We start from the raw sequence: 72,089 nt of genomic DNA, 5'->3' as shown, positions 1-72,089 counted from the left end.
GTTTAATGGTATTACTTTCCTAAATTCAGATGCGCATTTATGTGACCCAAATCCAAATCACAATGATGTTAAAATATGTCAAAGACCACGGGTGCATTTATGTGACGTGGTTTAAGACGTGTTTTAATGACGTTGCAATTTTCTCTAAAAAATGAATAAAAGCAGTTAAAAAGTTAAAAATTGAATAGGTTTACAATTGTTTAAAATCAGATAATTAAGCCGAATATAATAGTTGAGCAAGCGTGCTAGAACCACGGAACTCGGGAATGCCTAACACCTTCTCTCGGGTTAACAGAATTCCTTACCCAGATTTCTGGTTCGCGGACTGTTAAACAGAGTCAATCTTTTCCTCAATTCAGGATTCAACTGGTGACTTGGGACACCATAAATCTCCCAAGTGGCAACTCTGAATCTTTAATAAATAATCCCGATTCGATTGTCCTTTAATTGGAAAAACTCCCTTATATACTACCCTTCCGGGGGTGTAGGTAAAAAGGAGGTGTGACAGCTCTGGCGACTCTGCTGGGGATCGAACCCAGAATCTCTAGTTTAGGGTTCAGAATTCAATCTTTGATGAATTGTTATATTTGGTTTTATCTATTATCTGATTTTGTCACATGTTTGGGCCTAATGTGCTAAGTGATGCTTTTACCGCTTTGATATTATCTGAACTGTATATAAACTGTTGCGAAACATTTCTCTTCTCATCTTCGGGGATGTGCTCGCTGGTCGAGACTCTCTATTCTATTAGTGTCACACCTTAAAATAAGAAAGAGGCTCGGACAAGTTACTAAGCCGGATGGCCTTTTGGTTCCTGGTACGCAGCCCCCTCCTCGGCTCGAGTTGTCCGCTCGGGTACACAGTCTAGCACAAATACCCAGGTTTTGAACCTAGAATAAACCAGCCTCATGCCGGATCCCTGGTAGGAACGTTTGTTGCATCATGTGCATTTGACTTTGGAGACTCAACACAGGGGTTGGGTCTGTCTAGGACAAGTGTACCCGAAATATAAAGACCATTATGATGCATCTTACTTGCTACTTGTGCATTCATTTGCTTCAAATTTGCATGTTGACCAGCTTATAAGGAAAATTTAGAAAAGTTAATGAGGAGGCTGAGAGGGATAAGTGCCTGTTTTGAAAAACCGATGTCCCAAAACATACAAAAACTTTGCCGAAATTTTGAAGAAAAAAAAAGAAATTTTATGGTTTTTAAAGAAAAGAAAAAAAATAAGGAAAATCTTTGTGTTTTTAGAAAAGAGAAAAAGTTGGTTTATTTTTTTCAAAATTGTCCGAACTACGCCAGTTTGATTCTCACCGGATGTGGGATGCGTAGGCAACCCCCATCGGGTCCAGCTTTCCTTTTGCAAAAGAGCCCAAAAAGAACAAAAAAAACTTATTTTATCTTAAATAAGTAAGGTGATGCAATTCTTGTCAAAATAGCCGAATGTCCCCAAAAGGATGTCGGAAAGCTGTTTTTGCAAGAACAACCACCTTTGGTCTCCTTTTCAAATTTCGGCCGGTTAGCAAGCACGGTCTTAAAATCTTCCTCCGGTATTTGCAAAGTCGGGTTTTTACTTTTGAAATGAAAATCTAAAAAAGTGTCAGCTTTGTTTTTGAGTCAATTGAATCATGATTTTTGCTTAATCACCCTAATAAATGTGTAGAATGAGCACAAGTCAGAATTTGCCAATAACAATCGTGAACAAGATCCCTTTGGAGTTGCATATGTGGTGGGATGATTTGGGTAAATCGGGACAAGACACGGTCAATCTATACTTGGGAGGCCTCACTGGGTTGTTGAAGATTAATCCTAGGGGAGACATCATAAAGGCGTTGGTTACATTCTGGGACCCGGCCCACAACGTATTTTATTTCTCAGATTTTGAACTTACCCCAACATTGGAAGAAATAACCGGATATATTGGGGTCCCAAAGTTCCTCTGAGACACCAGTACCTGATTGCTCCAAGGGTCATAGTCGTACACAGGTTCCTAGACTCTTTGAAAATAAGCAGGGGGTCCACAACCCAGACTTAGCAGCTGGTTTTTGTACTTTGCAGTTTATATATAACAGATATGGTCATATATGGGGGTTCAACAAGTCGGAAAACAAAATCTGTAGCAAAGGAAACCGCCTTAAGTGGGAAGAACACATGTGTTTTGCTTTTATGGTGGTCTTTTTGGGACTCTTGGTATTTCCTAGAAAAGATGGGAATATTGACATACGAGTATCCGGGGTTGTTAGCACTTTGCTTCCTCAGGCCAACAGCACCCTCGCACCCATGATAGTAGCTGAAATATTCCGAGCTCTCACAGCCTGCAAAGCCAGATGAGACTTTTTCAAGGGGTGCAATGTGTTGTTGTAGATGTGGATGATTGAACACCTATGCCATCGTCCTCAATTTATGAGTTATGGGTCGACAAAGAAAACATGCATAGAAGAATTTTATATGAGGGTTGACGGGATCAGCTTGCCAGAGGGGGTCACAGAGTGGGTAGCACGCCTCCGCTCCATTACTGCAAACCAAATAGAGTGGACATTTGGATGGCTGCCTGTGGATGAGATCATATACATGCCAGCCACCGGGCCTCATTTCCTCTTAATGGGACTCAGGAGTATCCAGCCTTATGCCCTATACCGGGTTTTGAGGTAGCATGGGAGATGCCAAATAGTTCCGAGAGATGAAGATCTTAGTGCCCAAGTAGTCAAGATCGGACCAAATGGTCAGTTTCATGAAGCAGCAGTCCGCCAAATTTGGAGCGAATGTCAATACTTAACAGCAAATACCTGTGTACGTGATCGATCCAAAGGTGAGGTTTCACTAGGGTACCTGGCTTGGTATAATAGAGAAATTGAGTTTGGGAGGCTGGCTAAAAGACCCCACCTTCAGGAATTTGTCGTGGCGTCACAAGAACAATGGGCTTGGTTGGCCAAGGAGAATGAGTACAGGGCAACAATAGGAAAGTTGGAAAAACAAGTCAAAGAACTTCAATTCGAAAATAGCTTGCAAGTCGCAGAAGATGAAGGGGAAAAGAAAAAGCTGACCAAAGAAAATAAGGCCCTTCGAGCCCAAATTTAGAAAATGAAAATAGAGGCAAAAGATCCTGTCAGAAGTGCCAAAGATGAAAAACTCATAGATAACCTGAGGCAGAAAGTGAGTGACTATAGTTTTGATTTGAACAAAGCAGAAAGTGAACTAGCCAGGGCTCAAAAGCAATTGGCTAAAAACGTGGATGAACGAGCACGCCTGGTTAAGTAGTTGAAAGAAAAGCACGACAATGAGGTCGCGGGATTAAAGAAAAGGGTCGTTGCTACAGAGAACAAAGTGATCAAGTAGGCGAAAGACTTTAAGGCAGAAAGAGAACATTGTTATACAGCATTGGCACAATTAGAAATGGATTTACAACAACTTCAGGAGCAGAATCATGTGTCCGAGCAAACTTTAGAAGCCAGGGCCCAGCAGATCGGGCGTTTGTTGCAAGAAAAAGGAGTCATAAGAGAGAGACTTAGAACCATAGTCGATTACATTGTTGTGAAGTGCCAAACCTGTGAGGATATGACTCGCACCACCTTCTTCGCGGCAGTGAGAACATTTGTTAAATAGATAATGAGTGACTTGGATAGACTTCAAAGGGATCTTGCATATAGGCCCCCGGCGAGACCGAATGATGTCCCGCGGGAACCAGGAGCATTAATGTATTCATGATTTTTCATTTGAGTCTGTATTTCCTTTTTCGTTAGAGTCTGTCCGTTGTTTTGAGTCTGTATTTTCTTTCTGCTGGAGTCTGTCAGTTGTTTTCGAGTCTGTATTTTCTTTTATTGGAGTATGATAGTTTATTTTTGGAGTCTGTATTTTGCCTTTGCATCAGAGTCTGTTAGCTCCTTTTGGAGTCTGTTAGTTTTGAGTTTTTGTAATCAAAGCATTTGCTTTTTATAAAAATTGAAAATCCCAAAATGTTTTATTATTTACTTTCACACTTATATCCCAGAACTACGCTCGGTCTGATTCATGCGGGGTCATGATACGTAGGCAATCTCTATAGGATTCGACCATAACCAAAAAAAAGAGGAAAACAAGAGAAAAACAAGAAAAGAAAAGAGAAAAAAAACAAGAAACCATGGGGCATAAACCATGTGAGATCAAGCAAGGAAAGGCAAGAATGAAACAAAAAAGAGAGAAAAAAGAAGTTGCAAATGAAAATAAGGAAAAGTCGGGATGATGCAAGCAGCCGATCAAATTCATAATAGAAACGGCTAACTGCTTAGGTGCATTCATTCCCCAAAATGTGCGGTTACCAATTTGTTAAGGCCCTAGTCACTAACAAGGTTGTTGTTGATATATTGAGATCCAGGCAGGTGGTTAGTTGATTGGCATTCTAGCAACTCACTCCTATAACACCTGATCAAAAGACAAGCTGAACATGGCCAACCAAGAACCGGAGGCAAGTATCGTCGATCCATCAAAAGAGGTGGAAGAATTGGATGTTAATGCAATGAAGGAAGAGATGTATAAGTTAAAACAGCAAATGGCTGAAATATACCAGGCCTGGGCAAAGGGGCATCCACCATCGGTTTATCCCGCCAACCCTGCTTATATCCCACCATTGGCTCAACCTCAGGAACCTCCCACTGTGAACTCATCTCCGGCCTTTCCCCTCTACCAATAATGCTATGGCACCACTTCCCATACATCACAAGCTCCACCATCCAAACAAGTCCCGTACCCTCCTCCACCAATCACTCCTGTTTTTGTGGCACCTCCACCTGCTGTATTACATCGATCTTCCAGTGAGCCTGTATTCCAGACTCACGACAACCAGTATTATCCCCCTGAGCCCACCTTCAAAGTTCCAGAACCATATTCTTACACCCCTCATCTTGATCTCCCGGCAGAGACCAAGAAGCCACCCAAAATTCCCGAACATGAGGAGATGATCAGAAAGGTCAAAAACTTAGAACAATCGTTCAAAGATATGAGGGGGTTGGGAGGTCAAGTAAGTGTAGCCTATAAGGATTTATGTCTATTCCCGAATGTTTAGTTACCAGTAGGATTCAAGATGCCCAAGTTTGATCTGTACGACTAGCATGGTGACCCAGTAGCACACTTAAAAGGATTTTGTAGCAAGATGAGAGGAGCAGGCGGAAGAGATAAATTACTGATGGCCTATTTCAGCTAAAGTCTGAGTGGATCGGCATTGGAATGGTATACCAGACAAGATCACAGCATGTGGTACAAATGAGACGATTTGGCCCAAGCCTTCGCCTTCCATTTTCAGTACAATATTGAAATTATCCCAGATCGTCTGCCATTGACGAAGATTGAGAAAAAGCATGGTGAGAGTTTTAGGGAATATGGATTCCGTTGGAGGGAGCAAGCAGCGAGGGTTGACCCTCCAATGGAAGAAAGCAAGATGGTTGATTATTTCTTGCAGGCCTTGGAGCCCACTTATTTTGGTCATTTGGTGTCAGCAGTGGGCAAGTCCTTTAATGAGGTTGTAAAAATGGGAGGCATGGTAGAAGAAGGACTCAAGTCTAATAAAATCATGAGCTACTAAGTAATTAAAGAAACCACCCAGGCCATTCAAACGGTACTGGGGGTGTACTCGGGAAGAAGAAAAAAGATGATGTTGCGACAATTGAGTCAGGAGCTTGGGTCGGATTCAGGGGCCCTTCACATTACTACAACCACCTTGACCATATCACCAAACTTACCACCACACTCCATATAGTCCACCAAAACACTACTACCCACTGCTAGATCCCTATTTCTCTGTCCATCATGCACAAACATACACTCAACCTCCCGCTCACGCGCAATGGCGTGCGCCAGCTCCACAAAGTATCTACCCAGCTCCACAAAATGCCTATCCACCCCTAAGAGCCTACCAAAATCCCCCTGGAACAGGTTTCCGGCCCAATCAGGCCACCAAGAATGAGAGGTTGCAGAAGAAGAAGACTTTCACTCCATTGGGAGAATCCTATACCAGTTTGTTCCGCAGGTTGAGACAATTGGGTATGCGGATTCCGATTGAACCAAAATTGCCAAATCCTCCCCCCAGGAATCTTGATCACTCCGTGAGTTGTGAATATTGTTCTGGTGCCCCGGGTCACGACACAGAGAAGTGCTGGCAATTGAAAACAGCTATTCAAGAGCTCATTGATACTAATCAGATTGAGGTCCAAGCTCCGAAGGCACCTAATATCAACCAGAACCCATTGTCAGCTCATCAAGAGACGAATATGATTGAGATAGTGCATAAGGAAGGGGAGCCTAAGAAGCCTTCGCAAATTGTCATGATAATTCAGTCCAATGAAGTCAGGCCGTTCGAAAAGTCAACAAGTGGGAAGTCTGCGATCAAGTTGAATGGGGCAAATAGTGAACCATCTGTGGTGGTCAAGAAGGGGTCCTCAAGTGACATTGTAGGGAAACATTAAAGAGAGAAAGTGGTTGTGCCAGGAGTGGCGAACAAGCCTGTTGTAATTGTGGAAGGTGCCCGCATAGACCCCGTCATTATCAAGCCAGTAACTCAATTACCAATAGTCAATAGCAGGGCGGTCCCGTGGAATTATGAACGAGTGACAGTGACTTACAAGGGGAAAGAAGTTAAAGAAGAAGTATGTGAGACCCATGGTTTGACTCGATCGGGGAGATGCTTTACCCCCGAAGAGTTGAGAAAAGCTAAAAGCTCCAAAGACAACCCACTATTGGCAAAGAAAGTTGTGACTGAGGAAGAAGCAGAGGAGTTCTTGAGAAAGATGAAAGTGCAGGATTATTCCATTGTGGAGCAGTTGAGGAAGACACCGGCTCAGATTTCATTATTGTCATTATTGATCCATTCAGACGAGCACCGTCAGACTTTGATGAAGATCCTGAATGAGGCCCACGTTCCTGACAAAATCTCAGTAAACCACTTGGAAAAGATAGCTAACAAGATATTTGAGGTAAACATTGTCACTTTTTTTTATGATGAGTTGCCTATGGAGGGTACCGAGCACAATAGAGCCCTCTATCTGACAGTGAAATGCGAAGATTTCGTGGTTACTCGGGTGCTAATTGAAAATGGTTCCAGCGCTAACAATTGCCCTCTATCCACTCTGAACAAGTTGAAGGTGGATGATGAAAGAATTCACAAGAACAGTATCTGCGTTCGGGGATTCAACGGTGGAGGGAAAGATTCAGTAGGGGACATAGTGCTTGAACTTACAATAGGGCTAGTTGAATTTACCATGGATTTCCAGGTGCTCGATGTGGTTGTTTCTTACAATCTTCTGTTAGGTCGACCCTGGATTCATGCTGCCAAAGCGATCATGTCTACTCTGCATCAAATGGTCAAGTTTGAATGGGATAGACAGGAAATCGTTGTGCACGGCGAAGATAATTGGTGTGTTCCCAGCAATGCCATTGTTCCATTCATAGAGTTCTAGGACGACAAGGGGCCATGGGTTTATTAGGTTTTTTACACGGTATCGGTAGAGAAAATTCCAGAAGGGAAGTGCGTTCCAACCCCGAGGGTAGCTGCCGCATCAGTCATGGTAGCTACCGTAATGTTGAAAAATGGTTTTGTACCGGGCAAGGGTTTGGGTGCATCTCTGCAAGGTATCGTACAGCCGGTGTCTCTCCTCAAAAACTTGGATATGTTTGGATTGGGGTTCAAGCCCACAGCTGCGGATGTGAAAAGAGCTAGGAAGTTGAAACAGAGGGTCTGGGTCCTCCCAAAGCCCATCCCACGGCTCTTCAGATCATTTGTTAGGCCTGGCACCAAGAAACGCCCAGTGGCAACAGTTCCCAGTTCAGTGGTTGATGTAGATAGAGATTTGATTGAAAAGTTTGAGAGGTTATTCGCCGATGTGAACATGTTGGAAGTTGGAGAGGGTTCGAGTAAAGTGGATGTGCAGTTTGTTGGGCCCAGTGCAAAGATTAACAATTGGGAAGCTACTCCTCTCCCCACCAGGAAGGAGTTTTGGTAGTTTGCTTTGATTTTCTTTCGGTTTATCTGGATTATTCCAGGGTTGTAATTCAGATTCTAGGTTTCGTCCGTTTGGATGTATAAACCTTGTTATCTTTAATTTCAATGAAATGCAATTTCCCTTTTTCTTCCTTCCTGATAGTTTTATTTTTGTTTTTTTCTTCCTTGTATAGTTCTTTTTATGCTGGCTTCAATGATATGACATGCATGAGGAATCTCCGGCCCAGTCTTAAAAGCCAATCTAATTCTGAAATAGTAATTCAAGAAATAGAGTGTGATGGTGAATCGGAATATGACGAGGATGAAGCCTTTGAAGAGATTAGTAAAGAATTAAGCCATTTTGAACCCAAGCCTAACCTAAGTGATACAGAAACAATCAATTTAGGGGACCAAGATAATGTCCGGGAAACTAAAATAGGTGTCCATCTTGAACCACAACTCAAAGAGGGGATAATTAAAGCACTGTTCGAGTATAAAGATGTTTTTGCATGGTCCTATGACGAAATGCCAGGTCTAAGCACTGACTTGGTGATTCACAAATGGCCCACTGACCCGGCATTTCCCCCTATCAAGCAGAAGCTGAGGAAATTTAAAACTGATATGAGTGTGAAGATTAAGGAAGAGGTCACCAAACAGTTCGAGGCCAAAGTCATTCGGGTCACCCGGTATCCCACCTAGTTAGCCAATATTGTGCCTGTGCCGAAGAAATATGGCAAGACCAGGGTGTGTGTTGATTATTGAGATCTCAACAAGGCAAGTCCCAAGGATAACTTCCCATTGCCGATCATTCATATATTGATCGATAATTGTGCCAAACATGAGCTTCGTTCTTTTTTGGATTGTTATGCGGGCTACCACCAGATCTTAATGGATGAGGAGGACGTAGAAAAGATGGCATTCATCACGCCATGGGGAACGTACTGCTATGGGGTCATGCCATTTGGTTTGAAAAATATTGGGGCAACCTACATGAGGGCGATGACGACCATATTCCACGACATGATACACAGGGAGATTGAGGTTTATGTGGATGATGTAATTGTAAAGACTAGAAAGAAGTCTGACCATGTCAGAGATCTGAGAAAGTTCTTCCAAAGGCTTCGCAGGTACAATCTCAAGCTCAATCCTGCAAAATGCGCGTTCGGTGTTCCGTCTGGAAAGTTGTTGGGATTCATAGTCAGCTACCGAGGTATTGAATTAGACCCGTTAAAGATCAAAGCTATCCAAGAAGTGCCACCCCCAAAGAACAATACTGAGGTGATGAGTCTATTGGGGAGATTGAATTACATCAGCAGGTTTATTGCTCAGCTCACGACGACTTGTGAGCCTATCTTCAAATTGTTAAAGAAAGATGTTGCGGTCAAGTGGACAGATGAATGTCAGGAAGCATTTGATAAGATAAAGGGGTACTTGTCAAACCCACCTATGTTTGTCCTGCCAGAACCAGGGAGACCTTTGATTCTGTACTTGATGGTCTTGGATAATTCATTTGGATGTGTGTTGGGACAGCATGACGTCACCAGTAGGAAGGAGCAGGCCATCTATTATCTTTGCAAGAAGTTCACATCTTACGAGGTTAAGTACACTCACCTTGAGAGGACATGTTGCGCCCTAACTTGGGTAGCATAGAAGTTGAAGCACTATTTGTCATCTTATACTACTTACCTCATCTCTCGTTTGGATCCGTTAAAGTATATCTTTCAGAAACATATGCCTACAGGGAGGCTCGCAAAGTGGCAAATCTTGCTCACAGAATTTGACATCGTCTATGTGACTAGGACTGCAATGAAAGCCCAGGCATTGGCCGATCATTTGGCTGAGAACCTAGTGGATGAATAATATGACCCTCTGAAGACTTACTTCCCTGACGAAGAAGTCATGCATATTGATGAATTGGAACAAATTGAAAAGCCAGGATGGAAACTTTTCTTTGATGGGGCTGCTAACATGAAAGGCATTGGGATAGGAGCGGTACTTGTTTCTGGAACAGGGAATCACTACCTTGTTACGACTCAGCTTCGGTTCTACTGTACTAACAACATGGCTGAGTACGAGGCATGAATTTTGGGTTTAAGGATGGTTGTGGATATGGGTGTCCAGGAAATCTTGGTCTTGGATGACCCGGACCTCCTGGTGCACCAGATTCAGGGAAAATAGGAAACACGAGATTTAAAACTCATATCGTACCGACAGTGCTTGTAGGATCTTTGTCAATGGTTCCAATCAATAGAGTTTAGGCATATTCCAAGGATTCACAATGAGGTCGCCGATGCTTGGGCTACTTTGGCGTTAATGTTGCACCATCCCTATAAGGCTTATATGGACCCTTTGCAGATTCAGATCCACGATCAGCATGCTTATTGTAATGTGGTGGAAAAAGAGCTAGATGGGGAGCCTTGGTTTCACGATATCGAGGAATACATCAGGATGGGAGTGTATCTAGTACAAGCCACAGGTGATCAAAAGAGAACAATTTGGCGGTTGGCAAGCGGTTTTTTCTTCAGCGGAGGGGTTCTGTACAAAAGGACTCCAGATCTTGGGCTGCTTAGATGCATAGATGCTAGGCAGGCTACAGCTATTATGACCGAAGTACATTCTGGAGTCTGTGGACCGCATATGAGTGGGTATGTTCTGGCAAAGAAGATTCTTCGAACAAGTTATTATTGGCTCACCATGGAGCGAGATTGCATCAGTTTTGTGCGCAAATGTCATCAATGCCAAGTACACGGAGATTTGATTCATTCGCCGCCATCTGAATTGCATACAATGTCTGCACCATGGCCCTTTGTTGCTTGGGGTATGGATGTCATTGGGCCAATTGATCCATCAGCATCAAACGGGCACAGGTTCATTCTGGTGGCCATAGACTATTTCACCAAGTGGGTAGAGGCTAAAACATTCAAGTCTATAACCAAGAAGGCGGTGGTTGATTTTGTTCACTCAAATATCATTTGCCGGTTTGGGATACCAAAGGTGATCATTACAGACAATGGGGCTAATCTCAATAGTCATGTGATGAAAGAGGTGAGTCAACAGTTTAAGATTACACATCGCAATTCCACCCCATATCGTCCCAAGGCGAATGGAGCAGTCGAGGCAGCTAACAAGAACATAAAGAAGATACTTCAAAAAATGGTGGAGGGTTCTAGGTAGTGTCATGAAAGGCTGTCGTTTGCATTGCTAGTTTATCGTACTACTATCCGTACTTCAGTAGGGGCGACTCCTTATTTGCTGGTATATGGCATCAAAGTAGTGATACCCGCAGAAGTGGAAATCCCATCCCTTCGAATTGTCGTGGAGGCAGAAATCGATGATGATGAGTGGGTCAAAACCTGCTTGGAACAATTGAGTTTAATCGACGAGAAAAGATTGGCAGTAGTTTGTCATGGACAGTTGTATCAACAGAGAATGGCAAGAGCATATAACAAGAAGGTGCGTCCAAGGAATTTTGAAGTGGGTCAGTTAGTATTGAAACGTATCCTTCCTCATCAGGTTGAAGCAAAAGGCAAGTTCGCCCCAAACTCGCAGGGGTCGTTCGTCATAACGAGAGTGTTGTCCAATGGTGCTTTGTATTTAACAGATATAGAAGGAAAATGTGTAAAAATGGCCATCAATTCTGATGCGGTCAAAAGATATTATGTATGATTTCTTTGTTTAACTTGTATTTGTTCGTACTTGGCATGTTTTGAAGATTGAAATGACGAAGGCATTTTGTTCTGGTATCTAAACACTTTATCCTTTGTTGCCCCTTTAAGCCTTATGTATTTCCTTCATACCCCCTTTTGGAATCAGTAGCAAAGTTCAGAAACGCAAGTGCAAAAGATAAGTAAAGGAAGAAGGAAAAAAAAGGGGAAAGACAAAGAAAAGAGAAAATGAGAAAGAAAAGAATGAAAAGAGAAAAAAAGAGATAAGAAAAACAACAAAAAGAGAAAAAAAAAGAGAAAGAAAAGAAAAAGGAAAGAGAAAATCACAACAACAAAGTAATTTCTATGGCATGAACTACGTTTGACCTGATTCCTTTTAAGGAAACGTAGGCAGCCTCACGGTTTGGTCCCATCAAAACAAAATCCAAAAGTCTCCAAGCAAAGAAACTGGGGCAGAAGTTGTGGTTGTTGTAGGAAATCTGATTCCAAAAGGTGTAATTTTGAACCCTTTTGAATTGTTTTGAGCCTTTGATAGCATTTCTTTCTAACCCTATCTAAAATCTCACGTTACGGTCCAAAGAAAGACCTTCAGATCAGTCTTCGAGGGATGCCAAGTCGAGCAAGTAGAAGCGATTCATATCAGGGGCAACACTCTAGTCCAAACGGGAAAATTAAAATGAGAGAGTCTTATTGGTGAAAACCCACATAGGCACCGTAAGGCGATGGGAGCTGAGAGAAATAAAAAATGAGTGAGTAGTATTGGTGAAAACCCTCACGGGCACCTTGAGGCGAAAGTGAGTTGAGCGATAAACAAATGAGAGAGGCTTGTTAGTGAAAACCCTTCAGGGCACCGCAGGCCGAACAAGGTCAAGGTTTTGGTGAAGAAATCAAGTTATGGAAATTCTGGGGCAACAAGTATGGCAACTGAAAGTTGATTGGTTGGACATATTGGGCCGATTAATCCGAAATGCATGTCATGATCATTGGTACCAACTATTCCACACAGATAAGTCTATTTCCTCTTTCCTTTTTTTAGCAAGTCATCCAGTTTTAGATTTTCTTTATCCTTAACTCTCAAGGTCATTGCATTTCATTTCTTTTGGGTTTCATTTCTCTAAGATGTTCTAATGTCAGTTTTGTTTAAGCAAATAAGAAGGGATTTCAAAGCTCACTACCAGCTTCAAAAGTTGTAAATCACAGTATGGCCGAAACATACCAAAGATAGCATGATGTAAAGTGGGATAAAGTGCCAGCAAAAGTTCCATCGGCGGAATGATTTAGTCATTTCATGGAAGATGCAGAGGTTAAGTCAAAGGGGTCAGAAGTGTGAAACAATGGTTCTGGTATAGAACAGGCGGGTCATCCAAAGTCATGGGGGTTTGAAAGTCAGCCGGAAGTCAGGCGGCTCTTAGCTAGTTCAGAGGAAACCAATCAAAACAAAGCACGACAGCGGAGAAACCTTCAGCAAAGAATGCCATCAACTAACCACCACATTTTAAACTAACAAGATTTTTCTTTGATTGAAACAGGGGCAGAAATTTCTGTTTGTTTCAGGGAAACCCTCCGTAAAGAAAGGCAAGCACCAAACAGGTTTGACGGTAAACTCTTAGGTCCCGGCTAGATAATGGAATTTAATTTGAAGTTCTCAGAACCCTCCTGGAAAATGGGACCTAGTTTAAAATTCAAAACAATCACGAGTAGCAAAATCTAGCATAAATGTACCCCAAGGAATTTAAGTTTGTTTCGAAGTTTGCATGTTTAAGATATGATTCAATTAAGAGTTGTCAGGACCCTCCTGGAAAATGGGACCTAGTGTAAAATTCAGAAATAGCATATCTAGCATAAATGTATCCCAAAAAAAAAATATAAGTTGGCTTAGGAGTTTGCATGTTCAAGATAGGATTCAATTAGGAGTTTTCAGGACCCTCCTGAATAATAGGACTTAGCTTTAAGATTTCAATTAGATAACAACATTTAGCGTAGGTTCTGGTGTAGGGTAATGTAATTTAGCCGTAAAATTGTCACTTTTAATATAATACTTGATTTTTTATTTCGAGGACCCTCCTGGATAATGGGACCTAGCTTTCAAATTCTTAGTAATATTTGGTAATATGATTCAGTTTAATACTCACAGATGCGCCCAACACCAAACTAGGGCAGAAGTTGTCTTTGTCTATTTTTGGTAATCAAGCACCCACCTAGAGAACAAGGGAATACATTTTCAAGTTCAGTAATAAGGCGCCCACCTGGAGAACAAGGGAATACATTTTTCAAGTTCAGTAATCAGGCGCCCACCTGGAGAACAAGGGAATACATTTTTCAAGTTCATTAATCATGCGCACACCTAGAGAACAAGGGAATACATTTCTCAAGTTCAGCAATCAAGCGCCCACCTGAAGAACAAGGGAATACATTTCAAAGTTTCAGCAATCAGGCGCCCACCTGGAGAACAAGGGAATACATTTTTCAAGTTCAGTAATCAGGTGCCCACATGTAGAACAAGGGAATACATTTTTCAAGTTCAGTAATCAGGCGCCCACCTGGAGAACAAGGGAATATATTTTTCAAAGTTCAGCAATCAGGCGCCCACCTGAAGAACAAGGGAATACATTTCAAAGTTTCAGCAATCAGGCGCCCACCTGGAGAACAAGGGAATACATTTTTCAAGTTCAGTAATCAGGCGCCCACCTGGAGAACAAGGGAATACATTTTTCAAGTTCAGTAATCAGGCGCCCACCTGAAGAACAAGGGAATACATTTCAAAGTTTCAGCAATCAGGCGCCCACCTGGAGAACAAGGGAATACATTTTTCAAGTTCAGTAATCAGGCGCCCACCTGGAGAACAAGGGAATACATTTTTCAAGTTCAATAATCAGGCGCCCACCTGGAGAACAAGGGAATACATTTTTCAAAGTTCAGCAATCAGGCGCCCACCTGATGAACAAGGGAATACATTTCAAAGTTTCAACAATCAGGCGCCCACCTGGAGAACAAGGGAATACATTTTTCAAGTTCAGTAATCAGGCGCCCACCTGGAGAACAAGGGAATACATTTTTCAAGTTCAGTAATCAGGCGCCCACCTGAAGAACAAGGGAATACATTTCAAAGTTTCAGCAATCAGGCGCCCACCTGGAGAACAAGGGAATACATTTTTCAAGTTCAGTAATCAGGCGCCCACCTGGAGAACAAGGGAATACATTTTTCAAGTTCAGTAATCAGGCGCCCACCTGGAGAACAAGGGAATACATTTTTCAAGTTCAGTAATCAGGCGCCCACCTGGAGAACAAGGGAATACATTTCTCAAGTTCAGCAATCAGGCGCCCACCTGAAGAACAAGGGAATACATTTCAAAGTTTCAGCAATCAGGCGCCCACCTGGAGAACAAGGGAATACATTTTTCAAGTTCAGTAATCAGGCGCCCACCTGGAGAACAAGGGAATACATTTTTCAAGTTCAATAATCAGGCGCCCACCTGGAGAACAAGGGAATACATTTTTCAAAGTTCAGCAATCAGGCGCCCACCTGATGAACAAGGGAATACATTTCAAAGTTTCAACAATCAGGCGCCCACCTGGAGAACAAGGGAATACTTTTGTCTATTTTGTGGAAATCCGGCGCCCACCTGGAGAACAAGGGAATACATTTTTCAAGTTCAGTAATCAGGCGCCCACTTGGAGAACTAGGGAATACATTGTTCAAAGTTCAGTAATCAGGTGCACACCTGAAAAATAAGGGAATATATTCAAGTTTCAGCAATCAGGCATCCACCTGGAGAACAAAGGAATACATTTCAAGTTCAGCAACCAGGCGTCCACCTGGAGAAAGGGAAAACAGCTCAGACTACAAATTCAAGGAGGCAACAAGGGGATTCCACCGGGAGAATACAAGTCAACAAGGCAACAGGAACCACAAGAGCAAGTTTGAAGATATAGATAGGATTTTGTAATGCATAGATCATAGTCTAGTCTATCTTCTTTTTTATTTTATCATGGTGCAATAAGTGGATTCAGTAAGCAGTAGCAGCAGCAATAGTGAAATCACAACTTCATGGTAGTCCCAGCTACCAAACATTCCTAAACTACACTGACCTAATTCCTTTATAGCCAAGGATATGTAGGCAACCTCGGAAGCAGGGTGCGGTCAAATCATTCAAAAATGCTTCCCACAGAGTGTTCAAATGGGCAAAAATCGCTCGTATCCGCTCACTGTATCTTTGCACGAAAACTCTTCGTGTTTCCGAGCAAAAAGGGGCAGCTGTGAGCACGTGATTTTTGCCCTATATAAATTACTCCCATAATTTCAAAACAAAATAATTTCTTTTCATTATTTGCAATTTTATGGATTTTCGTGGCATTTTATGTTAAATGTTTGCATTTGTCTATGCATGTCTATTTTATTTAACTAATGAAAAATACAAAAATATGTACATTTGCATTTAGGATTTAATTTGACATTTTAGGATTAATTAATTAATTAAGTTATTTTATAAAAAGAAAAATCACAAAAATAGTTTATTTTTGCGCATTTCATTTCGTCGATTGCTTTAATTTGGGAACTAAATAGTTGTGATAATTATTATTTAGAGTTAGTTAATTTAATTTGATAAGGATTATTTGATTAGGGATTAATTTAGGTTTTATTTTTAAATTTTAATTTAAAAGCATTTTGGAAAATTGAATTGAAAAGGAAAAGGGAATAAAATAAGAAAAGAATCAGATCTGGGCCATTAATTCGAAGCCCAAAACGTTACCCATCGCCCCAATTCTAGCCCAAACTCGTTCCCTACCCGGTCCAATCTCCACCATGATCAAAACGACACCGTTTAGCTAAGCTTGATCATGGCCGTTGATGTTCCTTGATCGGACGGTCGAGAACTGCCCCCCCCCAGACTATAAAGTTGTCCGAAAACAGCCCTGCCCCCTTCAGAACCCCCCCCCCCCTTTCTCTATCCTCATCGTCTTCAACCTCTGACCCTAGAGACGCCGCCCCAAATTCCAGTCGCCTCCGCCGGCAGCGATCATTCCAATCACCTCTATTTTTACACCCCAAGACCTCCTTCATCTCCTCTTCCAAAAGCCCTAACCCATATCCTTCAAATACCACCGGTTCGTCTCGAATCTTAAATCGAAAACTAGACCAAAAACCTAACTTTTCCCAAATCACCCCAAATTAACACCCCAGAATCCCCGTAGTCCTCTCTTTCCCAATCTCAAACTCTGGACTCTCGAATCACCTTCAAACTCGTCGAATGTTGAATATGAAGCCCGAGCTTTTGAAGCCAAATCCAAGCCCGTGCATGCAGAGTTGTTCTTTGATAAAGAACAAATACTTGATCATTTAAGAGTGCCAAGCCCCAGGTTCGAGTTTTAGTCAGTGAGTCCTTCCTTCGTTTCTTGGTTCGTCTCTCCTCCTCTTTCTGGTTGATTCAATTGAAACTCGGTAAATTGTGTTGTCTGAGAGTTGGTCATGTTCTTGTGCTCTTCGTTAAGTTTTATTTTCCCAAATTAGTTTCTTTAATTGTTTTGATCCATTAAGCACGACTTTGTTAGTACCTCGATTTAATTATTTCAAACCTGCTTAGGTTTGATTTTGTAGTGTCAACTTTGTTATTATTGATCTTGTCTCCTTTTAATTCATAATTGTCAAGGTAATAGTCAGTACAGAGTCAAATTGTTTATTCGTGTTACTGTCACTTAGTTTTGTTGGGGTTTCTTTTTGGGTCAGAGTTTGAGTTTCTGAATGTTCATTTGGACTGATTTGGAACCTACCTTGGGCTTTTTGAGTCATTTATGACCCAATTCAAGATGCCCGGTTGTTTTGAGCCCAAGTTTGTTTGGTTAGCAAGGTAAATAACAGGGTCATGGGGGATAGTTTGGGTATTTGGTTGAGGGAATCTTTCTGATAACAAAAATAGGAAGGTTCTAGCAGAGGTTTTAATTTGAATTTCAGATTGTTAGTAAGTTAGCTTGGTTAACAAGCCAAAAATTTTGGGATCTCTAAGCTAAAAGCAAATTTGAAAAGGGCTTAAAGGGTAGAAATAAAATCTGAAAGGTTGCCCTATTTGCTTGCCTATAGAGACACCTTTTCTTGCCTGAGAAGGCAGAAATGGAGAGATAAAAATTCTGCAAAACTGAAACGGCTGAAAATTGTGGAAGCACACTGATTTCTCTGCATTTTTTGGGAAAAATTGTTCAAAATTCTGATTAGTTTGAAATTTCTGATCCTCTTCATTAGCCAAAAACTCTTAAAAACCTATAATTCTACACCTAGGTTGAAGATGGTTTGATTTTGGGATTTTGAAAGTTGAGTTTGAGCTTGTTTTGTGCGGAGTACTGCCTAGTTGCTGTTTCAGTTCGAATTCCTGGGTTTTGGCTGATTTCAACGTTGTTTCATTGTTGTCCTGCTACTTATTGCCTACTGATTTCTACACTTCTCTTGTTTCCCCTTTCATTTCCAGGTTTTTTCGGCACTATGGATATCACATGAGTGCAATTTGAAGTTTGGATCTAGAATGTGATGAAATCTGATGCTATTTGTTATTGAGCTTCATTTCTCCTTCTTTCAACTTCATGCACAGCATGTAATACTTAGCTTTAGAAATATTCCACTTAGTATACTTATCAATGAATAGAATGAAATCAAAATCTAGAACAGGTTAGTTTATTAAGTATTGTCCTCTTACGTGTTTATCAAACTCTGTAGTCAATTTGGATTTCTTTGTCATGTTCGCTCATTTCTGTCTTTACCTGTTGAATCTGGTTGGTACTAGGGGATAAATTATGAGTTTAGCTCCTTTGGTTTACATGAGTTAGCATCGAAATATTTTCAGTCAAGTTGTATGTGTTACATCTGTGTTAGTTCAGCTGAAGTCAGTGGTTTGTTTGGTGTTGATTTCTTGATTGTGAGCTTTACCAATAAAGGCTGAAATATAACCTCTCTTTTGGAGTATAGATCAGTAAATGTTCTCCATTTCCCTGTCATTTTGAGGATAGGCATGATGTTGGTTAGAAGTGACAATGGTAATGAATGATAGATAACAAAAGGGATCATTGTATGATGAGAGATCAATTGACGTTAAATATGCTTTGGTATTTGTGTAAAAGACTAACAGTATTTGTTTCAATTTTCATGCAACAATATATTTTGCAACTATAAATTTGAATGTCTTGATGTTTTGTGCCATGTGAGGACTCAATCTTGAGTCTCCAGTTTGTTGAAGCTGGTCCATTCTCAAGCTTGGGCTCTCTTTTTGGGCCCGGCGTGGACTGTTGTGAGATTGGCGTTTTTTAGGTAGTCTAGCACTTTGTAGGATCTTGGGCCTCACGCTAGGCCCAAGTTTTTAAGTACACCGTATCTCGCTTTATTGTGAGTCCACTGTTTAATGAATTAAGTTTGAACTCTTAAGCACAAGGGTAATTTGAAGTCCTTTAGGTTTTTCCTTAATCAACTATTCCCTTTAAAATTGGGAATGAGGTGCGCCATGCCAAATAAAATCTTAAAATGCACGGCCCTCACTTAATTAATTTTGTTTATCCTTAGAAATCGAGTCATGCCATTTAGCGAATTTTTATGGCCCTAGCAAAGTTGCAAACGCGAAATTGCTTTAGGCACGTTAGTTTAATGATATTACTTTCCTAAATTCGGGTGCGCATTTATGTGACCCAAATCCAAATCACAATGATGTTAAAATATGTCAAAGACCACAGGTGCATTTATGTGACGTGGTTTAAGACGTGTTTTAATGACGTTGCAATTTTCTCTAAAAAATGAATAAAAGCGGTTAAAAAGTTAAAATTTGCATAGGTTCACAATTGTTTAAAATCAGATAATTAAGCCGAATATAACAGTTGAGCAACCGTGCTAGAACCACGGAACTCAGGAATGCCTAACACCTTCTCCCGGGTTAACATAATTCCTTACCCGGATTTCTGGTTCGTTGACTGTTAAACAGAGTCAATCTTCTCCTCGATTCGGGATTCAACCGGTGACTTGGGACACCATAAATCTTCCAAGTGGCGACTCTGAATCTTTAATAAATAATCCCGATTCGATTATCCTTTAATTGGAAAATCTCTCTTATATACCACCCTTCCGGGGGTGTAGGTAAAAAGGAGGTGTGATAAACTCAACCTGAGTACCCAACTCTCGCTACACAGACCTCCAAAACTGTGAAGTAAACTGAGTGACCTTATTTGAAATGATGGAAACTACGACACCATGCAAACGAACAATCTCCCGGATATAGCATCTCTGCCAACCGCTCTGCAGAATAGGTAGTACACACAGGAATGAAGTGCGCAGACTTGGTCAGCCGATCCACAATCACCCAAATAGCATCGAACTTCTTCAAAGTCCATGGAACTCCAACTACAAAATCCATAGTGATCCTCTCCCACTTCCACTCTGGAATATCCATCCGCTGAAGCAAGCTACCCTGTCTCTGATGCTCATATTTCACCTGCTGACAATTAAGACACCGAGCTACAAATCCCATAATGTCTTTCTTCATTTTCCTCCACCAATAGTGTTGCCTATACATCTTCGCGGCACCCGGATGAATGGAATACCGCAAGCTATGGGCCTCCTCCATAATCAACTCCCCAAGCCCATCCACATTGGGCACACAAATCCGGCCCTGCATCCTCAACACCCCACCATCACCAATGGTCACATCTCTGACATCATCGTGCTGAACTTTATCCTTAAGGACAAGCAAATGCGGATCATCATATTGGCGCTCTCTGATGCGATCATATAAGGAAGACCAAGAAACCACACAAGCCAATACCCGACTGGGCTCCAAAATATCTAACCTCAAGAACCGATTGGCCAAGGCCTGAATATCAACTGCAAGAGGTCTCTACCCAACTGGAATATATGCCAAACTCCCCATACTCACTGCCTTTCGGCTCAAGGCATCGGCCACCACATTGGCCTTTCCCGGATGGTACAATATAGTGATATCGTAATCATTAAGCAACTCCAACCACCTCCGCTACCTTAAATTGAGATCCTTCTGTTTGAACAAGTGCTGGAGGCTACGATGATCAGTAAACACCTCACAAGACACACCACACAAGTAATGCCTCCAAATCTTCAACGCGTGAACTATGGCAGCCAACTCCAAATCATGAACGGGGTAGTTCTTCTAATGGGGATTCAACAGACGGGAAGCATAAGCAATAACTCTACCTTCTTGCATCAAAACACAACCAATACCAACTCTCGAAGCATCACAATACATGATATATGAACCTAAAGCTGATGGCAGAACCAACACTGGAGTTGTGGTCAAGGCTGTCTTAAGCTTCTGAAAGCTCTCATCACACTCGTCCGACCATACAAATGAAGCAACCTTCTGAGTCAACTTGGTCAAGGGCGATACGATAGATGAGAATCTCTGAACAAATCGGCGATAATAGCCTGCCAAACCAAGAAAGTTGCGAATCTCTGTGGCTGAGGACGGTCTGGGCCAACTCTGAACCGTCTCTATCTTCTTCAGATCAACCTGAATACCCTCGCTGGACACCACGTTCCCTAAGAAATCCAGTGAACTAAGCCAAAACTCACACTTGGAGAATTTTGCATAAAGCTTCTCCTCCCTCAATCTCCGCAACACAACTCTCAAATGCTCTGCGTGCTCCTCCTGACTACGCGAATACACCAGAATATCATCAATGAAGACTATGACAAACGAGTCGAGATAAGGCCAAAACACATTGTTCATCAAATGCATGAACGCTGCTAGGGCATTGGTCATCCCAAAAGACATCACCAAGAACTCATAATGACCGTACCGAGTCCTGAAAGCTATCTTAAGAATATCCGAGTCCTTGATCTTCAACTGGTGATAACCTGAACGGAGATCAATCTTGGAGAACACTCTCGCTCCCTGAAGTTGGTCGAATAAATCATCAATGCGAGGCAAAGGATACTTGTTCTTAATTGTTACCTTGTTCAATTGCCTATAATCAATGCACATCCTTATAGTGCCATCCTTATTCTTCACAAATAGAACCGGCGTACCCCAAGGTGACATACTAGGCCGAATGAACCCTTTATCAGGGAGTTCCTGAAGTTGCTCCTTAAATTCCTTCAACTCTGCTGGTGTCATACGATACAACAGAATAGAAATGGGCTGAGTGTCTGGCAGCAGGTCAATACCAAAATCAATATCCCTGTCCGGTGGCATGCCCGGTAGGTCTGTAGGAAACACATCGGGAAAATACCTTACAACTGGAACAGAATCAATACTGGGAGTCCCAACACCGACATACCTCACAAAGGCTAGATACGAAAGACAACACTTCCCAACCATACGCTTGGCTTTTAGGAATGAGATCACTCTACTAGGAACATAATCACTCACACCTCGCCACTCAATCTGTGGCACACCCGGTATAGCCAATGTGACTATCTTAGCATGACAGTCCAGAATAGCACGACGCGGAGATAGTCAATCCATGCCTAAAATGACATCGACATCCACCATACATAATAATAAAAGATCCACACGGGTCCCTAGACCCCCAATAGTCACCACACACGACCGGTACACATGGTCTACAACCAGAGTATCGCCCACCGGGGTAGATACATGAACAGGTAAAGCAAGAAACTCACGTGGCATACCCGAATAACCAGCAAAGTATGATGACACATAAGAAAAGGTGGAACCGGGATCAAATAATACAGAGGCATCTCTGTGGCAGACTGAAACAATACCTGTAATAATAGCATCTGAAGCAATAGCATCGGGTCTGCCTGGAAGTGCATAGAAATGGGCCTGACCGCCACCTGATCGACCTCCCCCTCTGGGGCGTCCCCTAGCTGACTGACCTCCACCCCTAACTGGCTGGGCGGGTGGTGGTGAAGTAACTGGCGCTGAAGCCGATGACTGACCCCTCTGCTGAGATGAACTCGCAAGACGACGAGGGCACTTCCTCCACATATGACCCATCTCACCACACTCATAACAACTCCTAGGTGCTGGAGAAGGGGACTGAAGGGAACCCCTCACACCGGAGTGACTAGAAGATGCACACTACAACAAAAATAGCTTTTAGCTGCAATTAATTATCTCTTTAGCGACAATAGAATTGCCGCAAAAACTTTTAACAGCAATTAAGTAATGGCCGGTTTAGCCGGCGCCGCTAAAGGTTTTAGCAGCTATTATAACGAGTGCTGGTAAAGGCCTCTATTATTGCAGCTAAAAGTTCATGAGTTTTACTGGCTATTATATAGCGGCAATTAAATTGCCACTAAATTTTCTCTGTCATATAATTTGTGGCTTTTATTATTGCCAGTAAAGACACGATTAATTGTCAGTAAAAATAACCTTTTTAGCAACAATTATAATGGTCACTATAAACTATTTATAAATTTGCTTTTATCCGTGTTTTTGATGGCTTTCTATTATGGCCAATAAAAGATTCATTTTATTGCTAAATATTTTAGTGACTTTTTTTATTGCTAATAAAAATTATTATCAATTTTTATAATTTCTAATATTCGTTCATCATGTCTGTTCATATTGAAAACTAATACTAATAAGATTAATTTTAAAAGGCTCAATACACTTCATTAAATCAACAACAAGCGTAATTTTAGAAGTGTCAATAGCATAAAGACAAAACAAGTAAACTATTTGAATCTAATAACCAGTCAATTGGTATTTAATAACTGATGTCATCAAATAGCTACAACGCTTCTCTATGTAGCTACAATATTATAAGATAAATGACACATTAAAGTTTCTCCAACTCTTGATTATTGGAGCCTTCACACGTGAAAGCTCTGAATACCATAATATAATCCTGCAATTATAAAACAAACTAAATTTCAATAGCATGGTTAGGTAATAGAATATAGTCTTATTACCAAGTTATAATATTATCATCCGTACAAGTGCTCAAACAGAACCTAATCCATGCGAGATAACACCCTCTTTATTAATAAGCATCAAGATTTTCTCCACCCAATCACCAAAAACATTTTGCAACTACTTGGACAACTGTTATGGCAAATAATTAACATTAGGAGTAACATACTAACTATTTGACGTGTTATTGACTATTATTAGTCATCTTTCTATATCAATCTTCCACTTTTACCTTTACTGTTTTCCATGATAATATATTGCAGCTACTATTGGGATATTTAGCTACTTCTCGTGACTTATGGTAAAAAGAGTTGACTCAGAGTCGATCAAAATATGCTAAAGCTAAAAGAGGAGCTTCTACTAACCTTGTAAGCTTCCACGACCTTGTAGTAATTCAAGGTCTTTACAAAGAAATTTATCCTACTGTTTATTAGACCCGATATCAAGTAAAACCCTTTATCTTAGATAGTCAGAAGTTCAAGAAAAATATAAAAAGAAGAGATTCCTTAAAATCAATACTAGTAGCAAAGTCAGTCATCCATTAAGCTTAGGAAAAATTAGTATATGACTTCAACAATTCAAGTCAAGTGCCTATTGCACTATAAGTTCTTTTGGAACGCTTTACTTCATTGAAAAACTTTTTTTATGACAATAAAGTATTTTGTGTTTAAAGGAAATTACAAAGCAGATAGAACATGATTTGCAGTAAACTCATCAAGATTTGGAATTCTTTTCAGGAGACTCACCACTATTTAGGAAGATTAGTCTAATAATTTACTTGTATCTCTAATCTCCTGATATTTAGTTAATCTTCAACAGTTGCTTGAATTATAGTTCAGACGTTGCAATGAATTCTCAAGCTACAAATTGACACTAACTAGCCTACAGTTGCCTAATGTCTAAGTAAACCTCTTTAGTAGAGTTTGAAATAATATAAAAGGGTAGATGGAATATAAGTAGTTTCTGCTAGATTATTTCAATACTGCAGATAGAATAACGACACGATCACTGTAAGACGACAAAAGAAAAACTTTTATATTCAGCAAAAAGATACAATCTATGCCATACCTCCAAATGTTGCATTTGTAGTAGAAAGCATCAAAAGTGGAGGAAGCTGCAGAACAAAATCTCACAATTAAAAAAACGAATAAAATATATGACACGAAACTAAAAATTATCTATTTGCTCAACTTTAGAAAGAGCGAGAAGGGACAAATCCAGTATACAATAAAAACGAGAAACAACTGAAAAAGATTAATAGCTCTATCCCAAAAAGTTAAAACTAATCTTGGTCCCTTCACACATTTTTTTATTTAGAGGAGAGAATGCACCTTCAACTATATTGTGCAACTATAAAGGATCAAGTCGAGATCTCCTTTTATTTGTCATTGCTTCAATGGAGGATAACAGTGAGTAAGATCACCTATGCATACTACCAATTACTAGAAACTCCAATGGTTTTCTAGAGCCTTTGAGCATTTATCATATATACAACCACGTAGGGGTGAAGAGAAACATTTATAGGTACAAAGAGGTACAACTGAGTCTTGGTATTTCAGATTGAATTTCCGACTGCTATCATTTCTACACAAGGAAGAGAATTTACAAGCTGCATCCTAACATTGCTACTAAGGGGATGCTGACGGCATTGATAAATACTGCTGCCACTCCTCCGGTGTCCCTTTTTCGATCTTAATATTTTTATAGCCGAGCTGGTCAAAGGTATAGCAAGAATGCCATACTCTTTAGGGGCCTACAAGATCACAATTAGGCAGCCTTTTATCTGGTAAAACAAGAGTACTAGCATTTCTGCTGACCCTTTTTGCTAAACATGATACTTCAACAAGAGTACTGCCATTTCTGCTGACCCTTTTTGTTAAACATGATACTTCACAACCCCAAACCATCTCAGAGAAGAAACATAAAAAGGGATAACGATAAACAAGTAAATAAATCAGGAAAAATAAATAAGGAAAACTATAACATATATAAAGTTGTTTCCAATTAAGAAGCTTTGCCACAGTCCTGGAGCTATGAAGCTACTATGATAAGAATTAGTAATACCTTAGGTTCTTTCATAAGATTCATATTTGCTTCCTCGGTTGTCTTATGACCCTTCCTTGAGTTGCATCTGGAACAGGCAGTGACCTATTGGAAAAGATATTAATATTAAGCACCAATGTGAACTTCCAGTAGCGAAAAACTTGTGGGCCTATATATCCCATCTTTCAAGCTCAAAATAGAAGCAAGACAAATGGATTAACAGGATTTCAAACCTTTAAATTAGGGAGGAAAGGGGGTGGAATACATACTATCTGAAGTGAGAACTGAGGAAAAAGGAAGCCTCATTCAAGAGTTGCCATTTCAGATATAATGAAATGTTGTTTTGCAATATAAATCTAATTTACAACATTAATTAAATATTTAAATTTTCTTTTGACAAAGCAGATGATATTTATTAAGCTCATCAATTGCAATACTTTCACTAAGCTTTGAGATATTACAAGATAGTTCAAGTTGCAAAATCAAATGGCACAAAAACTGGTGCTCACGCAATAATAACCGTTAGATTAACACCATCCACCTTCTGAGACTTGGTTCATTCTAGTTTATTAATAAAAGGAATACCTGAGGATCTTGTACATGAAAACATTTTATCACAAATTTGTAGAATAAAAGAGATATAGAGAGAGAGAGAGAGAGAATAAAAGTTATAAACAGAAATGCACATAATGAATTGATCAATTTATCACGCTTGTATTTAATCCATCAATTTGCACCAAGCAATCCACCAATTCCCGAGCCATCCTATTCAATTGCACATAGAAAATGACATCAGAATTAAGGCAACAACAGCAGGATGAAAGTCATCTTATTTAAGATCAAGTGTAATCCATTTGAAATGCCCTTCAAATAATAGCGCAACTAATATATACTAATTAGACAGAAAAAAATAGAATTTCATGATAGTGTTATCGGCTATGCACCTCCTATGCCATGCAAGCACTATTTAAGAATAACAGGACAATTCCCATCTACTTAATGTTCAAAATTGCTGTAAGAAAATAAGTACTCATTTCATGCCAAAAGCAGTAGCAATATGTGCTTCCACAATTAAGATTCTAACTTATTTCTTGATAAGTAGTCTTACTGGCATTTTCACAAATAGGTTAGCTGCGAAAATGCTCGACTAAAATGACATATAAAACTTTGAAGCTTTTTGGCTCTAAGAGAAACACCGAGAAGCAAAAGTGTTGGATACAAGATTTATTTTTCTTTCTCAATTACTCAAAGCAATCAAAAAATCGTGGATTGTAACTACTCTCAAATTTCAGTCCCCGATTTTGCTCTCAAATTTTAGTAGAGATTCCAATTAACAATATAAATGTAATATGTCACAGTTAAATCTACATAAACATATGAATATTAACAATAAACACACAAAAAAAAGAATATCATGAACCATAAATAAGCAGATCCAAAGCAGAAAATAGATCTAAAATTGATAAGTGATTAGAGAATAGCATCGGTAAACCTGATTCTCTTCGAGAATTTGTGTCGTAGAATGGAGAAGACGAGACCAAATAGGAAGATGCTCTTTTTGCATATTTGTGGTTTACAGAGAGGGAATAGATGATTAGGGCAATGTGAGCAGATATATTTTATTTTTCACCCAATAGAGGGAACATTTAGAATGAAATAATTGGAGGGAACTGAAATATGACTAAAAGGTATGTTTCAATTATTGACCTTCACCGGCTATTTATTACAATTGCCGGCAATAATGTACCTTTTTGTGGCTATAGCTTATCTGCCGGTATTATTTGGTCTAGAGAAATAAAGTAGCGGCAATAATGTTACTGCCATTGAATAATTGCCGGTAAAAGCTATTTTTGTTGTAGTGGCACCTGGCATAGAAGAGTCCTGAACTGATGGAGCACGGGACGATCTCTGAGCTGGAAGGGCACTAAGTGATGACTGGCCCTGATGAGAATTGTAAGAACCATGACTCGATGACGCCCCACGATAACCTGGGCGAGCTGGCTGAGTATGCCTGAATGGACGGCCTCTACCATGCTGAAACTGACCTCTCGAAGGAGTACCTCTATAACTACTAGATCCTCGAGGCCTTTTGACCTCCCTCTCCTCGCGCTCTTAGCGACGAACAAACTCAATATCCCGAGCAATGTCTACAACCTCCTCAAAGGTAGCACCAATCACCCTCTGACGAGCTAACTCGGAGAACCTCATCTGATACTGCGTCACAATCATCTCTCCCTGACGCAACCACTCAAACTCCCTACGCAGCTCCTCCCTGCGGGACTACGGCACATACTTCTCCAGGAGAATGGAGAACTACTGTCAGGTAAGGGGTGCTGCACCAACAGGCCTACGCCTCTCAAAAGCCTCTCACCAAGTGAAGGCAGCTCCAGAAAACTGATAAGTAATGAAAGCGACCCCGCTGGTCGCCAGAATACCCGTTGTACGAAGCATCCTCTAACACTTATCCAAGAAGCCCTAGGCATCCTCGCCCTCTGCACTACTGAAGGTCGGAGGCTGAAGTCTACCAAACATCTCCAACCTATGTTGCTCATCCTCTGGCATGGCAGGAACTACATAGTCTTGAGCAGCTGCAATCGGCTGGTCTGGATATGCCCCCGACGTCTGAAGTCCCTGCACGACCTGCCTGCTCAGGTGTGCGAGCGGTAGGAGTCTGATTTCCTCCCCCGGCCTGAGAAGTAGTTGCAGCTGTAGTGGCTGAAACCGCCTGAGCTAGGCCAGTGCAAACTGATAAGATCTGAGCAAAGGCCTCCTGGTGCCTAAGCTGGTACTGCTGGAGCGTCCACAATTGGACCCGATCCTGAACTGGGATGGCTGGTGGATTTGCAGGTGCTGCCCTAGCTAACGTGCGGGCCACACCTCTGCCCCTACCGCAACCAAGACCGCGTCCTCAGCCTCTAGTGGCCACAGCTAGTGGTACTGGTGGTCGTCCATCTTGACCGGTAGCGTGTGTCCTCATCATATGTGAGAGAATGGAATAACAGAAGTTTAGTACTCGGATCAACAAATTCGCACGACAAGATTTTCAAGAATATGAACTTTTCCCTAAAGGTTCTGCAGCCTCTCGAGGATAAATACAGACGTCTGCGTACCGATCCGAGAGACTCTACTAAACCTGCTCATGACTCATGAGACCTATCTAACCTAGGCTCTAATACCAACTTGTCACGACCCTAAACCCGGACCCGGTCGTGATGGCGCCTCTCGTGAAGACAAGGCCAGCCGACAATTCCCATTTCAGCATTTAACAGTTAAACAGTAAGAAACAGTCTAAAGCATGATAAAATAATCCAAGGTTTAAGAAGATGATAGTATAATATACTGAATACAACCCAACACAGCCCGATACCGGGGTGTCACTAGTCATGATCATCTAAAAAATTCGGGATGCTCAAAGAAAACTACAGAGTTTAATACAGTAACTAAAAACATGGAGAGATAAGATAGGGAGAAGCTCCGCGCTGCGAATGCCGACAGCTACCTAGAGACTCCTCGGATCCGCCTGAGCTGGGAAGATCAGCACTCGGGAGCGGGACCAAATGCGCCTGAATCTGCACACGGGGTGCAATGAGTAAAGTGAGTACTCCAACTCAGTGAGAAATAACCATAAATAAAGATTGAAAGCAGGAAATCACGTAAAACATATTTGCAGACTATAATGAAGCAGTAAAATCAGCAAAAGATTTGTGAAAGTCATCTAGCGCAATTAAACTTCATGAAAACCTTTTTTGAACAATTAAACATGTAAAGGATAGGCAATTAAGAAAATAAACACATAAGGGTTTGCCCCTCGGGCACAGTATCAACAAATCCGCCTCTCGAGCAATGTCTCAGAACAATACCAGCCCCTCAGGCTATATCTCACATCACAATAGGTACTCGCACTCACTAGGGATGTGCAGACTCCTGGAGGGGCCCCTTACAGCCCAAGCGCAATATCAAGCCATCTCGTGGCATCATCACTAGGCTGTCGACCTCACATCAATCAAGCCACCTCGTAGCATACATACCTCAGGCCGTCGGCCTCATAATCAATATCAAATGTTTCTTCACAACATAAGCCCTCGGGCTTACTCAATCAAAATCCTCACAAGTCACTCGGGTAATAGTAAAACATGATTCTCAGCCCAAAATATCATTTAAAAGATCATTTAAGTGTTAAAACAGAGTAAACATGGCTGAGTACGAAAATAGTGAAATATAACATGACTAAGTTCAAGTATAAAGTCAAAATAGTGAGGAAATATCAATAAAAGTTTCCTAAGGGTTCAAATAGTTTGCACGAAGCCCAGATATGGCATTCAGCCCAAATAATGATGATAGCAAATAGATTTCAGTCATATACGCGGTAAAATAGTCATTCGGGACGGACTAAGTCACAATCTCCAATAGTTCACGATCCCACGCTTATCATCTAGCGTGTGTGTCACTTCACTATAGCACAACGATGTGCAATCTGAGGTTTCATACCCTCATAACATCATTTACAATCATTACTCACCTCAATCCGGTCAAATCTCTAGCTCGTGACGCCTTTGCCCCTCGAATCGGCCTCCACTCGCGTCGAATCTATCAAAAATCAGAACGAGGACATCAAAATATGCTAAGGGAACGAAGCCCAAGCGATAATAATCAATTTACAACATAAATCCCGAAATTACCAAAACCCGACCCTCGGGCCCACATCTCAAAATTTGATAATTTTTACATCAATAGATTTCTTATCTCCCCACAAGTCCATACATACCAAGAATACTGAAATCGGAGTCCAAATGACCCCTCAAATTATCATTTGAAAGTCTCTTAATCTCAAACCCTAATTCACTACTAGAAATCCGGTAAAAAGCGACCACAAAAAGCGACCAAAGTTGGTCGCTTATAGGTCTAAAAGCGACCAAAAAGCATTCAAACATGCCTGGTTGCTATATTGTTGGTCCCTTTATTTTAGGGACCAAAGTTGGTCGCTAATTAGCGTCCAACTTTGGTCTCTAAGGTAAAAGGACCAAATATTCCGGGTAAAGACTATAACGACCAACTTTGGTCGCTTTATTATTTTAATAATATTATTTTGGCGACCAAAGTTGGTCTCTAAATGTAAAATACGTTTTTTTATTTATTATTAAGCATAAAAAGCGACCAACTTTGGTCTCTAATATTATATTTTAAAATCTAAAAAATAGAGACCAAGGTTGGTCTCTTTTTTATTAATTTTTTTAAAAATTAGCGACCAAAGTTGGTCGCTAATTTCAAGAATTTATTTTTTTTTAAATATAAGCGACCAAAGTTGGTCGCTATATTTCCATAAATTGTTTTTTTAAATGGAATAGTGACCAGGTTGGTCGCTTTTTGAGAAACCTGGGTTAATTAGCGATCAACTTTGGTCGCTATTTCCCAAAAAATTAATTTTTTAATAGAAAAGCGACCAAAGTTGGTTGCTTTTCTGGGTATTATTTTGGCAGAAACTGCCTGTTTTGGCAGCTACACCACCTGTCAGTCATACCAGATCCCTATTACAAGCAACAACAACAACAACAATACTAACAACAACACAAAAACAACATTAAAACCAACAAAGTATAAAGTTCAATAGATATACCACATTAAGCTAACCAAACTAAGTTAACTCTTATTACAAGCCCATTCAAAAATCGATTCTATTTGTCTAGTTCAAAGTGTATAAAAGTCAATGAGTGTTTTGTACATCATTATCATCACCGTCTGATGAACTTTCATCACCAAGACGGTATCCAGAAGGGTCTACTTGTCGAGGACAGGAAGAACGATCACAGGGAGGACGGGAGGAACGAGCATGGGGAAGTCGAGCCTCTGGCGATGACTCACGAGACTGGTGAATCGGATAACCTCCATAAGCTATGAGTCACGAGACCGGGGTATCGGAAAACCTCCAGAAGCTAGGAGAGATTTGAGTTGCTCTTGCATGCCCTGGCACTGAGCGACCACGCCAATGTACTGAGCATCTCTAAGCTTTTCTCTTTCCTTGTCCCCTTCTAGCTCGGATGTGAGCTTTGTCACAGTCTCCCGCATAACGGAGAGGCTCTCCCCATCAAGTTGCTCGGCTTGCGAGAAAGTCCCTATTCCTTGCATTCCACACTTATAGCGATGGAATTTCATAGTAGTAAGCCCGTATACCTTCCCCAATTTTGGACCGCCTGCAACCTTCGTCCACATTCTTTCAGCATCCTCGTCCGAAGGTTGGATTGGCTCGCCCGACTCATTAGGTGGCTGACTGCATATGAATTCCTCCACTTCAGTTGTGAAGCGACCCTATAAGAAAAATTATATTGAATTAGTATTTCAAAATTTATATAAAAGTAAATCAAAATACTTAATGAAAAGTGAAAACTTACATGTACAGTCGAGACTCGTCCCTCGACCCACCTTTCTTGATCCGTCTCTTTCTTCTTCTTCACAATATGAATCTCCTTGAATAGCTCATCTTGGTTCATCGGACGCCCAACTTCTTTTCTTGAAAACTCATAAATTTTAGTTAATAAATAGAATAGATATACTTTGAAAATTAAAATAAATTAAGCAATTACGTACCATTCTTCTTTTTATTGTCCCTAGGCTTATCACACGTCCAGTGTGCAAGGATCCTCCCTTCTCAGATGCGCGAGATTTTTTTTCCTTTTTCGCTCTTCTCTAAGAACTTTGCAGTAAGCCATTGCCTTTGCAAATCCTCCCATAAATTCTGAAGCAACTAGTCAGGCTTCTGGTTCAACTTTCTAGCTTTGGAGAAAGTATGTGACAACCGTTTGTGAGCTTTGAGATGAAAATTTGCAGCCACATCCGTACTATAGCGGTGTTCCCATACACAAGTGCTCTATATTTCAAAAGTTAAATATTATATGGAAATATCATAAATATAAATAATTATACTGCTTAAAAGAACATTTATACCTTAAATTCATTGAAAATTTGCTCCTTCAGCTAGAATGGGAATTCACTCCAAGACGCATAAGGGCCATCATAAAACTTTATGGTTGCTTATGTGATTATCCTCGTAGTAATATTACTCGGGATGAACTTGTAATTTAATAAAAGAACACATTAATATCTTAGTAAAAACTGTACAAAACAATAAACGTAAAAATAACAAATAACTCTTATCCATCACCCTCATGAACTATGATGATCTTGTCATATTGATCATAATGCAGCTCCTCGTCAGCATCAACATCACCGTCCGAAATATGTATATTAGAGGCATGTGTGGAAGGTGTATGGGGTCAGAACTAGTATCTCGCAGTCGAAGGCCTGAAATAGATGGAGTCCCTGATGAAGATGGCTGTGATCCCTGTGACTGCGACATAGCTATATGGACCGCCAGTGGATATGATACTGATTGCTGTGACCCGAGTGGATGTGACACTGATGGCTGTGATCCATGTGGATGTGACATGGATCGATACGATCCATATGATGATGGGTGTGATCCACGTGGTAGTGAGGCAGGTGGACTGTATATCGAACGTATAGTCCTATGGCCCTATGACGAAAGACCTGATGTCTGCACGAAGGTGTAGGGCGTGTGATGCTGTGGCAGCTCAGAATAGCCCTGGGGTGGAGGCAAAGACATAGGAATATCAGAAGAGGGTGGAAAAGATTGAGTATTATCTTCTACCATCCTCTTTGGTTTCCTAGCCTTTTCTCGACCCCGAGAACCACTAGGGTCATTGTTACCTCGACCCTTGCCTGTCATCTGCATAATATGACACATATTTAGATTGAAACATATAAAGAAACTAGCTATAAACAAGAGTTATTAAAGAAACCAAATTTTTAAAGCTCATCGACGTATTGTTCCTCGTCAAAGAATTCTTCTTCCTCACTAGTTTGAGCTTCATCAGTTGATTCTTCTTCCTCGTTTTCTATAATTCTTACTTCATTTATATCAACTTCTTCCAATATGTGTTCAGGATGTTCCAAATCATTTTCTAAAAGTTCGTCCACTATTTGGTGAACACTGGAGATATCGTTTTGATATGCAACATCTAACACATTCTCGACTTCCACCCTACCTACAAGCTTAGTTTTGATTACAACTCACCAATCGGACTTATTCCGCCGCAATGGATAAGGAGCATAATACACTTGCCTAACATTATGTGCAATTATGAAAGGATCATAACTATCATGCTCCCTCGTATGGTTAACCTCAATTATGTTGTATTGATTGTGTACTCTTGTACTTCTTGTTGGATTTGGGTCAAACCACTTGCATCTAAAGAGTATCAATTTCTTAAATGGCCAACCTGTATATTCTAGTTCTATTATTTCTTTGAGCACACTATAATAATCAATATCTCTAACTTGGTTGACATCACCACCTTGAACCCACACCCCACTGTTGTTGCTATTTTTATTTTTAGAGCAATCCTCTGTATGAAACTTATAACCATTCACAATGTACTTAGACATTGTTGTGACCTGAAGCCCAGGTCCCCAAGATATATCTTTCAAAAATTAATTTACACCATTATTTGGATCATTTATCTACATATTGTTAAAAAATTCATAAGTTAGCATAATGTCCAAACATTGTTTACCTACATAGTGTTAGAATATTTTAAGGATAAACTTACAAATTGTTTGAACCACGTATCAAATGTCGTATATACATCATCATGGCCAAATTAACCCACGAAGTGACTGTGACACATCAACTATTTTTAGTAGTTGCATTGAGATGTAATCACGGTAAATTTTATATTTTGATAACTACTAAATCAATACTTACTTGAGAAATGGTACAACTTCGGGACAATTTAGCAACACATGAAGTGTAGCTGACTTGTACTCCATATCACTCAAACTTCTCTTTCTAACATCCTTAGAACATTGGTCTGGTTAATTGAATATGGACATAGGCGGATATAATGGATCATTCATAAGGTCGACCGTGTGCCTGTTGGGCCTATTCCTAGCACATGGCACATTGCTCTCAAAATAATAAGAACAAAAATGAGCATTTTCCTTTGCAGATAAGCTTCGCATATAGATCCTTCAATCCTATTCCTCTGCTTAACAAATTGTTTGCATTTGCCAATTGTTCTACATAATTTCAGTTTAGCCAAAAACATTCAAATAAAACAGAAAATTACATCAAACTTATAATATTACCTCTCAAAAGGATACATCCATCTACATTGAACAAGCCCTCCAAGTCGTGTCTCGTGTACAAGGTGGATTGGAAGGTGTGCCATCACATCAAAAAACCCACATGGAAATATCTTTTCCATCTTACTAGAAGTTACACGAATGTTCTTATCCATCCGGAGTAGGTTTTCTTCCCTTAATGTGGAAGAACACACGTCTTTGAAAAACAAACTAATCTCTGTGATGGGTTTCCAGATTCTTTCAGACAAACCACAAAATGCAATAGGCACTAAGGTCTCCATGAAAACATGACAGCCATGACTTTTCAAATGGCTCAACTTCCCTACCTCCATATCAACTTTTTTCCCAAAATTCGACGCATAACCCTCAGGCATCTTCAGTTTCGTTACCCAATCACAAATTAGCCATCTTTCCTCCAAAGTGAATGTGTAATTTTCTTTGGGCTTGAATATCTTACCACTGTTTGCTGTCTGCAAGTATAATTCACGCCGCCTACAATATTCTTGTAAGTCCATTCTAGCATTCGGGTTATTCTTTGTCTTACCTTTAACATCCATCACTGTGTTGAACAAATTGTCAAAATAATTCTTCTCAATATGCATGACATCAAGGTTGTGATGGAGAAGATTATCCTTCCAATAAGGCAACTCCCAAAATATACTCTGTTTTGTCCAATTATGAGTAACACCATATCCGGGGAATCTATAAGGTGGAGCTTCAGTAACTTTACTGAAGTTCTGGACCCTCTCCCAAATTTCCTCACCTGAAAGTATCGGAGGTGGACAATCATATTCCATTTTATTCTTTTTGAATGCATTTTTCATCCTTCTAAACTCATGATCAGGAGGCAAGAATTGACGATGACAATCAAACTATGATTGCTTTCGGCTATGTTTCAAAGTGAACGGTTTACTATTTTCCATGCAGTAAGGACAATCTAGCTTCCCAGCAGTCATCCACCCAGACAATATTCCATACACAGAAAAATCAGTAATTGTCCACATTAAATTAGCACGCAAATTGAAATTCTGCTTGGTTGATATGTCATATGTTTTAACATCATCGTACCACAATTGTTTCAGCTCATCAATCAAAGGTTGCAAATATACATCTATCAAACTTTTCGGATTACATGGACCGGGGATAATACAATTTAAGAATATATATGGATTAGTCATGCACAACTCGGATGGTAGATTATAAGGTGTAAGAAAGACATGCCAACATGAATACGGTGTCGCAGATACAGAAAAAGGCGTGAAGCCATCCGCACACAGACCTAACCGAATGTTCCTGGTTCACTAGCAAAATCTGGATAGGTCCTATAAAAGTGCTTCCAAGCTTATCCATCTGAAGGGTGACACATAACACCAGGTGGTCTTCTATTTTCAAAGTGCCATCTTATATGAGGAGCATAACTCATCGATGCATATAACCTCTTTAGCCTAGGTATAAGAGGTAAATAATGCATCGCCTTGATAGCGACCATCTTCCCACTGGAAAGCCTCTTGAAACGAGGCTTTTCGCAAAATTTACAACTGCTTAAATTTGCTTCATCTTTATAGTATAACATGCAACCATCTTCACAACAATCAATTCTCATTGATGAAAGTCCCAACTTAGAAACTAATCTCTTTGCCGTATAGAAATCACCAGGTAATTCGATATCAGGGTCAACTAGTTCACGCATAAGGTCAATGAAAGAGTCCATGGCTCTTTGAGAAATATTCCAATCAGATTTAATACTTAGTAATCTAACTGCAACAGACAACTCAGAGTGCAGACTTCCTTTATGTAGCGGACGACTAGCTTCCTCTAACTGTTCATAAAAATGTTTTGTATCATCATTAGGAGTTTGTTCAACATTTTCATTGGGCTCACCCCCAAAGTGCATTCCAAAAGTATCTGCAACCATATCATGAATTCTGGAATCACGATTTGTATTCTCCACCGACCTACTACTTTCACCCACAACCATGTTATGAAATATCCCATGGCTACCGTCGATCTCTCTATGATTAGTCCACACAAAGTAATTCACTATAAACCCCTTACTATAAAGATGAAGCTTAACTTCCTCCGGTTTTCCAAACTTCATACAGTCACACCTAACACAAGAGCACCTAATTACTCCTTCATTTTGGTATGGCGGAAGTGACATTGCATGTCTAATAAAGTCATCAACCCCTTCTATAAAATCCTCCCGCAATCCCCGCTAATTAGGATAATTCCTATTGTACATCCAAGTACGATGTTCCATCTATACAAATAAAACAAGAACAAATTAATTTAGTTAATTCATATCCTATTTTTTTTTTAGTTAATTAATTTCATATCCTAAAATTTCAATGCATATCCTAAATTTTCAATTTACAAACTAAAAGTTCAATTCATAAACTAAAAGTCTAATTCATATCCTAAAGGTTCAATTCATATCCTAAAGGTTCAATTCATATCCAAAAAGTTCAATTCATAAACTAAAAGTCCAATTCATATCCTAAAATACTCAATTTATAAACTAAAAGTTCAATTCATATCCTAAAATTTCAATCTATAAACTAAAAGTTCAATTCATATCGAAAAAGTTCAATTCATAAATTAAAAATTCGATTCATACACTAAAATTTCAATTCATATCCAAAAAGTTCAATTCATAAACTAAAAGTCCAATTCATATCCTAAAATACTCAATTTATAAACTAAAAGTTCAATTCATATTCTAAAAGTTCAATTCATATCCTAAAATTTTAATTTATAAACTAAAAGTCCAATTTATATCCAAAAAGTTCAATTCATAAATTAAAAGTTCAAATCATATCCTAAAATTACAATTTATAAACTACAAATCCAATTCATAAACTAAAAGTCCAATTCATATCCTAAAATACTCAATTTATAAATTAAAAGTTCAATTCATAAACTAAAAGTCCAATTCATATCCTAAAGGTTCAATTCATATCCTAAACCCTAGATTCTAACTAAACTATCAAGACAATACAAAGTATAATTGAAACAAAAACCAGAAATAACAAAGATTCAAGGTTATAATTCAAACCTAAAAGTTAGGATTATATCCTAAAAATTCAGTCCATACTCTAAAAGTTCGACTCACAAGAACAAATCATAAACCCTAGATTCTAACTAAACTACTCAAGACAACACATAACAAATTTAATAGGAATTAGTAGGGTTTAGGGTTTCATCTCTTCAAACCATTTCTTCCCCAAATTAGTAGGTAAAACTAAATATTTTAGCTACTAACAATTATCATTGATTTAATTTAACTAAGAACAATTAATTTTTACAAATCAAACTAGGAGGAATTAAACAAAATCAGTATATTTCGAAAAAAACAAAGAAAGGAGAGAGAAACCTACCTGGGCAGTGGAGGACGCCGGCGGTGGAGCTGCTGCCATCGGTGGGCGTCGGCGGCGCCGCTGCTGCTGGGAGTCAGAGGGGGGGGGGGGGGTTTGAGTGTGAGAGAGATAAGATAGAGTTTGGGGAAATTGTTTGAAGAAAATAAGAGAATGGGAGGGGAAACCCGATTTTGACACTATTTTTAGAAATAGCGACCAACTTTGGTCGTTATTTTGGTAGCAAAATAAGTTTTGACTTTTTGACCAAAATAGCGACCAAAGTTGGTCGCTATTTTCTGACCATTTGACCAGAATAGCGACCAAAGTTGGTCGCTATTTCTAAAAAAAAATTAAATTACTTTTAATTCAATTTAAAATTATGTACATATGTAGTATAAATTTAGTAAGCTTCAAAAACTGATTATAGTATAGTATATATATACTATACTATATTATGCACTAAGTATTAGTGCATTAGCTAATATTATATCGAATATAGCTTATATATATATACTTAGTGCATAATATAGTATAAGTATATAGCTATATATATATATATATATATATATATATATATATATATATATATATATATATATATATATAAATTTAGGATTTTAATTCAATTATATATTATATATATATAAGCTATATTCGATATAATATTAGCTAATGCACTGATACTTAGTGCATAGTATAGTGTAAGTATATATATATATATACACACACGCTTCGTTGTACTACTTAACTGCATATATAGCATATTAGAGTATATTTTAGTCTATTCATCCCTTGTATTACAAAAGTGTTAACGACTTACATTTATATTATTTAGATAGTAAATACAAAAGTGATTTTTAATTTTGACCATTGTTGACCTGAAAAGAGACCAACTTTGGTCGCTAATTATACATAAATTTGGTCGCTAAATTTAAATCAGATTTATTTATATTTTATATAATATTTAAAATAATAATATAATTGTTAAACGTTAGAACTGGGTCCCAGATTAGCGACCAAAGTTGATCTCTATCTGCTTCCCCTTTTGTAAGCGACCAACTTTGGTCGCTAACTTTGAATTATATTTATTTATATTTTATAATTTTTTTAAATAATAATATAATTATTAAAATTTTATAACTGAGTCCCATTTTAGCGACCAAAGTTGGTCGCTATCTGCTTACCCTTTAATTAGCGACCAACTTTGGTAGCTAATTTTAAATTATATTTATTTATATTTTATAATTTTTTTTAAATAATATTATAATTATTAAAATTTTATAAGTGGGTCCCCTTTAGAGATCAACGTTGGTCGCTAATCTCAGTATTTCCTTGACCAAGCAAGTCTGACCAGTCCGGTTAACATTTTGACGAAATTATCGACCAACCTTGGTCGCTAATGTATTTCAAATAATTATTTTATTATTTTCACCAATTTAGCGACCAACTTTGGTCGCTTTTCTTGACAAACCAACTTTGGTCGTTTTTTCCGGAATTCTAGTAGTGATTCCTCAATTTTTGGCTTAAATCCCATGATTTATTAGGTAGATTTCACAATAGAATCGAGTTTTAAGTCCAAAATTCTTACCTCCAAGTGATTCCCCTTGAATCCCTCTTCAACCCCTTCAAAATGCTCCAAAAACGACCAACAATAGAAGAAATAAACCCCAAATTCGCGGATAATATGACTATTTAAACCTTCTGCTCAGGCCTGAAATCCTTCTTCGCGAACTCGGTCAAAGCCTCGCGTTCGCGAAGCATAGAAATACCTTGACCAAAATTCCTCTTTCGCGATCGCGACCACCCCATCGCGAATGCGATGCTTTACTCAGACAGACCTTTGCGATCGCGTTCCCCCTATCACGAACGCGATGAATTAAATTCCCCTGAAGCTCAGCTGCCCATTTCTTCTACGCGAACGCGACAACACCCCCACGAAAGTGATGCACAGATGCCCAGCCCTTCGCGAATACGGAGCCTTCCTCGCGAACACGAAGGCTAAATTCCCAGCTTCCTCAACTGACCCTTCGCGAACGCGAGGACCCTCTCGCGAACGCGAAGGTCATTTTTCTGCAGCACTGACCTGCAATTTTCTGCAACTCAAAACTTCATGGAATGGCCCGATTGACCACCCGAGGCCCCCGTAACCTCAACCAAAGGCTAACATATCCCAAAACCTTATTCAAACTTCTACCAATCTTCAAAACCTCTCAAACAACATCAAATCAACCAAAACACATCGGATTCAAGCCTAAGTTTCCAAAATCTTCCGAATTTCGCTTTTGATCAAAAACCCAATCACACCACGTCCGAATGCCCTAAAATTTTGCACACACATCCCAGATGAGACAATGGAACTACTGCAACTCTCGAAATTCCATTCTGACCCCTATATCAAAATCTCACCTACCAACCACATATCGCCAAAAATCCACTTTCGCCAATTCAAGCCTAAATCTACTCCGGACCTCCAAAACTCATTCCGATCACGCTCTTAAGTCCCAATTCACCTCCTGAAGCTAACCAAACCATTGGAACTCACATCCAAGCCTTCTAACACATAAGTCAACATCTGGTTGACTTTTCCAACTTAACCTTCCTCAAAAGAGACTAAGTGTCTCAAACCTTACCAATTCCTTTCCGAACCCTAACCAATCAACCCGATCATATATAGAACTATTATACAAAGTAATAAGAAGCAGAAATGGGGGAAACGGAGCAGTAACTCATGAGACGACTGGTCGGGTGGTCACAATACATGAACAGATGAAACTAAGGACTCACAGGGCCTATCTTGATAATGAGAAAAATACGATGATACATACGAATAAGTGAAACCAGGATCAAATAATACAGAAGCATCCCTATGGTATACTGAGACAATACTTGTGATCACTTCATCTAAAGTAACGACATTCGGCCTGGTAGGAATAGCATAGAATCGGACTTGACTGCGACCTAATTGGCCTTCCCCTCTAGGGTGACCTCTAGTTGCCTGGGTCCCACCCCGAGCTAGCTGAGTGGGTGGTGTATCTGCTTGTGCTGACTTCATCACCAGAACTCTACTGTGGATCCCCACTCAATAATCTAGGGCAATCCTTCTTGATATGACCCAGGTCCCCGCACTCGAAACAACCCCTCCTCTGATGAAACTGCTGCTCCTGATAACCTGAAGAACCGCCTGTAGAAGCCTGAGCAGACGAGGCATGGTGAGAACTTTGTGCTAGTAGTGCACTGAATGAAGATTGGCCTAAGCGAGCACTGTAAGAACCGTGGCTAACTGATGCACCTCGATGAGTTGAACGAGTCATCTAAGCGGGCCTATAAAGACGATCCCTGTTGTGGTAGGACTGCCCCCCAGAAGGAACACCACTGAAACCACCCAAACTACGAAGCCTCTTGGCCTCCCTCTCCTCACGTTCCTGGCTATGGACCATCTCTATCTGTCGAGTAATATCAACCACCTCATAGAATGTAGCACCTGATACCCTCTCCCGAGTCATAAGCAACCGCAACTGATAGGTGAGGCCATCAATGAACCTCATAATCATCTCCCTCTCAGTGGGAACTAGCCAAACTACGCGAAGGGCCAACTCTGAGAACCTCACCTCGTACTGGGTCACAGCCATGCCATCCTAACATAGCTACTAAACTGTCTGCGGAGCTCCTCCCTGCGAGACTGTGGCACGAACTTCTCCAGGAAGAGAACGGAGAACTCATGCCATGTAAGTAGTACTGCATCGACCGGCCTGCACCTCTCGTAAGTATCCCACCATATGAAGGCAGTACTAGTGAACTGAAAAGTAGTGAATAAGACCCCACTGGTGTCCAGAATACCTGCCGTGTGAAGAATCTGCTGGCACCTATCCAAAAAGTCATGGGCATCCTTAGACTCAGCCCTACTGAATGATAGAGGCTGGAGTCTCCCAAGCTCTCTAGTCTCATCTGCTCGTCATCAGTCATAACGGGACCCACCTATGCCTGAGCAACTATAACCAGCTAGGCTAGTAGTACCCCCGGTGTCTGAAGTCCCTGCATCACCTGCTCTGGTGTACGGGCGGCGGGAGTCTGAGTACCTCCCTCGACCTGAGAAGTGGCTGCTGCAGCCGGAACAAAAACCGCCTGAGCAAAGCTGGTACACACAGTCACAATCAGAGCCAAATCCTCCTGAAAGCTTGGAATCACAATGGGCACAACTAGTGCTTGATCTAGAGCAACTGGTGGATCTGTAGGTGCTGCTCTAGCTGATGTACAAACTGCACCTCTACCCTTACGGCGACCCTTACCGCGACCCCGACCTATCGTGGTCCTAACCGGTGGTACTGGTGGCTGTCCGTCTTAAGCAGTAGCACATTTCCTCACCATCGTTGAGAGAATAGAATAACAGAAGCTCAGTTACCGGAATAAAAAATCCGCACGACAAGAATAAAAGAATGTGGAGTTTTCCTAAGGATTCGGCAACCTCTCGAAGATAAGTACAAACGTCTCTATACCAATCCGCAAGACTCTACTAAACCTGCTCATGACTCATGTGACCTATGTAACCTACGCTCTGATACCAACTTGTCACGATCCAAAACTAACCCGTCATGACGGTACCTATCATGATACTAGGCAAGCCGACATTCCACATATTTGCCAACACTTTGAATGAACAATAATCTTAAACAGGGTTTAAATAAGCATAACTCTCATAACTAGATAAAAATCATAACTAAATACGGAAAATCTCCAAAACCTGAGTGTCACAGAGTACATGAGCATCTACATATGACAACATGATCTAGTACAATGTCTGGAAAGCAAGACTAAATACATAAAAATGAAAGATAGGGAAAGGAGGATCAATGTCAGCGGACGACAAACAGCTACCTCGATGTTCTCCAAACAGTTAGAATCTGCTATCAACAATCGCCGTACCCGAAAATGCTTGGATCTACACACGAGGTGCAGGGTGTAGTGTGAGTAAAACCAACTCAATAAGTATCACAAATAAACAAGGCAAGGTAAGAGAATCTTAATTTGTTGAGGTCATTAGTTAATTAAGTGCAATTCTTTCCCTTTTTGATTAACATAATATAACATTTAAGGCTAGCTCATAAGGCCTCGTGACATGAATATTCGTGTGTGCCTGTGCACTAATTCTCAAATACCCTGCTCAACAGTATTATAACATATAGAGGAAAGAAAACATGTAAATCAGATAAATGATCAAGAAAATTACAAGTTTCACACACTGCACGGATAACACTACTATAGAAGTATAGTTGGCCATTTTGGATTGGATTTAGTAGCTATTATTGTGAGCACGTGATTTTTGTTTCGCGCGACAATCGCTCCAAAAGAAATAAAAAATAATAACAATTGGTCCTGCTGTACAATTTTTGGATTTTTACATGGCACTTTGTTAATTATTTACGATTTTTGCCCATTTTATTTTATTAAAACAAAATACAAAAAATGTATGTGTCATGCGTAATTTGAACCGTAATCCGGTTGTTAAATAGAAAATCATAAATAGGCATCTTTGTTCGTGATTTTTGTTTTGTTTGATTTTACCTGTTTTAAATATTTTGATATATGTGTGCAAATAATTGTATTAAGTGTTTATTTAATTTTAATTTGATTTACTTAGGTTTTGTTATAAAATAAAAAAAATAATAAAAGAGAGAGTGCAAAATTGGGTTTGAAAATCAGTTTGGGCTGATTTTCATTTTAATTCAAAGCCCAAACAAACTCAGCCCAAACCCCATGTAAACCCGGTCCAGATCAGCTGACCTCAGGAGGCGTTCCAAACGACGCCGTTTTTATCCAGTCTGATCTGGGCCGTTGATCTCAGATTGATCAACGGCCAAGATCTCTCACCCCAAACCCACTAATAGACCCGACCCGTCTCACCCGGACCGACCCCAACCCTTTACCCTTGAAACGACGCCGTTCCCTGTTAGTCGAAGGATCCTGGCCCTTCATCACATCTCATCCAACGGCCAGGATCCACCTACCCACTAACTATATAAACTCATAACATTACCCTGCCCCCCTATCCGAACCCCAGCCTTCATCGTCTTCAACCCCAAACCCTAGAACCGCCTCTGTACACCTTCACCATGAAAGCCGGCGGCATGAACGCCGATGACCTTCACCTTAACACCATAGAACCCCCTTGCCATCCGGAACACGGATCTGTTAACCACGTAACTTGAATCCCTTCCCACCTTCTCGAATCTTTGTTTGAAGATTCGAGTCGGAACTTGACTTACACCGTTTAACCCCAGTTTCACACCAGACACTCCCCAGACCCCCCTCGTGACCAAACCATGCTTGGTTTGGTCCGAATCTGATCAGGGAAGCATGAATCCCAGATCTGATTTTTGGAACCTTAGGGTTCCTCGTCACTGGTCCATATCCGTTCAAGCCGAAGAGATTAAGGTCTAATGGACCTTAATCGAAGTGTTTCTCATCTGAGAAACACTTCGATTAAAGTCCGTTCAGCCTTAAGAAAGGTCTGTTCGAATCCAAGTAAGATTTTGATTTTTCGGGGTTCAAGGTAAGTTTTGCTTTCTTTTCTTTATTTGTTTTGGTTCATCTGATTGTTTAAAAGGTCTGTTCATGTTTTGTTTGTGTCCCTGAATTTTATCAACTGTGCCCTGTCCACTTTGCCTGAACCTCTGTTGTTTGATTGAGTCTTTCTATTGGTTCTGATAATGTGTATGTAAGTGTTGTGCAATTAGCTGATTTTCAAATTTGAACTGACTAATTGATTCCTCGAATACCACTTTGTTTAGTCAGTATAATTCAAATCATGTGTCGATACTGTTAAATGTCTGATTTTTGGCTACGATTGTGCATGTTATGATTAATATAGTCGAGTCGACATGTGTCGTCAATTAGTTTCAATTGCCTGAACAATAACAAATCGATTTGCTTCTGGACACATTTGTTTGAATCAATTAGGAACTGAGTTTGCTTATTTATAATTGGTAATTTGAATCAGAAATGCAAAGATCAATGTTCTGTTTAGTCACAGTTTTGAAATTGGAGGGCATGTGCACTTATGCACAACATGTGCATTTTGTGCACAGCCTGTGCCCTGCCTAAGCGCTTTTGAATTAAATAGTTGGACAGCATGTGCTGTCAGACTACATCCTGCTGCCCATATTCTGCTTTATGTTTCAGAAGTAATAAACATTACTAAAAAGTTTAAGCCTGCCAAGGGAATGTCATGGGTTTAATACTTAAATAGCTAAGTGGAAACTGAAAAGAAGATGGCACATGGGAGGGGTATTCTTTTGGTCTAACAGGCTGTTAAAGGGATGAGGTTTAGGCTTATAAAAGAAAGGAGACAGACATAAGAGGGAGAACATCAGATAGATCTGGGAGGAGAGAGCAAAAATACATACATATACACACATAGACACACACACAGAGGGACATTGATAATAAAGGGAGGGGAATACACTGATATAAAGGGGATTGATAAGAAAACAGGAAAAGGGAGTTGTCTGAAAACACACGGATAGAAATAGATAAAGAGAGGCCTAACACAGAAAAAAGGAACTGCAGTTTTTTTTTCATCTTTGTCTTGATTCTCAACTAGTCTGGATTTGCCTGTTCCATATTGAGTTATCCTGAGTCTTGTTTGAGATTACTAGTTGTGTGTAGTATCAGTTCAGTTCTGGATCCATTCTGGTTAAATTCTGATTCCATATTGCTGGGAATTTGCTACATTCTGCCATCTTTCATTGGCTCTAAATTGCATTTTTGCACTGGGAATTTGTCCTGCTGTTGTTCATCTGTTACTGCTGTTCCGCTTGCACTGTTGCTCAACTGACTCCCCTACTTTCTTCATTGTAAGCATTTCCTCAGGTACACATTTCGAATCTGTCTGATGTTGCAATGAAAGTTGAATCGAAAGATTTGAAGGAGATATAATCATCTGTTGCATTGTTTACGAATTTTTTATATAAATGTTGTTAAGATGTGTAAGTTTTAGTCTGTTAGCTTAATAGAGATACATTAGTAAGGTTGTACTTAATTAAAGTTTATGCCAATCTAAAACTGCGACATTTGACTCGTTTAGTAGTATACAAGATGTAAATACAATTCATGAAATGTGCAGCCATTTAACACGATTGTTAACTTAAACTCGCTCCTTCAGCATGCTTTGAATATGTAAGGGCAAATGGCCGTTTAAATCTAGCTAAAGATAATACAGTTTCAGATTCTCGAGTTTCAACTTCATTAGGCAGTTTATAGGACGAGTTTCAAATATCATTAGTCGCATCTTCTAATAAGTTGGTCTTAATTAATCTTGTCTAAATAAGTTAAAGTTAAGGAGCTCTTGTAGTAGTCGTAGCATTTCATCCATCTTGTATATAATTCTTCTACCAAATTAAAAGCATGTTTCATGAGGTACAACGTTGTTTCACTCTGTAAATAATTAATCAGACGATTAACCAAAATCTGGATTTGGCCAAAGCATATAATTGAATTAGCATGCATCTTTTCTTCTATTTTTAGAGACAAACACATTAGAAATGTATGTCGCTTTAGGATGTTCCTTCTAAAATAATGAGACGAGCCTAGCCAAATAAAAACGTAAATTACGGGGCCCTCAATAATTGATCATAATAAATACTTAGAATTTGGGACGGACTGTTTAGTGAATTCCACTGCCCTCCCCAAAGACAATAACGCGTTAGATTCTTTAGGCGCGACTTAATTAAATTACATTCTTAAATTCGGGTGCGCATTTATGCGACCCAAATTCAAATCTCAACGGAGTCGAAATGTGTTAACAACTACGGGTGCATTGATTGTGACGTGGTTCGAGATGCATTTTCACGACGTTGCAATTCTATAAAAATAAATGATAATAATAAAAGCGGTTTAAACTTAATAAAAGCACATAAGTCACAACATGTATTTAAATCAGATATTTAGCCATTATAACAATTTAAGCGACCGTGCTAGAACCACGGGATTCGAGGGTGCCTAACACCTTCCCTCGGGTCAACAGAATTCCTTACTTAGAATTTCTGGTTCGCAGACTTCATTTGGAAAAGTTGAAAATTTCCTCGATTTGGGATTCAAGATAAACCGGTGACTTGGGACACCAAAAACCAAACCTTTCCCAAGTGGCGACTCTGAATTAAATAAATAATCCCATTTCGAATATTGTCACTTAAATTGGAAATACTCCCTCGCGCATTTAACCCTTCGGGGCCGGGTGTGCAAAAAGGAGGTGTGACAGCTCTGGCGACTCTGCTGGGAAAGAAACCCAGAACCACTGGTTCAGGTTTCAAGAATTCGAGCTTAGAATAATTGTTATATTTGGCTTTATTATCTGATCTTTATTACATGTTTTTGCATAACGTGCTAAATGTTGTCTTTTACCGCTTTGATATTATCTGAACTGTATATAAACTGTGCTGAAATCCTTCTCTTCTTACCTCCGGGGAGAAGCTCGCTGGTCGAGACTCCCTATTCTGTTAGTGTCAATACCTGAAATAAGAAAGAGGTCGGACAAGTTACAAAGCCGGACGATCTCGCGGGTCCCCGGTACGTAGCCCCCTCCTCGACTCGAGTTGTCCGCTCGGGTACACAGTCTAGAACAAATACCCAGGTTACGAACCTAGAATAACTTGACTTCATGCCGGATCCCTAGTAGGAACGCTTATTTGCATCATGTTGCATTTGACTTAGGGGACTCAACACAGGGGTTGGGTCCGTCTAGGACAGGCAACCTGAAATGAAAAGACCATCCTGCTGCATTCCTATCTGTTTTGCGCATTTATTTGCTTCAGTTCCGCATGCTGACCGGTTTCTAAAAAAGAAAATAGCAGCGTAGGGAGATAATTACTTATTTTGGAAAAATAAAACCAATGTCCAAGTAGTGTCAAAACCTCGCCGGAATTTTTCTAAAAAAGAATAAAAACAAAATTTGTCTTCTTAGTTTGAGTTATTAAAAAAAATAATATAATTTTTTTTTATCACTTCCAAAATCAAAAAAAAAAAAGAGAAGGTATTTATTTAAAAGTAAAAAAAAAACGGAAATTCAAAAAAAAAATGTTGTCTCTTTCGTAGTACCCCTTTTATAAATTCAGACTAATAGTCCAAATATTTCCTAAAAAAAAAATTTAATTAATATTTTCTTTAGTCCTTATCTCTTTGCAAAAAATAATAAAAATACGTATTCTTGATTTCTAGGTTTATTTGATTTTATCTATTTACGATATGCCCGAACTACGCCGGTTTGATTCTCACCGGATGTGAGATACGTAGGCAACCCTCGTCGGGTTCAACCCCATTTTGCTAAAATAGCCAAAATAAATAAATAAATAAATAAAAATGTGTTTCAAACTTTAAAAAGAGTCGTAAATAAATCAGGTGACGCTGTTTGTCATAAATAGCCGAATGATTCCGAAAAGGGACGCCGGAAGGATGACTTTGCATAAACAGCCACCTTTGGGTCTTGTTTAGCATTTTTGTCCAGTTGACCCACACAGCCTTAAAATCTTCGTCTCCGAAGTGTTTAAAGGCCGTGTTCAAAACTTGATCCCCTCTGTAAAATATTTTGAGTCAAGTCATTTTTTGTTAAAATCACCTTAATAAATGTGCAGGATGAGCACGATGCAAAATGAACATTTTTCAATAATGACCAAAATCCCTGTCAAGTTACGGCTATGGTGGAATGATCTAGGTGTGGAAGGACAAAATGAGGTTAAGAAATATCTGAAAGGTCTTGTGGGTTTGTTGGAAATCCAGCCTCGGGGAGATATCATAAGAGCTTTGGTTACCTATTGGGACCCGGCGCACAATGTTTTCCATTTCTCTGATTTTGAACTCACCCCGACTTTGGAAGAAATGGCCGGATACATCGGGAATACTGAACTTCCCTTGAGGGAAAAATACTTGGTCGCCCCAAGAGTCGTCACGGTACATCGGTTCCTAGATTCATTGAAGATACCTAGAACAGTCCACAACCCGGATCTGGCAGCCGGATTTTGTACTCCATGCTTCATATATGATAGGTATGGTCATGAAGGGGGATTCAATAATCCAATCAACAAACTGTGCAGCAAAGGAGTTCGTCAGAAGTGGGACAAGCACAGACGGGTAGCGTTCATGATGATGTTCCTGGGCCTTCTGGTATTTCCAAGGAAAGACGGAAACATTGATTTGAAGATATCCGGGGTCGTCAGCACTTTACTCACGCAAAGTGACAGTACTCTCGCGCCTATGGTGGTATCTGACATCTTTCGAGCTCTTACAGCTTGTAAAGCTGGGGGAAATTTCTTCGAAGGTTGTAACTTGCTCCTACAGATATGGATGACCGAACACCTCTGCCATCATTCCGAGATTTTGAGCCATGGTTCCCCGGAAAAGACCTGCATAGAAGAATCTTACACGAGAACCAAAGAGATCAGTTTGCCCAAAGGAGTCCTGGCATGGACCTCGTTCTTTCAAGCTCTTACTGCCAGCCAAATACAATGGACGTTGGGATGGTTGCCTGTTGATGAGATCCTATATATGTCTGCAGCTAAAACTCATTTCTTACTGATGGGGCTTAAGAGCATTCAACCTTACGCACCCTGCCGAGTTTTGAGACAGTTCGGAAGATGCCAGACAGTACCTCATGAGGAAGATCTTAGCACTCAAGCAGTTGAAATAAGTCCTAACGGACAATTCCCAGAAGCAAAGATTCGCCAAATCTGGAGTGAGTGTCAATATTTGAAATCAGATACTTGCGTGCGGGATCGAGCCAAAGGAGAGACGGCGCCAGGTTACCTTGCATGGTATAGAAGGGAACTTGAGCATGAAAGGCCAACTAAGAGACCCCACATCCAGAATTTCACCGAATCATCGCAAAGACAGTGGGATTGGTTAGCAAAGGAAAGAGGCTATTGCGCCGAAATCAGCAGGTTAAAGCAACAAGTGGGAAGCTTGAAATATGAGCACAACATACAAGTTGCTACCAATCTGGGAGAGCGGAACAGGTTAATTCAGGAAAACGAAATGCTCAGAGCCCAGATCAAACAGATAAGGGTGGATGCGGATAAACAGCCAAGGCGTCGATCAGACGAGCAGCTGATAAAAGGGCTAAAAAGTGAAATCAGGGAATGGCAAGATGGTTTGGAGAAATCTGAAAACGTCATAGCAGAGCTCAGGGCACAGTGGGATACAAGAGCAGATGAGCATCGCCGATACCTGAATCAATTGGAAGGCGACCACGAGAAGACTATTGCTAAAATGAAGAGAGAGATGGCTACACTTGAGATCAAAGCAGCTAATCAGGCCAAGGATTTCCAAATTGAGAGCAGATACTGGTACGACTCAATAGCCCAGATAAAGTTGGAAGTACGGCGACTGAAGCATCAGCATATACAGGATGCTCAAGTATTCAAGATATGTAGCGATCAGATAAAACGCCTACTCGTAGAGAAAAAGCAAACCAGAGATAGGATCAAGGCCATTGCCCATGCCATCACCAGACGATGTCTATGATGTGAGAACATGTCCAGCGTTACCGTCCTCTCGGCAGTAATGGGTTATGTCAAGCAGACTATGCATGAGCTGGAGCAACTCGAGAGGGATCTCACGCCTAGGACCGCGGTGAGGCCGAACGATGCCCCGCGGACACCAATTTTCAAAACCATAATGCACTCATAGGTCAAATCTGTATCTTAGCATCTTCTGCTTGTTTTTCCCATCAGGGTGATTTTTAGTCTATTTTGAGTCTAGGTTTATTTTCAAAGTTCGCTTTTTCTTTTGCAAAATGTAGTTTGTAATAGACCATTTCAACAATAAAGAGGTTGCTTCTTTTACGCTCATTTGTGTTTTTCGAACTACGTAATGATCTGATTCACGTAGGCATCGTGATACGTAGGCAATCCTCATCGGATCCGGTCGCATTTCTTTTACTGCAAAATAAAAGAAAAAAATAAAACATAAAAAAAAGAAGGGGAAAAACTAATAAGAGGAAAAATGCCGGAATGACGCATGCTCTCGTAGCAAACATATAGTAATCCACTTAACTGTATAGGTGCATCATGCCCAACGTGAGATTAACTATCTGTTATTTGCTACAAATTAACCATGCGTTTGTCGTTGAGTATTTCATTGGTTTTTGGGAAGACGGTTGGTTTGGTGAAAGTCTGGCCTCGCACTCATACTTCACGAGGTCAAGGAGAAGTGTTCAACTACCTGTTGTTAGGACCAGAAGCAGTACTCACACTTACTTCACCAGGTCAAAAGGAAGTGTGGAAATGTCTTCAGAAATTCCATTGCAAACAATCCCTGTTTCCGAGGAAAGCTCGATCTCAGCCGTCCTCACACCTGAATCCGCAACTGCGGAGAAAAATAGAATCCTACGGCTCCGCATGTTGGAAATGTTGGACGATTGGAATAATGGGAAAGAGCCGCCAAGTGTCGTCCCCGGATTCCCTGAATTATTCTCCAGGTCAAGTGGGACTTCTAATGTCCCCATAAATTATCCTGCTACCCCATTCGGGTACCCAGCCACCTCAGCCTTCTCTGCTGGATCGCCTTCTGAGCCTCATCCCCGAATGTCATCCACTGATGCAAGCATGAACATCTTTACTGCATCGCCTTGCCCGATTACGGCACAGCCTACCACGTACAAGCCAAGCTTTGACTCATCCTCTTTTACATTCCAAGCACCATCGTTCTCAATGGAACCAACTAGGTTCGCTACCAGCACTAATCCTCTACCGCCTCAGTGTGAGCTTGCACCCGGGCAAGATCAGAACCCCAGAATTGCAGAACAAAATGAGATTGCCAAGAGAATGAGAAGCCTTGAACAAAGTTTGAAGAATATGCAAGGATTGAGCGGACAGAAGAGCGTCTCTTACGCCGACCTATGCATGTTCCCTCACGTGCACCTACCAGCGGGTTTCAAGACCCCGAAGTTCGAGAAATACGATGGGCACGGTGACCCCATTGCACATCTTAAGAAATACTGCAACCAATTGCGGGGAGCCGGCGGAAAAGAAGAACTACTAATGGCATATTTTGGGGAAAGTCTAGTAGGGATAGCCTCGGAATGGTATATGGACCAGGAAATGTCCCGATGGCATATATGGGATGATCTCGCCAGAGATTTTGTGAAACAATTCCAGTATAACATCGACATTGCGCCAGACCGAAATTCGCTGTCGAATTTGAAGAAGAAACCTTCAGAAAGCTTCAGGGAATATGCTATTAAGTGGCGTGAACAGGCGTCAAGAGTGAAGCCTCCCATGGATGAAGTGGAAATGGTCACTACTTTTCTCCAGGCTCAAGAATCTGACTATTTCCAAAACATGATGTCAGCCATGGGTAAGCCATTCGCGGAAGCGATCAAGATTGGAGAGATGGTAGAAAATGGTCTGAAAACAGGTAGGATTCTGAGTCAAGCAGCCATAAGGGCAACCTCCCAGGCCGTCCAAAGCGGGTCCGGAGGAATGACCAGAGGGAAGAAGAAAGAAGAAACAACTATGGCAACCTCGGAAGCAAGGGAGTATCGTCATCCCAGGCCCCGTTTCCCGGAAAGAACCCCACAACACTATTTCCCCCACTCCAATTTGGCATATGCTCATCAACCTTATATGGTCATGAATGCCCAACCTTATGCCCATCCACCACAACAAACCAACCGAGGCCCAGCTCCACCTCCCAGAAATCAGCCTCCTTACCGCAACCACTATAACCCACAACCCCCGCAGAATAACTTTCGCCCTCAGGAGCCACCTCGACGACGAACTTTCACGCCCATCGGTGAGCAATACTCTACTTTGTTCCCTAAGCTAGTCCAATTGGGTTTCTTGCAACCAATCCCTCAAACAAGGCAAAACCCGACGTCACCTTCTTACAAAGCTGGAGTCAGATGCGCCTATCATTCAGGGGCCGAGGGACATGATACAAATGATTGCTGGTCGTTGAAAAGAGTGGTCGAGAATTTGATAGAGCAAGGGAAAATAGTGCTAAGGGACGAAGAGATCCCAAATGTGACTAACAATCCATTGCCTGCTCACAATAATGGGCCGCTGATCGGAATGATTTGCGAAGACAAAGAATTTGACCCTGCTTTGAAAGCCATAATTGCCATTGTCGAAACAGGGAAGAGGCCCGAAACAGACCAGAAACCAGGAAAGGGGGAGGAGGCCAAGGCTATAAAGAAAGAACTTGAAAAGAAGGTGGAGAAGAAAGTGGTACCGGTAGGGGATGGAGTTCTTTACATACCACGAGGTCGAGCTGAGAAGACGCAGAACTTCGCAATCAAAAAGACAAAACCTATGTACGTGCCGAAAGGGGCCTATGTGGTCCGGGGGACGATTCAACCACCTCGGCTGAACGAGCCAGTGGTTATCGGACGCGCGCCACAAAAGCCAATGACCAACCCGTCCACAGTGCCGTGGAATTATCAAAAGACTTTGGTAATGTACAAAGGTAAAGAGGTCATGGGAGAACTTCCAGAAAATACTTTCATTGGAAGGTATTCAAATACCCAAGAACTGAACAACGCCACACAAAGGCGCTTCCCGCCAAAGAAGCCCGTAAGTGTTGAAGAAGCGGAAGTGTTCTTCCAGCAAATGAAAATGCCGGATTACGAAGTGATAAATCAACTGCGCAAGTACCCCGAGCAAGTGTCCATGCTATCATTATTGATGAGGTCGGCCGAGCATCAAAAGATCTTACTGAAGACCCTGAATGAAGCATATGTGCCAGTTGAAACCTCGGTTGAACAACTAGAGCGGATGACAGAAAGATTCTTCACCGTCAACCAAATCTCTTTCAGCAAGAATGATTTACCCCCGGAAGGAGCGACACACAACAAGCCTTTGCATCTAACAGTTAAATGCGAAGACTATTATGTCAAGCGGGTAATGTTGGATGGGGGTTCGGGTGTTGACATTTGCCCGCTCTCCACGCTGCAAAGAATGGAAATTGGGACCAAAAGAATCCGACCCAACAATGTCTGCGTAAGAGCTTTCGACGGCATCAAGAGAGATACCATGGGAGAAATAGACCTGTTGTTGGTCATAGGACCAGTCGAATTTCAAGTAACCTTCCAGGTGCTCGACATGGATACATCGTACAATTTCCTCCTTGGCAGACCTTGGATCCATGCGGCAGGAGCCGTGCCTTCCACTCTTCACTAGATGGTGAAGTTCGAGTACGAAGACAGAGAGATCATGGTCCATGGGGAAGATGAGCATGCTATTTATCGGGATCCATCCACTCCATATCTGGAACCGAGAGAAGGGAGCGAACATACGGTCTATCAAGCTTTTGAGATTGTACTGGCAGAGCAGCACGAAGAGGGAATACCCTGCCCCCAGCCTTTCTTGTCTAACGCCTCGGTTATGGTGGCCAAAGAGATGATCCGGCACGGATTTAGGCCAGGAAGGGGCTTGGACGAACCCTTCAGGGAATAACAGAACCCATTACTTTGCCAGTCACCAAGAAACCTTTTGGACTAGGTTTCAAACCTACTCCAGCAGACGAAGAGTGGGCAAAGAAAAGGAAAAATGAGGTTTGGAAGTTACCTCAACCACTGCCGGATTTATATGCAACTTTCATCAGGCCAAGGTACGTTGAAGAAGAAGATGATGAGGTCTTCACATCTGAGGAAATCGATGAGATATGTGGAGCGATGAGGGAAATGCTCTACGAGGTCCACATGGTTCAACCAGGTGAAGGCACAAGCACTGCTGCAATGCTGTACATGGGGCCGAACGCCCAACTTCAAAACTGGGAGGCCACGCCATTCCCGATTAGACGGAAGTCCGGGTAGACCTGTCCTGCCACCTTTCCTGTGTCACAAGTTATCTCCAGGACATAACTTGAGCGTTTTCTTCCTTTCAATTGTTGTTTTGAATTCCTAAGTTGTAAACATTGTTGTCTTCCAACTTTCCAAAGAAAAATAAAAAAAAATCATCATTGCTTTCCCATTCTTTCTTTTGTTCTGATTTTTGTTATTTTTCCTTTTACCTTTCTTTTCAGTTATAATAATGCGGCTTTAAATATGACATGCTCGCGGACTTCACGCCCAGGTCACGATGAGCTATTTAACTGCGAATTAATGAACCCAGAATCAGAATATGATGCGAAAGAAGCTTTTAGGGAGATAAACCGAGAGTTGGAATATTTCGAGAATAAACCTAAGCCGAATCTGAATGACACTAAACCGGTAAATTTAGGAACCCCGGAAGAAATCCGGGAGACCAAGATAAGCATTCACACGGACAAGAAAACGCGAGAGGCGATAATTCAACTTCTTTTTGAATTTAAAGACGTGTTTGCTTGGTCATATGATGACATGCCGGGACTAGGTGTTGACCTAGTGGTTCATAAATTGCCGATTCATCCTGATTGTCCTCCAGTTCAACAAAAGCAACGAAAATTCAAAACTGAGGTCAGTGACAAGATTAAAGAGGAGATCACCAAACAACTGAAAACGGGAGTGATTCGGGTAGTCCAATATACAACATGGTTGGCGAATGTCGTTCCAGTACCAAAAAAGGACGGGAAAACTCGGGTATGTGTAGATTACCGAGATCTGAATAGAGCAAGTCCTAAAGATAATTTCCCGCTGCCCAACATCCACATCCTCGTTGATAATTGCGCCAAACACGAGATACAGTCTTTCGTAGATTGTTACGCTGGGTATCATCGGGTATTGATGGATGAAGAGGACGCCGAGAAGACTGCATTCACCACGCCTTGGGGCACCTACTGTTACCGGGTCATGCCATTTGGTTTGAAGAATCCTGGGGCTACTTACATGAGGTCCATGACTGCCATTTTCCATGACATGATGCATCAGGAAATAGCGGTGTACGTGGACGATGTGATAGTCAAGTCCAGGACGCAGGATAATCACATCCAAGACTTGAGGAAATTCTTTGAGAGATTAAGGAAGTATGACTTGAAGCTGAACCCAGCCAAATGTGCTTTCGGAGTTCCATCAGGCAAACTTTTGGGCTTCATCGTAAGCAGAAGAGGAATCGAGCTAGATCCAACTAAGATAAAATCCATCAGAGATCTACCTCCCCCGAGAACAAAGAAAGACGTGATGAGTCTGTTGGGCAGGTTGAATTACATCAGTCGGTTTATTGCCCAGCTGACAAGCACGTGTGAGCCCATATTCAAGCTGTTAAGGAAAGATGCAACGATTAAATGGACCACTGAATGTCAAGAAGCTTTTGACAAAGTCAAAGAATACCTTTCGAATCCCCCCGTCTTGGTCCCTCCAGAATCGGGAAGGCCACTTTTCTTGTATCTAACAGTCTTGGAGAACTCTTTCGGTCGCGTCCTCGGGCAACACGACGTAACCGGAAAGAAGGAGCAAGCAATCTACTACTTGAGCAAGAAATTCACCGGCTACGAGGCCAAATACACTCTGCTGGAAAGGACATGCTGCGCTCTCACATGGGTTGCTCAAAAGTTGAGACATTATCTCCAAGCCCACACTACGCTCCTCATAAGCAGGTTGGATCCTTTGAAGTATATATTTCAGAAACCAATGCCTACTGGGAGACTGGCTAAATGGCAAATCTTGCTTACGGAATTCGACATAGTCTATGTCACTCGCACGTCAATAAAAGCCCAGGCGTTAGCAGATCATTTGGCCGAAAATCCGGTTGATGAGGAATACCAGCCATTGGATACCTACTTTCCAGATGAAGAAGTAAACACCGTAGAAGTGGTCTCGGAGGAAGCTCATGTTTGGAAGATGTTCTTTGATGGAGCCGTGAACGCCAAGGGTGTAGGGATCGGGGCAATTTTGATCTCGCCTTCTGGTCAGCATTATCCCGCCACAGCTAGACTTCGTTTCTTTTGCACAAATAATACAGCTGAGTATGAAGCCTGCATCATGGGCATGCATATGGCAATCGATCAGGATGTCGAAGACTTACTGATTATGGGAGATTCTGACCTGATTATCCGGCAAGCTCAAGGCGAATGGGAAACTCGGGATGTCAAACTTATCCCTTACCGACAACATGTTGAGGACCTCGGCAAGCGCTTTACATCAATAGAGTTCAGGTATATCCTGAGGTGTCACAATGAACTGGCAGACGCACTCGCTACTCTGGCTTCAATGCTACCCTACCCAGGCAACGCCTACGTCGATCCTTTGGAAATCCAAATCAAGGAAAGACACGGTTACTGCAATGTAATCGAGGCGGGATCAAATATGCAGCCTTGGTACCATGACATCAAGAGGTTCCTAAAGACACAAGAATACCCCGAGCACGCTACTGGAGATCAAAAGAGGACCATTAGGCGACATGCAAGTGGTTTCTTTCTAAGCGGTGAATTGTTGTATAAGAGGACCCCGGACCTCAATCTTCTAAGATGTGTCGATATCGAGGAGGCAAGAAAGATCATGCACGAAGTACACGCAGGTGTGTGTGGACCTCACATGAACGGGTATGTCTTAGCAAAGAAAATCCTTCGAGCAGGTTATTACTGGATGACCATGGAAAATGATTGCTTTAGCTTCGTTCGGAAGTGTCATCAATGTCAGGTGCACGGTGATTTGATTCATGCACCTCCCACGGAGCTGCATCCCATGTTTGCACCTTGGCCATTTGTCGCCTGGGGAATGGACGTCATTGGACCAATCGAACCGAAGGCTTCGAATGGACACAGGTTTATACTGGTCGCCATCGATTACTTCACAAAATGGGTAGAAGCTGTCACTCTCAAGTCGGTCACTAAAAAAGCTGTAGTGGATTTTGTACACTCAAATCTTATCTGTCGTTTCGGTATTCCTTCGACTATCATTACAGATAATGCAACAAACTTGAACAGTCACTTGATGGGAGATGTATGCGAGCAATTCAAGATAACGCATAGGAATTCTACTCCTTATCGGCCGAAAGCCAATGGTGCTGTGGAAGCGGCAAACAAAAACATCAAGAAGATTTTGAGGAAAACGATCCAAAGTTCCCGATAGTGGCATGAGCAGTTACCATTTGCATTGTTGGGGTATCGCACTACGGTACACACATCAGTAGGAGCGACTCCTTATCTTTTGGTTTATGGGACCGAGGCTGTAATACCAGCAGAGGCAGAAATTCCTTCACTTCGAATCATTGTCGAAGCGGAAATCGAAGACAGCGAGTGGGTCAAGACTCGGTTAGAGCAATTGACTTTGATTGATGAAAAGCGAATGGCCGCAGTTTGTCACGGACAGTTATACCAACGAAGGATGGCCCGTGCTTACAACAAGAAAGTCCGACCCAGGAATTTCGAAGTAGGTCAGCTGGTACTAAGGCGTATTCTGCCGCATCATGAGGAAGCAAAAGGTAAGTTTGCCCCAAATTGGAAAGGCCCATACATCATAAGGAAGATATTGCCGAGAGGAGCATTGTATTTAGGTGATATCGAAGGAAATGACCCCGACACAGCAGTAAATGCGGATGCAGTCAAGAGATACTACGTCTGAATTATACTCCAGTAGTCTTGCCACATTTGAAATGATGAAGGTTTTATTCCCCACTACTCCCCAAACACCGCCCAATTCTCTTTACAAACTTTTGAGCCGCTTACAAAAAAAAAAAAAAAACATTGATTGAGGCTTGAACTACGTTTGACTTGATTCCGAAAGGATACGTAGGCAGCCTCTCCCTGAGGTTCAGTCACACCAACAATAAAATCCCATTCACCCTGAAATTGAAACCGGGGCACGTCGAGCAGTTTAGAAGTTAGTATCATCTGCCTCTCTTTACCAAGCACAAGCTTTCAGATCAATTACCAAAGATAGTGGGAAACCAATAAGCGTCACAAATGGAGACCGGCACACTCTGAATCGAGAAAGAAAAAATGAGAGAGTCTCGTCGGTGAAAACCTTCGGGCACCACGAGGCGACGGGAGTAGAGAAACCAAAATGAGAGAGCTTGTTTAGTAAAAACTCGCAAAGAGTGCTATCAAGCGATGACAGGAAGAGAAATGAGAGAGGTCAGCTGGCGAAAACCCGCAAAGGACGCTGTTGGCCGAAAAAGAATGACTCCACCCTAAGAAGGTCTCGGCAAAGCTCCACCGTTTTGGAATCACAGATCCGTTCTGGTTCAGGGAAACGCAAGTTCATGGAAGGTCAGGTGTCCAGTCCAAAGAGTATGTCATGTCATTTAAAGCCAGCGTTATCTTCCTCAGATAAGTCTTTCTCGTCCCAAAAGGGACACTCCCTTCCTGAAATTTGTTTTCTCCTTTCTTTATTTCCCTTCGAATCCCTTTATGTTTCAACCCCAAGTTCAGGATACACCGGAAAGGGCAGGTGGCAGGTTTGTTTTCACGGAATTCCGTTTCATGAAGGAAAACGCCTCGTTTCGTTGGTACGTTTGTCCAAGCCTGATGAATCATGATGTTTGATGGCGTTCAAAGTAAAGAGGAAAAAGAGAAATTTCCCCCAGCAAGTCCGCCTTCGGACGAATCCCCACAGAGTCTCCCTTTGTACAATCCCCCACAAAGTCTCCCCAATATATATATAAAAAAAAATCCCCGTTGGAATTTCCCCAGCACATCCCCAGCGAGTCCCTTTGTAAAAATTCCCCAACAAGCTTACCCCAACCAAGCCTAGAAAGCCCGCTTCGAAACAAATCCCCAGCATGCCCCATTGTACAAAAATCCACACAAAGAATCCACTTTGTAAATATTCCCCCATAGGGTTTCCTTTGTACAAATCCCCACAAAATACCTCCAATAAAATCCCCGTTGAGAACCTCCAAGGAAAACGGGACACAAAAAAAAAAAAAAAGAGAAAAGAAAAAAAAGCCTTATGAGGCAAATCATCACAGAACCTGGAAATACAAGCCTGAGCGGTCTAAAGGGTTTCGGCATATGAATCAAATCAATGGCGGGACTTCACAACAAAAATGAAGATGCAACAAAGCAACCGGGAACGATCAAGGTCACCAAACCGACCGTCATTTCTGAACTAACAATTGTCCTTTGTCTGAAAAGTTGAAACAGGTGTAATCCAAGACAACCGTGCAAGAAGCAGGTGTCGCCCAAAGAAGAAGATACATGGGTACAAGAAATATTTTGGCAACAAGGAATTCACTCGAAAGGTAAGTTTCCACGAAACTCCCTTTTATCTTCTACTAAAACAGGAAAATTCAAAAAAAGAGGTTGCTTAGTATTCTCGAACTTTGTCCCCAGCCAGCCAGCATTAGGGTTTAAAACCCTAAACTGAGCTTTTCCATGCAATCAGCATTAGGGTTTTAAACCCTAAACTGAATTTTTCCTTTAATCAGCATTAGGGTTTTAAAACCCTAAACTGAACTTTTCCTTTAGTCAGCATTAGGGTTTTAAACCGTAAACTGAACTTTTTCCCTTCAGCCAGCATTAGGGTTTTAAACCCTAAACTGAGCTTTTCCATGCAATCAGCATTAGGTTTTTAAACCCTAAACTGAATTTTTCCTTTAATCAGCATTAGGGTTTTAAACCCTAAACTGAACTTTTTTCCTTTAGTTAGCATTAGGGTTTTAAACCCTAAACTGAACTTTTTTCCCTTCAGCCAGCATTGGGGTTTTAAACCCTAAACTGAGCTTTTCCATGCAATCAACATTAGGGTTTTAAACCCTAAACTGAATTTTTCCTTTAATCAGCATTAGAGTTTTAAAACCCTAAACTGAATTTTCCCTTTAGTCAGCATTAGGGTTTTAAACCCTAAACTGAATTTTTCCTTTAATCAGCATTAGGGTTTTAAACCCTAAACTGAACTTTTCCTTTAGTCAGCATTAGGGTTTTAAACCCTAAACTGAACTTTTTTCCCTTCAGCCAGCATTAGGGTTTTAAACCCTAAACTGAGCTTTTCCATGCAATCAGCATTAGGGTTTTAAACCCTAAACTGAATTTTTCCTTTAATCAGCATTAGGGTTTTAAACCCTAAACTGAACCTTTTTCCCTTTCAGCCAGCATTAGGGTTTTAAACCCTAAATTGAACTTTTTCCCTTCAGCCAGCATTAGGGTTTTAAACCCTAAACTGAGCTTTTCCATGCAATCAGCATTAGGGTTTTAAAACCCTAAACTGAATTTTTCCTTCAGCCAGCATTAGGGTTTTAAACCCTAAACTGAGCTTTTCCATGCAATCAGCATTAGGGTTTTAAACCCTAAACTGAACTTTTTTCCATTCAGCCAGCATTAGGGTTTTAAACCCTAAACTGAGCTTTTCCATGCAATCAGCATTAGGGTTTTAAACCCTAAACTGAATTTTTCCTTTAGTCAGCATTAGGGTTTTAAACCCTAAACTGAACTTTTTTCCATTCAGCCAGCATTAGGGTTTTAAACTCTAAACTGAGCTTTTCCATGCAATCAGCATTAGGGTTTTAAACCCTAAACTGAATTTTTCCTTTAGTCAGCATTAGGGTTTTAAACCCTAAACTGAACTTTTTTCCATTCAGCCAGCATTAGGGTTTTAAACCCTAAACTGAGCTTTTCCATGCAATCAACATTAGGGTTTTAAACCCTAAACTGAATTTTTCCTTTAGTCAGCATTAGGGTTTTAAACCCTAAACTGAACTTTTTCCATTCGGCCAACATTAGGGTTTTAAACCCTAAACTGAGCTTTTCCATGCAATCAGCATTAGGGTTTTAAACCCTAAATTGAATTTTTCCTTTAGTCAGCATTAGGGTTTTAAACCCTAAACTGAATTATCCCTTTAGTCAGCATTAGGGTTTTAAACCCTAAACTGAATTTTTCTTTTAATCAGCATTAGGGTTTTAAACCCTAAACTGAACTTTTCCTTTAGTCAGCATTAGGGTTTAAAACCCTAAACTGAACTTTTTTCCATTCAGCCAGCATTAGGGTTTTAAACCCTAAACTGAGCTTTTCCATGCAATCAGCATTAGGGTTTTAAACCCTAAACTGAATTTTTCCTTTAGTCAGCATTAGGGTTTTAAACCCTAAACTGAACTTTTTTCCCATTCAGCCAGCATTAGGGTTTTAAACCCTAAATTGAGTTTTTCCATGCAACCAGCATTAGGCTTTTAAACCCTAAACTGAGAACTTTTCCTTTTAGTCAGCATTAGGGTTTTAAACCCTAAACTGAACTTTTTCCCTTCAGCCAGCATTAGGGTTTTAAACCCTAAACTGAGCTTTTCCATGCAATCAGCATTAGGGTTTTAAACCCTAAACTGAATTTTTCCTTTAATCAGCATTAGAGTTTTAAAACCCTAAACTGAATTTTCCCTTTAGTCACCATTAGGGTTTTAAACCCTAAACTGAATTTTTCTTTTAGTCAGCATTAGGGTTTTAAACCCTAAACTGTATTTTTCCTTTAATCAGCATTAGGGTTTTAAACCCTAAACTGAACTTTTCCTTTAATCAGCATTAGGGTTTTAAACCCTAAACTGAACTTTTTTCCCTTCAGCCAGCATTAGGGGTTTAAACCCTAAACTGAGCTTTTCCATGCAATCAGCATTAGGGTTTTAAACCCTAAACTGAATTTTTCCTTTAATCAGCATTAGAGTTTTAAAACCCTAAACTGAATTTTCCCTTTAGTCACCATTAGGGTTTTAAACCCTAAACTGAATTTTTCTTTTAGTCAGCATTAGGGTTTTAAACCCTAAACTGTATTTTTCCTTTAATCAGCATTAGGGTTTTAAACCCTAAACTGAACTTTTCCTTTAGTCAGCATTAGGGTTTTAAACCCTAAACTGAACTTTTTCCCCTTCAGCCAGCATTAGGGTTTTAAACTCTAAACTGAGCTTTTCCATGCAATCAGCATTAGGGTTTTAAACCCTAAACTGAATTTTTCCTTTAATCAGCATTAGGGTTTTAAACCCTAAACTGAACTTTTCCTTTAGTCAGCATTAGGGTTTTAAACCCTAAACTGAACTTTTTTCCATTCAGCCAGCATTAGGGTTTTAAACCCTAAACTGAGCTTTTCCATGCAATCAGCATTAGGTTTTTAAACCCTAAACTGAATTTTTCCTTTAGTCAGCATTAGGGTTTTAAACCCTAAACTGAACTTTTTTCCATTCAGCCAGCATTAGGGTTTTAAACCCTAAACTGAGCTTTTCCATGCAATCAGCATTAGGGTTTTAAACCCTAAACTGAACTCTTTCCATTCAGCCATTATTAGGGTTTTAAACCCTAAACTGAGCTTTTTCCATGCAATCAGCATTAGGGTTTTAAACCCTAAACTGAACTCTTTCCATTCAGCCAGCATTAGGGTTTTAAACCCTAAACTGAGCTTTTTCCATGCATGTCAGCATTAGGGTTTTAACCCTAAACTAAACTTTTTCCTTTAGTCAGCATTAGGGTTTTAAACCCTGAACTGAACTTTTTCCTTTAATCAACATTAGGGTTTTAAACCCTAAACTGAACTTTTCCCCAGTTGCTCAGTATTAGAGTTTCAACTCTAAACTGAACCTTTCCCCAGCTAGACGATATTAGGGCTCCAACCCTGAACTGAGCATGCATATCCTCTTTCATCAATTTTATGAACTTCCTGGCGAATAATTCACGAAATTTCCTAGTGAAACTGGGGCAGAAAATTTCGTTCATTTGTTTTTCCCGTAGGTCTAACCTCGAGCCACACGGATCGAAACGACCCACAAGATGAGTCTCAACTCAGAATCTAAGAAGAAAAAGAAAAAAAAGATGTCCCGAGACACCGGAGAAAATGGAAGGCGTGATCGCTCCAAGGTTTGATCAAGGTCCCGAGTTCTACCAACCCCGTCATATTCAGTATCGCAGAAATAAATAGGCGCCTCCAACTTGCAAGCATCAAGATTCAGATCGGAGTCTACAAGCAGAATCAGCTAAGACCCAAGATCAGGTCGCAAAAGAATCATAGATAGGAATCTTGTAACTAGCAGTTGACATGCATATAAGTGTTTAGTTCAGTTTCAGTTTTCCTTTGGTTGTAATAAGGCGGTCAGTGACGCAGCAGTGACAACAACAACAGCAGTAACAGCAAGCATTGCAATCCCATGGTAGTCCCAGCTGCCAAAATTTTCCCGAACTACATTGACCTGATTCCTGTTTAGCCCAGGATATGTAGGAAATCTTTGAAGCAAGATTCGGTCAGATCTTTCAAAAACATGCTTCACACGGAGTAGTCCATAGGTAAAAATCGCTCATACACGCTCACTTTATCTTTGCACGAAAACTCTTCGTGTTTCCGAACAAAGAGGGGCAGCTGTGAGCACGTGATTTTTGTTTCGCGCGACAATCGCTCCAAAAGAAATAAAAAAATAATAACAATTGGTCCTGCTGTACAATTTTTGGATTTTTACATGGCACTTTGTTAATTATTTACGATTTTTGCCCATTTTATTTTATTAAAACAAAATACAAAAAATGTATGTGTCATGCATAATTTGAACCGTAATCCGGTTGTTAAATAGAAAATCATAAATAGGCATCTTTGTTCGTGATTTTTGTTTTGTTTGATTTTACCTGTTTTAAATATTTTGATATATGTGTGCAAATAATTGTATTAAGTGTTTATTTAATTTTAATTTGATTTACTTAGGTTTTGTTATAAAATAAAAAAATAATAATAATAAAAGAGAGAGTGCAAAATTGGGTTTGAAAATCAGTTTGGGCTGATTTTCATTTTAATTCAAAGCCCAAACAAACTCAGCCCAAACCCCATGTAAACCCGGTCCAGATCAGCTGACCTCAGGAGGCGTTCCAAACGACGCCGTTTTTATCCAGTCTGATCTGGGCCGTTGATCTCAGATTGATCAACGACCAAGATCTCTCACCCCAAACCCACTAACAGACCCGACCCGTCTCACCCGGACCGACCCCAACCCTTTACCCTTGAAACGACGCTGTTCCCTGTTAGTCGAAGGATCCTGGCCCTTCATCACATCTCATCCAACGGCCAGGATCCACCTACCCACTAACTATATAAACTCATAACATTACCCTGCCTCCCCCTATCCGAACCCCAGCCTTCATCGTCTTCAACCCCAAACCCTAGAGCCGCCTCTGTACACCTTCACCATGAAAGCCGGCGGCACGGACGCCGGTGACCCCACCCTTAACACCATAGAACCCCCTTGCCATCCGGAACACGGATCTGTTAACCACGTAACTCGAATCCCTTCCCACCTTCTCGAATCTTCGTTTGAAGATTCGAGTCGGAACTTGACTTACACCGTTTAACCCCAGTTTCACACCAGACACTCCCCAGACCCCCCTCGTGACCAAACCATGCTTGGTTTGGTCCAAATCTGATCAGGGAAGCATGAATCCCAGATCTGATTTTTTGGAACCTTAGGGTTACTCGTCACTGGTCCATATCCGTTCAAGCCGAAGAGATTAAGGTCTAATGGACCTTAATCGAAGTGTTTCTCATCTGAGAAACACTTCGATTAAAGTCCGTTCAGCCTTAAGAAAGGTCTGTTCGAATCCAAGTAAGATTTTGATTTTTCGGGGTTCAAGGTAAGTTTTGCTTTCTTTTCTTTATTTGTTTTGGTTCATCTGATTGTTTTAAAGGTCTATTCATGTTTTGTTTGTGTCCCTGAATTTTATCAACTGTGCCCTGTCCACTTTGCCTGAACCTCTGTTGTTTGATTGAGTCTTTCTATTGGTTCTGATAATGTGTATGTAAGTGTTGTGCAATTAGCTGATTTTCAAATTTGAACTGACTAATTGATTCCTCGAATACCACTTTGTTTAGTCAGTATAATTCAAATCATGTGTCGATACTGTTAAATGTCTGATTTTTGGCTACGATTGTGCATGTTATGATTAATATAGTCGAGTCGACATGTGTCGTCAATTAGTTTCAATTGCCTGAACAATAACAAATCGATTTGCTTCTGGACACATTTGTTTGAATCAATTAGGAACTGAGTTTGCTTATTTATAATTGGTAATTTGAATCAGAAATGCAAAGATCAATGTTCTGTTTAGTCACAGTTTTGAAATTGGAGGGCATGTGCACTTATGCACAACATGTGCATTTTGTGCATAGCCTGTGCCCTGCCTAAGCGCTTTTGAATTAAATAGTTGGACAGCATGTGCTGTCAGACTACATCCTGCTGCCCATATTCTGCTTTAAGTTTCAGAAGTAATAAACATTACTAAAAAGTTTAAGCCTGCCAAGGGAATGTCATGGGTTTAATACTTAAATAGCTAAGTGGAAACTGAAAAGAAGATGGCACATGGGAGGGGTGTTCTTTTGGTCTAACAGGCTGTTAAAGGGCTGAGGTTTAGGCTTATAAAAGAAAGGAGACAGACATAAGAGGGAGGACATCAGATAGATCTGGGAGGAGAGAGCAAAAATACATACATATACACACATAGACACACACACAGAGGGACATTGATAATAAAGGGAGGGGAATACACTGATATAAAGGGGATTGATAAGAAAACAGGAAAAGGGAGTTGTCTGAAAACACACGGATAGAAATAGATAAAGAGAGGCCTAACACAGAAAAAAGGAACTGCAGTTTTTTTTTCATCTTTGTCTTGATTCTCAACTAGTCTGGATTTGCCTGTTCCATATTGAGTTATCCTGAGTCTTGTTTGAGATTACTAGTTGTGTGTAGTATCAGTTCAGTTCTGGATCCATTCTGGTTAAATTCTGATTCCATATTGCTGGGAATTTGCTACATTCTGCCATCTTTCATTGGCTCTAAATTGCATTTTTGCACTGGGAATTTGTCCTGCTGTTGTTCATCTGTTACTGCTGTTCCGCTTGCACTGTTGCTCAACTGACTCCCCTACTTTCTTCATTGTAAGCATTTCCTCAGGTACACATTTCGAATCTGTCTGATGTTGCAATGAAAGTTGAATCGAAAGATCTGAAGGAGTTATAATCATCTGTTGCATTGTTTACGAATTTTTTATATAAATGTTGTTAAGATGTGTAAGTTTTAGTCTGTTAGCTTAATAGAGATACATTAGTAAGGTTGTACTTAATTAAAGTTTATGCCAATCTAAAACTGCGACATTTGACTCGTTTAGTAGTATACAAGATGTAAATACAATTCATGAAATGTGCAGCCATTTAACACGATTGTTAACTTAAACTCGCTCCTTCAGCATGCTTTAAATATGTAAGGGCAAATGGCCGTTTAAATCTAGCTAAAGATAATACAGTTTCAGATTCTCGAGTTTCAGCTTCATTAGGCAGTTTATAGGACGAGTTTCAAATATCATTAGTCGCATCTTCTAATAAGTTGGTCTTAATTAATCTTGTCTAAATAAGTTAAAGTTAAAGAGCTCTTGTAGTAGTCGTAGCATTTCATCCATCTTGTATATAATTCTTCTACCAAATTAAAAGCATGTTTCATGAGGTACAACGTTGTTTCACTCTGTAAATAATTAATCAGACGATTAACCAAAATCTGGATTTGGCCAAAGCATATAATTGAATTAGCATGCATCTTTTCTTCTATTTTTAGAGACAAACACATTAGAAATGTATGTCGCTTTAGGATGTTCCTTCTAAAATAATGAGACGAGCCTAGCCAAATAAAAACGTAAATTGCGGGGCCCTCAATAATTGATCATAATAAATACTTAGAATTTGGGATGGACTGTTTAGTGAATTCCACTGCCTTCCCCAAAGATAATAACGTGTTAGATTCTTTAGGCGTGACTTAATTAAATTACATTCTTAAATTCGGGTGCGCATTTATGCGACCCAAATTCAAATCTCAACGGAGTCGAAATGTGTTAACAACTACGGGTGCATTGATTGTGACGTGGTTCGAGATGCATTTTCACGACGTTGCAATTCTATAAAAATAAATGATAATAATAAAAGCGGTTTAAACTTAATAAAAGCACATAAGTCACAACATGTATTTAAATCAGATATTTAGCCATTATAACAATTTAAGCGACCGTGCTAGAACCACGGGATTCGAGGGTGCCTAACACCTTCCCTCGGGTCAACAAAATTCCTTACTTAGAATTTCTGGTTCGCAGACTTCATTTGGAAAAGTCGAAAATTTCCTCGATTTGGGATTCAAGATAAACCGGTGACTTGGGACACCAAAAACCAAACCTTTCCCAAGTGGCGACTCTGAATTAAATAAATAATCCCATTTCGAATATTGTCACTTAAATTGGAAAAACTCCCTCGCGCATTTAACCCTTCGGGGCCGGGTGCGCAAAAAGGAGGTGTGACATTAAGTTGGGTAGATTTTTATTTTCTATTATAACTCACATTTCAATAATATCAATATATAGATCCGCATGGACAAATCACGTGCGACAATCCAAGTATATCATACAGGAGCAGTCAAGCAAGTATACATATATATAATGGATGAAATACAATTCTCCAATCCCTGGACTGGTGTAAATAACATGCTAAAGTATAGGCATATACAAACTATGATATCGTAGCTTAATCCGGTAATTTCATCAATAAAAAGCATTTATCAAGTTCGTTCAGAAATTTCACCTCTAAGTAGAATCATCATGGCTCAATTAGATCACATAAACTGTTACCACATGATATATATCGAAACTCGAAGCTTAAGAGTCATTTTTGGGCTTATAGGAGCCCGAGCACAACCCAACATGAATATATAATTCTGGTGCCCGCACATGGGATCATCCCCACACAAGTGCGCACCCAAAGCACGTGGATATCACAACAACTCAGGCAACTGGTACCTCAACCGTGTTTAAATATGATACTTACCTCAAGCAACTCAAATCACTCCGCTAGCAAGCCCTTTCCTAGCGAATCGACCTCCGAACGTCTCGAATCTAGACATAAACAATTCAATATAATCAACACGAGCTAAAGGAATCAATTCCATAAGAAAATGCTAAGTTCTTAATCAAAAGTAAAAAAGTCAACTCAAAAGCCGGTCCCTACGCCCACATCTCAAAATCTCATAAATGTTACAAAATCCAAAAGCCCATTCAACCACGAGTCCAGCTATTCCAAATTTTCTAAAATCCAACACCAAATTGACCCCCAAATCCCAAATTCAAACTCTCCAAGTCCGTAACCTCAAACTCCCAATATTACACCTCAAAACCACATAATTTTGGTGGGAAAATCAATGGAGAAATATAATTATTGAATAAATTTATCCACAAGTGACTTACCTCAAGAAACCTCTCGAAAATCCTCTCAAAAATCGCCAAATCCCGAGCTTGAAATGTTCAAAATGATGAAAATTACAGAACCCTAGTTTTAATATGCACTGCAGGTGGTTCCGCTTCTGTGGCCCATTTAGGCGTATTGTGGCACCGCTTTTGCGGTCATAAATCCGCATCTGCAGATGTCACTTAAGGTCTAGACATCCCGTTTCTACAGTCCCAAATCTCGCTCCTGCGGGTGCGCTTCTGCGCAAATTCATCTGCTTCTGCGGACCAACCTCCCCAAGCCTTTTTCCTCTTCTGCGACAAGCCACCCGCAACTACGTGATCGCAGGTGCGGTATTTTCCCTTGCACCTGCGCAACTACCTCCACTCACCCAGAACCGCATCTGTGACCCCATGGCCGCACCTGCGGCCTATCCCTCCCATGTGAGGTTGCACCAGACCTGACCACACCAGCTCCTCCAAAATTCCAAAATCCAATCCGATTTCGATCCGAATCACCCATGAGGCCCCTGGACCCCAACTAGTTATACCAACATGTCCTAAAACATGATACAAACTTAGTCGAGCTTTCAAATCATATCAAACAACGCTAAAACCACGAATCACGCATCGGTTCAAACCTATGAACTTTAAACTTCTAACTTCTACATTTGATGCCGAAACCTATCAAATCACGTCCGATTGACCCCAAATTTTGCACACAAGTCACAAATGACACCACAACCTACTCCAACTCCCGGAACTCTAATCTGAGCCTGGTAACAACAAAGTCCACTCTCCGTCAAACTTATAAATTTTCAACTTTTGTCATTTCAAGCCTAATTCCACTACGGACCTCCAAATCACAATCCGAACATGCTCATAAGTCCAAAATCGCCCAACGGAGCTAACGCAACAATCAAAACTCCATTCCGGAGTCATTTACTCATAAGTCAACATCCGGTCAATCTTTCCAACTTAAGCTTCTAGCCTTGAGACTAAGTATCTCAATTCATTTCGAAACCTCTCTGGACCCAAACCAACTATCCCGGCAAGTCGCATAACAATTGTAAAGCATAAAAATGAGCAGTAAATGGAGGAACGGGGCTACACTCTCAAAACGATCGATCGGATCGTTATAATATATATGTGGCTATTGGGTCGGGTGGATCATATCCAGTTGGGTCATACCTGTTTTAATTAGATTATTATTTATTAAACTGAAGATAAAAAATAAAAATCATGAATAAGAAAATACTATTGAAAAGTTGTATTTTTCAAGCATTATGATTTTTGTGTGATTTAGTAAAAGTTTTATAAATTTTGTATGAGAAAACGTAGTTATATAATTTTAGTGGAAAAAAAATATATAAGAATATTTGTGAAATTTACCCTAGAATTTGACAAACTAGTGATGTAGAGCTTGTCGATAGTGGTGAATACTCGCAATATTTTCAGAAGTCTTAGATACCATACGATAGATAAGTTGTGGTTGTGGTCCATTTAACAAATGTTTTCCTTTAGATTCTTTTTTTTCTTTTTTTCCCTTTTTTAAAAGTTAAACTTCTATCCAATACTGATTTTTTTTTAGAAAAATTATATTATCATGTCGCCTAAAAAATATTTTTTACAAACTGTAAAAGTAACACGTGCATAAGAAGATTGGGATTAATAACCTATAAAGTAAAGCATATAACTTATTACAACAGATTAATATATATTAAGAATATATTTTTTTACATTGTTGATTAATGTATATAGAATTATTCTTCTTTTTAAGAAAATACTACAAAACTAGAGGCACACACTTATATATCGGACCCCAACAATTCAGAAGTTAATTTCCTTACCAAAATGATAATATCATAGTCAATTCGAATGAGACCCAACATCCAAATTTTTAATCCATAAATTTCGGTAGCATATTCCAAATTTAAGCAAATATTCCAATATGTACATAAGAATTGCTGACTTGGCACACACTATATATTCATTCACTCTTCCCTCCACCAAAACACAATTTCATTCAAAGACATCCATTTTCTTTTATTTTCATATCTTTTTTTTTTCTTTTCTCCATCTATGTTAGGTTCTAAATGATCATTACAAGAAACATGGATGTTCAAAATGAAAATCCAAATATGGTAGAAGAAAATAAGATCCTATGCAGTTTCTTTCATGGAAATATCTTTATACTTACAAATGAAGAAGAAGAAGAAGAATACTGCAATTACAATTATAATAATGAAAATAATACCTCTACTTATATATTAGATTGTGAGGATTATGATGAAAGAGGAAGAGGTGGAAACAATGAGGCAGAAAGAGCTATCTATTGGGAATCACAAGAAGTCTTGCTGCAGGTATGTTTATGAAGTTTTTTTATTCATCTTATTATATGAAATTAAGGCTTTAAAATTTTGGAGGAAGATTTTTCAAGCTGAAACAATTCTTTCTTTTAAATATGTTCAAGATGGTGTTTTTCATTTCCATTATCCCCTGATTCTAAGTTACAAACTTTTAATCAGTTTAGGGGGTTTTGTTCTCTTATTAGGGTATTTTGTAAATAAATTTTCTCTTTATTCATTTTATTTTTCCTCACAATGATAAGATGAATCTGATATGATTTGTTCATTTTCCACTTTTTCGAGATATTCACCACAAATTTGCTTAGGGGTATAAACAAATAGACTTTTGAATAATTTTTTTGAAATGGAAAGGTAATAGGATTTTCACTTTTACGGAAGGGTACTTATACATATATATATTTTCTGCAAATGCATACAAACACTTTTCATACAAACAGAGTGTTCTAGAGTTTGTTTAGGAAAAAGGTACTTTATAGCCACTCTTAAAATAATAGTCGAAAAATTATATTTTTTATGTATATGTATGCATTTTTTATGTTATATATAAAAATTATATACTTTTTCGGCTACCAAATATAAATAATTTTTGACACGGGCTAAAAGTGATAATACCCCAAAACTTCCATAT

General features: G+C 40.2%; 1 protein-coding gene across 1 annotated transcript in view; it reads left to right on the top strand.

Moving 5' to 3' along the window:
- The first annotated feature begins 71,099 nt into the window (after positions 1-71,099).
- The window catches only part of LOC107817359 (uncharacterized), a 6,870-nt gene continuing 5,880 nt past the window's right edge, over positions 71,100-72,089 (top strand). The window contains exon 1 of the mRNA XM_016643164.2: positions 71,100-71,455. Coding sequence (XP_016498650.1) covers positions 71,189-71,455 — 267 coding nt within the window. The 5' untranslated portion in view covers positions 71,100-71,188. The remainder of the gene's footprint in view (positions 71,456-72,089) is intronic.

Source organism: Nicotiana tabacum, chromosome 6, assembly GCF_000715075.1.
Source record: "Nicotiana tabacum cultivar K326 chromosome 6, ASM71507v2, whole genome shotgun sequence".
Lineage (NCBI taxonomy): Eukaryota > Viridiplantae > Streptophyta > Magnoliopsida > Solanales > Solanaceae > Nicotiana > Nicotiana tabacum.
Note: the sequence above shows the minus strand (reverse complement) of the source record. Positions and strands in the feature narration are given on the sequence as shown.